The sequence below is a fragment of the Chrysochloris asiatica genome, unplaced genomic scaffold (genome assembly GCF_000296735.1).
Source record: "Chrysochloris asiatica unplaced genomic scaffold, ChrAsi1.0 scaffold00003, whole genome shotgun sequence".
Lineage (NCBI taxonomy): Eukaryota > Metazoa > Chordata > Mammalia > Afrosoricida > Chrysochloridae > Chrysochloris > Chrysochloris asiatica.
In genome coordinates this window covers 13,444,189-13,505,376 of record NW_006408521.1, presented here as the reverse complement: position 1 = coordinate 13,505,376, position 61,188 = coordinate 13,444,189, and the positions used below count along the sequence as shown (strand labels likewise).

The 61,188-nt window shown below is 40.1% G+C and overlaps 1 protein-coding gene across 1 annotated transcript; it reads right to left on the bottom strand.

The window, feature by feature from the left end:
* Positions 1-4,333: 4,333 nt before the first annotated feature.
* Positions 4,334-32,393, bottom strand: FAS (Fas cell surface death receptor). The gene is made up of 8 exons (XM_006831438.1): positions 32,177-32,393; positions 19,561-19,613; positions 19,148-19,289; positions 14,369-14,506; positions 12,421-12,529; positions 10,962-11,023; positions 10,730-10,795; positions 4,334-4,677 (listed from the first exon to the last, which is right to left on the bottom strand). Exons 1-8 carry the CDS (start codon positions 32,391-32,393, stop codon positions 4,334-4,336), a joined length of 1,131 nt encoding a protein of 376 aa, XP_006831501.1.
* Between the last annotated feature and the right edge of the window lie 28,795 nt (positions 32,394-61,188).

Here is a 61,188-nt window from a genome sequence, read left to right as displayed (position 1 = left end):
ACAAGGAGGTAAAGAGCAGACCAGAAAATTTCAAAGGATAGCTGGGGAAGACAAAGCAAAGTATTATCATGAAATACACAAAGACCTGGAATTAGAAAAACAAAAGGAAAGAACAGGTTCAGCATTTCTGAAGATGAAAGTATTGAAGAAAAAAGTCGACATCTATATTACAAGGATCTCTGGTGGAGCAATGGGTCAGGATTTGCTACCACAGGAAAGGTCAGTGGTTCAAACTCAGCAGCTGCTCTACAAAAGAAAGATGAGGAAGTCTCCACCCATAAGTGTTTACATCCTGGGAAACCTTGTGGAACAGTTCTTCCCTGTCCTCTGGGCTTGCTGTGAGTCAGAATGAACAGGATAGCAGTGGTAGCCCTAGTGGTGCAGTGGTTAAAGCACTTGGCTGCTAAGTAAAAGATGTTGTTACTAAGTGCCATCAAGTCAGTTCTGACACATAGTGACCCTGTATAGGGCTACCGAAGATGACCAGCTGGTGGGTTTGAACTGCAGACCTCGTGGTTCAAAGTCCAATGCTTGTCCTATAGCACCACACCAGAAGTCCAACTTAAACAACAACAAAAAAAGATAGGAAGTTCAAACCTACCAGCTGCTCCACAGAAGAAAGATGTGTGTGGTCTACTTCCATAAAGATTTACAGCCTTGGAAACCCTATGGGGCAGTTCTACTTTATGTTGTATGATCACTATGGGCTGGGATTGACTCTACCAATGAGTTTTGTTTTATCCTTGTCCCAGTGGTATTTCAATTGTTTAAAAAGTAAACATTTATTGTTTGGGATGGATATTTTGGTAGTTACAAGTTTGTGGAGAGAATTTAACAGCTAAAATGGCTTTATGTTTTGCAGACCATTGTATGAAATAGTGGCATAGTCCTCCATGAGGAAGGATACAATGTCTCCTCTTTCTGTGATTTGGCAGCCATTGATGAGAAGTATTGTTTTTAAAATCAAACATTACCCGAGGGCTGCCCTAGCCAGTATGAAAGCCACTAGCTCCATGTGGCTATCTAGAAACATGGACAGTCTGAATTGAAATGTGCTACTGCTAGGGTGCTGAGGGTTAATGTACTGCACTGCAAGGTCAGTTTAAACCACAAGACTGGCGGTTCGAGCTCAGCAGATGCTCCTCAGAAACCCTACACAAGGTCGCTACGAGTCGGAACTGATTCAACAGCACTTAACAGTAACAAGAACAATACTGTAAGAAAGGGGGACCAACCATCCCTCCAATTGCACTCTCTACTAAGTTGAATGATTCGGGGCAATGGTCACACAGAACCCAGACATCACACTCACAGTTATGGGATTTATTAGGGAAATTAACAGGTTACAATTCAGGGTCAGAAATATTCAAGCTACAGTTCTTTCAGCTGGGTCAGGCTCTCCTCGGCTGTGTCCAAAGCAGCCCTCTCTCTGTCCTGGCAATAGTACAAAACGTTGAGAGCACACCACACCACCATCAGCCTGAGCATGAGGGTGCTAGGCTCTATCTCTGTGAGTCAGTAAACCCAGCTCGCAACCAAGTGCCCAGAGGCAAGTCTCCTGCCCTGTCTCTCAGCTTTGTTTGCTCTGCTGAGTTGTTCCTCTGGCATTCCTCCAGTGCCACAGCTTTCTGTCCCTGGGTTGAGGAGGTTCAAAGCTTAGAGCTCCCAGGGTCCAAAGGATGCGTTTCACTCCTGGCTCCTCTTCTTTGATGGTAGTGTGAGAGTCCCCCTTCCTGCTTCTTGGAATAACTAATGCATTTTAAACCCACATTAGAGTTCCAAGTTTTTAGTTATCATTAACAATCATTCACAACATAATCATCGTAGCAGCATCTTTTCTCACCTCAGCTTCTGCAGACCCACTTCATGGGAATTCCAAGGACTCTGGCTAGAAGAGCCATCTGAAGCAACCCACTGGACTACAGTTATAAATGTAAACATATATAAGTACTTAGTACAAAACTTAAGAATGGAAAATATTTCATTAGTAATGTATTTATATTAATTATATGTTTTAAACAGTAATTTTTTTGAATATACAGAATTAAATAAAGCATTATTTAAAAATTTTAAAGAGAACACCTCCTCAGAGAACAAAAAGAGATTTGACTAATGTACATTTAATAATAGTTAAAATAAAGGGAAACAATAATAAATGCAATTACAAGACTTCACACGCACAATATATATATAAACAACCAGAAATACTAAGAACATTAGTTTAATATATTTTCACCTGTGTTTCACATTTTCAACCATAACGGAAAATATTTCATTCAAGGAATCTCATTAAATAGTTCTAAGTGTCTGCTTCAGTTTATGACTTTCTTCAGTTAATGTTGTTGTTAAGTGCCATCGAGTCAGTTCAGACCCATAGCGACCCTGTACAGGGTTTCCGAGGGTGTAAATCTTTACAGGAGTAGAAAGCCTCATCTTTCTCCCGCGGAGCGGCTGGTAGTTTCAAACCGCTGACCTTAAGGTTCGCAGCCCGATTCGTAACCACTATGCTACCAGAGCTCTTCAGTTAATAGTTATGTAATTATACGTGTTGTTGTTGCTGTTGAGTGCCATGGAGGCGGTTCCAACCCATAGCAATACCATATAGGGTTTCTGAGGAGTAGCTGGTGAGCTTGAACTGCTGACTTTATGGTTCAAATTGGCTTTGCAGTCTCATGCATTAACCCACAGCACCACACCAGGACTCCAAATATAAGTGATATTTGTTAAACTTCACATTGTTATTAACTTTCAGAGATGTTGACATACAGAGATAAGGAAGTATGTCTAGTAAGGAAAATGTCTTGTTTGCCTAAAAAGCTGCTGGAAATAATAGATAACCATTGTTATCTATAAACAGTCATGTGGGAAAAAAGAGAACGCATGAAGAGTGCCTGAACATTTTGGTCAGGGGAGGATATTTTGCCTCATCAGCTTTGGTGGTAAATATGGATCATGTCATGCCACAAGCTGCCTTCTTTAAGAGGAGGTGGTCTCTTCAAATCAAGTCAGAAAGTTATCAAAACAGCCTGGCTTTAGTAGAATATGCTGTGTTTCTGTGGTGGTACTATTCCATCAGCCTGGGTTTCTGAGTCACATATGGTGGTGACCTTATGTGGTGGTACTTCTAGGTCTGGAGGTCCGTCCAGATATGAAGATGCATGTCAAGGAGACAATGGAGAAGTGGCAAGGCTTTGTTAGCACTCTGATGCTTCAACTCTTACTGAAATTTGAGGAAGGAGCAGATTATTTTGATCCAGTAAGATGGCATAACAAATATAAAATATTTAAATACTATCATTTAACCTGCATAACCTGCATATAAATGTCAAATGAAAATATTTCACAAAAAGTGCTGACATTTGTACAAAGATCGTTGAGGTAGAACTTCATTAAATTATACATTCAGATGCTCCTCTCAAAGTTGTAGATAGAGTTTACAGAGATAAAAGTTCTAGAACCATCCTTGATGACTCCAGCTGCTGGAGATAATTTACAGGCAAAGTGAACTTTCCTGTGACTGAGATATAGCAAAAAAGGTCACAAGGTCTGTTAGTACACAGAATGAGACTGGCCTGTAGACAAAAGTTGTGTTACATGTGTAGTGATTCCATTCAGACCTAAAACTCAGCTTAGATAGCAGAGTACACTCCCGGTAATTGTTTTTTCAATGCGGCTTATTTGCATATTTAACATGCCAGTGCATTTACTCATGATTATGCCGTATTATAAGGAGCTCTGGTAGCGTAGTGGTTATGAATCGGGCTGTGAACCTCAAGGTCAGCAGTTTGAAACTACTGAGGAAGAAAGATGAGGCTTTCTGCTCACGTAAAGATTTATAGCCTCAGAAACCCTGTACAGGGTCACTATGAGTCGGAACCAAATCCACAGCACATCACCACCATCACCACCACCATGCCCTATTAATAGGAGGGACCAGTCTCTCAAGGAAAACATTATGTTTAGTAAAGTAGAGGGTCAGCAAAAAAGAGGAAGACCCTCAACGAGATAGAGTGGCACAGTGGCAGCATCAATGGGCCCAAGTGTAACAACAATTGTGAGGATGGGGCAGGATTATCTTCTTGCATAGTGGGTTTTTTTTCTGTTGTTTGTAGGGTTGCTTTGTGTGGGAACCCACCCGATGGCACCTAACAACAGCAAGACTGTAAGACTGTAAGAATACCTGAAGGCAGAATCATGAGAACCTGTAAACATTCTAACTTTATAAATCTAATAAGTGGAAATATTAGCTATTATGAACTTATCCTAACAAATTTTCCCTTTATTTTGATTGTACACACTCAGAACTAAAACAAGCTATTTCTTATTTTTCAGTCTAGACCAAACTTTGCATTTCTTTTTCTTTTGCATTTCTGATGCTTGCATTCTCATTATTACTAATACTGTCCTTCTCAACTATCTCCTGAATTTTTTCTGCAAGAGCACACAGATGGGCTTTTTTTAAGCCTTTCATCAAAGTGCTGAAAGCACCTTTCTTCCCATGCAACTGATACCAAGCACGGAGCAGCTGGACTTTTTGTTCAGCTGTATCTTGGGGATGGTTATTTTTGATCTCATCAATTCTGGCTTCATGGATACCATTCTTTCGAACAAATTCTTTCACTTGATTTATTGTCATTTGATCAGCAATATGACTGATATATTTACTCAAGTCAACATCTGTAAAATAGAAAACAGTCTCAGAAAGTTTGTTTATTTAAAAGTAGTGCCTATTACCACAAACCATATTTATTTCCCCCTTATTGTACTTCATTGTTGTTGTTAAGTGCCATCGAGTCAGTTCTGGCTCATAGCTGGTGAGTTTGAACCATCGACCTTATTATTGTTCAAACCGACCTTCCAATCCAGTACTTTATTCCACAGTGCTTCATCAGGACTCGTGGGTGGAATGCAACAAAAAACAAGAACAACCCTAAATTCTCATCCCAACTTCTGCTAGGTCTCCAGTCATTTGATATATGACCTGGAAATGATACAAATCATTTTTATCTTCTTTTCTCATCTGCCAAATAATAGAGTAAGAAAAGTTCGTTCCTAAGATTCTTTATGAAGCTGATGATCGATGACTCCCATACCCAAAAGTATAAACCAAGGGTTTATGATCTTCTCTATGAGTCACAAGTCAAAGAACAGAGCCAGATATGAGTATGTATGTTGTATAATTTGGCCACAACAATAATAATTAACTCTACAATTCAGATTAATCTCTAAGTCAGTTTAGTCAGGAGTTCTATAATGTACCTAAATGATTGTAAAGAAAAATTATCTCTGGCCTTAGAATACAGTGTTCCATTATTACCTGATTTGTTTTAAGTGATATTTTGTAGAGTTTGGGGTGTGTGTTAACATAGAAAACTAGGTTCCCATTTGACAATTTCTGCACACATTTTTCAGTGTCATTAGTTGCATTTATCACAAAGCATCAATATTCTTATTAATTGCATTCTGGTCGTTCTGTTTCCAGTACTCTAGACTCCCTGCCCCTGGTTTTCGTATCTTTGCTTTATAATAATTAGAAACCTTTGGTCTCATATGGTTTTTTAATGGAGTTCCTTACTCACTGGCAAAATCCTGATTTTGTGTGCCAGTCTGTTATTTCACTAATGGGTGACCTCAGGTGACAGTTTCAGTTCAAGGTTTAAAGGGCAATAGCCTCAGGGAGTCCTCCAGTCTAACTGGTCTACTAAGTCTGGATGATTTAAGAATTGGTGCTCTGTCCACATTCTTCTCTCGCTCTATGTGGGTCCATCTATTGTGGCCCTAAGCAGAATGGTGTGTAGTGTGAGCAAGAACCATTTAGTTCTTCTGGTCTCAGGGTATATGGCTAGTTTCTTCTTTGAAACTTCAGCATTCTTCATTCTCTTCTGCTCCTAGTGAGTAGAGACCAATGGTTGTATCCTAGATGGCCACTCACAGCTTTAAAGACTCTACATGCTACTCAACTGACTAGGATACAGAACATTAACTTTGTGGTGCCAATTGACAGAGGTGTTCCAGGAGACTAAGGATCTAAGTATTTAAACACAGAAATACCATTCAGACAAGCTGTTTAGTTATGTCTGAGAAGTACGTCTGTGTCCTCTATGAATATGGGTACACACATATCTGTATGTATAAGCACTTCTATCTGTGTACACATATGTACTCTCCTACAAAGTCCTGGTATGACACTGTGGGTTAATGTGCTAGACTGCAAAGTCAAGCTGAACTGCAAGGTTGGTGGTTCAAGCTCACCAGCTGCTCCTTGGAAACCCAATACAGGATCATTAACGGTTGGAACATATTTGACGGCACTTAACAACAACCTACCTGTACAGAGTCCTGATGCGGCACTGCCGGTTAATGCGCTGGACCACAAGTTAATGCAATGTTGGTGGTTCACACTCACCAGCCACTCCTCAGAAACTCTATACAGGGTCACTATGAGTTGTAACTGACTTGACGGCACTTAACAACAACGACAACCTACCTGTACCCATATACAGGCAGACTCATTTTATTGGACAAGCCTATCAGTGCCACATTTTCAACCGCTTGTACTCATGTTGTGTCTGTGTCACATTTTGATCATGCTCATAAAACTTCAAACTTTTTCAGTGTTGTTGCACACTTAATAGACTATGTTGTTGTTGCTGTCAAGTGGGTTCCAACCCATAACGACCCTGTCTAGGGTTTCCGAGGAGCAGCTGGTGAGCTTGAACTGTCAATCTTGTAGTTCAAACCAACTTTGCAGCCCAGAGCATTAACACACAGCATCATACCCAGACAGTATAGTATAAACATCACTTTTATATGTACCAGGAAACCAAAACATTTGTGGAATTTGCTTTATTGCAGTATTCACCTTATTACAGTGTTCAGGAACTACACCTATACTATCTCCTAGGGATGCCAGCATGCCTACACAACTACATCTGTGTTCATATACTCATGTTACATTACTGTTGCCAAATTATCTATGTCATATGCAATTACTAGCATCCTTTTATCCTGTGTACTTCTTTGTGGCATTTTACTTTGGTCAAACTGTGTTCACGATACACACATTTTGTGCTACCTTTCCCATCTCAAAAAATAACAAGTATCTACAATCTAGAGAGTGACTAACTGATTCATTTTTAACTATGCAAAAAGGAATGGTGGCTCCATACGATAAGCACTGGACTGAGAACAACAAGGTCCACATTTCGAGCCCACCAGCTGCTCTGTGGGAGAAAAGATGAGGCTTTCAGTGCCTGCAAAGATTTTTAAAGCCTCAAAAATCCTGTACAGGGGCACTGTAAGTCAGAACCGACGCGAAGGCATTTAGTAACAACAATAGTTATAAATTTAAAGAAATTCTCTGATTAACCCTTGATGGTGAACAGGAAAAAACCATAAGCTCAAGAAAGAGCAAGACCCCGCAATATGTCACTAGAATGAATAACATTTTACTGTAAAACTGCCCTCTTACTCCTAAGGAAGCCATCTCTCTGAAAATAAAATATTAAAAGCCTTACCCATGAGCCCTGTGTTGTCTTCCTAGGGAGAAACAATAAAAGTGGTAAGAGAGATGAGAAAAAATATATTGAGAACAGTCTAAAGATAATCTTCTAATTCTTCCTTATTTCACAAGAAGTATAGCTAGTCCCTTGGTATATAAAATTAGAGAATTAGGCTAAGTAATTAAGAGGAAGTCTTTTACCCCACAAATTCTGATTCTGAAAGGCCCAGCCTTGCCACATTGGCTTACATTTTACAAAGGAAAGGAATACAAGAGATTCTTAAGAATAATTCTCAAGATTATTTTTCACATAAATGTATTACAATAAGCATAATAAACATACTCATTCTAAAACGAATCTTGTTGACATTTTCATACCGCATTGATTTGAAGAAACTTAACTCCCACTAAGTTGGTCCCCTTAGTGGGAGTTAAGGTTCCACTGAATCAAAACCCATTATTTGGTTCAGTGGAACTTAATTTCCAGTGTATCTTTTTTGCTTTTTAAAATGCCCTGATCTCACATTGGGAAAAGTTGTGGCAAGACATGGGGTCAGCAGGTGGAGAGAGAAAGTTGAGCTGTGTTTTGATAATGAGGTTTAAGAACTGTGTTGGAGTGGATCTGGACTCCTAAGGCTGCCTAGGCCCTGGAAAAGGCCTTGTACCAACATGAAACAAGGACATTGGCCATGGCCTTTTCAAATTCATACTGAACACATTTTCACTTATGTTGATTCTTAGGCTATTCATGAAAAAACTTATCTACAAATTTGGCACCACATCCTAATTCATTTTGATGCCTTTCAAACTCTTACACACAAACAGGTAAATGATAATGTTTGCTTTAAAAAACAATAGATAAAGAGGAACAACTGTTCTCTTTTTGTCTTTAAGAAAGCAGATACATGCTTACAGTAGGTGGACGCATATCACAAGATGTGTTGCTGTGCCGTTTATATTTTTTCCACCCTGAAAGATCAAAGAAATTTCTGTCTGACTCAGGTATTAGCCTGATAGGAAGCATGGGAGAACACTATCACACTAAGAGAATTGGGAAAAGGAAACTCAGAGTGGTCAACCTCCATAGAAGGCAGCATTCTCCTGATATGGGGATTCCCATCCCAAAGATTTTAGCTAGAAATCCCAAGATTTCTAGCTAAAAATAAACAAACAAAAAATTTGCCATAAAGTAGATTCCAACCCATGATGACCCCACATGTGGCAAGATAGAATTGTCCTCTGTAGGGTTTCATGGTCTGATTCTGAGGTGTGTCTTGGTAGATTTGAACCTCCTACCTTTTGGTTAGCAGTCAAGTAGGTTGACCATTTGCACACCCCCATACACACTCAATGTGTGTATGCCTTGATATCAGTGCAAGACAGACATGAACCTGTAAATCCCAAGTACAGTTAGAGTTTAAACAGAATGGAGTCATACTGTACTGCTCTAAGAAAGTCACTGGACTATTCATTATAAGGTCGGCAGTTCAAATCCACCAGCTGCTTCTCAGAAACCCTATACAGGCTCTCTTTGAGTCTGAACCAACTTGATGACACTCAACAACAACAACAACAATAGATTTTTAGCTAAACAACCTTTAAATGTAAGTCAACATCTTTATCTTCAGCTAATTTGAAGAATCAGGAATTTATTCTAACAGAGAAGGAAACCTGGCTTCTTCAGCATGATGAAGAGTTGGACCTACCCTTTGCTTTATTTTTGTTGTTGTTGTTGTTAAGGGCCATCGAGTCTGTCTTGACTTAGAGAGACCCTCTATAGCATTTCTGAGGAGCAACAGTGAATGTGAACCGCCCACCTTGCGGTGCAGCACATGATCCAGCAGCACCGCACCAGCACTCCCTTTTTGCTTTATTGGTGATTTAAAAGGCGTTCTCTCGAGTTATGATTATACCCAATTTTGGTTTACCCACTGACTTTATTGCTATGTCAGAATCAACACAGTGACAATGGGTTTGAGTGATTTTACTAAGTAAAGGAGTCTTGGTTGTACAGTGGAATAAGTATTGGGCTGATAACTGTAAGGTCAGAAGTTCAAATCTACCAGCTGCTCCAAGGGGCAAAATCAAGCTATCTGTTTTAATGAAGATTTACCATCTTAGCAACCCATGAAACAGGTCTAGAGGGTCCCCATGAGTTGGGATCAACTCAATAGCAGTGACTTTGGTTTGGTTATTAAGTAACCGTTACATATAATGTTGGAGTCCCCTGCAACCTCGGAGGCCCTCACAGGAGCGCTATGTCAGAACCAACTCCACAGCACATAACAACAACAACATCTAATGTATTCCCACAGTGTTTTAAGATAAAGAGGATTAAGTATCAAACAGCACTGAACTTGGTCAAGTAAAAGGAGGCAGAGAGAAGAATGTTGCAAGTGTCCCTTGCAATGCCTCTCCCTGGGATGTTCCTTGCTTCTTATGTTCTTCTCTTGCATGGGGCAATCAATGGTTCTCAGCCAACTCTGCAGCCAATCACAGCCCCCAAACAGTTGCTCAGAAAGAATAGCTTTTTCTTTCTTATCAATTATCAGGGGTAAGCTGAGTGGCAGAATGTAACAGTACAACAGAGCTATCTGCCTGGTAAACCAATCAGTTGTCATTAGGTTGATTTTGAGTCATGGCAACCCCATGTATGTCAAAGTAGAACTGTGCGCAATAGGGTTTGTTTTTTTTTTTTTCCATCTACTTTTAAAAAAATAGTAATTTCTACAAGTACAAGTATAATTCTGTGACAATTATTACATTCCTCATGTCCTACAACCATGCCCACTGTCTTTTTCTAAATTCTTCCACCACTCATTATCATAAACGCAATACCCCCTAAGCAAAAACTCCCTCTCAAACAGTAACAATCTTTGGTTTCTCTGTTGTTGTTGTTAAGTGCTATCCAGTGGGTTCTATAAATTTGCTTATTTCATGTAAGGGAGATCATTCAGTGCTAAGTCTTTTTGTGGCCAACTCATTTTCTACAGGGTTTTCAACGGTTACTGTTTTGAAAGTAAACCAACAGGATTGTCTTCCAAGGTATGTTCGGGTGGATTCCAACTTTCAGTCTCTTAGTGAGCAATCAAGTGCATTTGTACCACACAGGGACACCGTACCTTCCTAGTAGGAGCTTTCTTATGAATAGGAGACAAAGAGATACCCTTTTGAACAACTACCTCCCATATTATTTCAATCTACAATTTAAAAAAAGTAAAAACTTACCCCAAATTATTGCAGGTATAATTAACACGAGCAGGGAACATAACCACAATGCCTCAGGTTTAGATCCTATGGATTAGAACACATGAACATTCCATATGAAAATGAGCAATCTTTTACATTATGCAAAATACTCTCAGAAATAGAACCAAAAGAGATCAGTGTTTTGTTTTGTTTTGTTGTAATTTACCATGGTGCATGGGTAAAAGGAAAATAAAACTATAGACAGAAATACCTTTTTCTTTGCATTTAGCATTTCTGGTCGGTGTGCATTTCTCAATGACTCCATGTTCACACCTAGAAAAAAAAATACAGAGGAGATGCTAGAAGCCTTGGTGGGTTGGCTGATTCCTTAATCATTTTAATAACACAATGTAAATCTGAGGTCCTTTTAGTCATCTTTGCATCTCTGTCAAACCTATTCCCTCAAATATCCCTTGATTAGCATCTAACTCCAGTACAAATTAATAATATAATTTGGATGTGTGAGTGAAAAATGTCTTTAGGAGTCATAAAACACCTAAAGCAATTTCCAAAAAGGTAGCATAAAAAACAATAAAATGAACAGACAATAGACACTGCCCAGGATGCTGCGTAGGGAGACTGCCCCGCTGGCCTTTCAATGTTGCCAATTTTAGCATCAATTAGATACTAAGATGTTAACTCAAGTGGCTCGTGTGGCTTTGCCCTTTACCTAACTATCTGACATTGGGCAAGTCACTTAACCTCTGTGAGTATGCTTGTTCATAAATAAGAAGGTAATGATATAAGTCACTTAATCGAAACTAAAAAGTATTTAGAATTACTACTATTGTTAGTATTTTACTAAGTTATCTCCCCCATCTGCACCCACTCCAATCCATACCTATACTTCTACCATAAGGCTCTCTCATATACTCGGGACTGGAAGGAAGAGGCTAGAGGAACTGCATACAATTGACATGCTTCTAAAAGAAGAGTCATAAACTCTAATATCCCTAGTCTTGCAACCAACTAGATAAACTCTTAAAAGTTTATAAAAATGAATTTCAAGTTTTAAGAGAAGCAAATGAATAGTAATCCCAAACCTTTGCATTCATACAAGAGATCTTACAAAGCAAAATCACTTTCACAGCACATATCCAATCTGATCTTCACAGAAATATGATAGATGGGATGAGTCATATTATTTGCATGTGATAAGTGAGTCAATAACATTCAGAGAGGTTAAATAATCTATCCAAACCCACCCAGTAATCATCAGGAAAGTGAGCTTCCTCTATCTCTGTGCAGTTGCTGTTCCCCTGTGTACATTTAGTAGTTATCTCTTTTGTTTATTTTTTCAGAATTCAAACCAAGTGCCGTAGCTTCACCACCCCCGTCCTCAGGCAGAATTGAAAGGTTTCCCTTTATCACTCATAACGCTTTGGCACAAGTCTTCTGTTGCTTGCCACACAGTGCTGATAGACGACAATAACCATTGCTTTTCTTGACTCTCTTTACCTGTAGACTAAGACTCTTGGTGCTACAAATGTGCTAATAAACAAAGTTAGTTAAACTGATATTTGAATGAACCATTGGTCATCTAGCTGTTTGAACGCAAAACAAGAATGCGATCTGAATTCCTGTCTTCCAATCAGTGTTTCCCCTCCCTAGGAAGACATTCTCTCTGAGGGTCTCGCTAATGTTTTAATCAGAGAAAGACTAAAACTTACACGTTGCAAGGGTAACAGTGCTCACATGAATTATCATCACAGAAAAAGTTTGCTTTACATCTGCACTTGGTATTCTGGATTTTGGTACAGTTTTGTTCCACTTCTAAACCTAGAAAATCAATTTGCAAACTGTTAATTACTGTAGTGAGTTCTAAGTGGGCTATGAAATAATAGGCAGAGCTGAATGGATTTTGAATATCAACAGTCACACCCATCACACTTTTAGTAACACAACTAGTGTTTAAATGCAATATATTACTGTTGTTGTTGTTAAGTGCTGTCGAGTCAGTTCTGACTCATAGCGACCTTGAACAGGGTTTCCGAAGCTGTAAATCTTTACGGGAGCAGAAAGCCTCATCTTTCTCCCGTGGAGCAGCTGGTAGTTTCGAACTGCTGACCTTGCGGTTCGTAGCCCGATTCGTAACCACTACGCTACCAGAGCTCCTTAATTGTTGTTAGGTGTTGTCAAATTGATTTTGACTCATAGGAACCCTGTATAGAGTTTCTGAGGAGAGGATGGTGAGCTTGAATTCTTGACCCTGTGAATCAAACCAACCTTGCAGTCCAGCTCATTAATCTGTAGTGCCAAGACTCCCCCAAATTGAAATGTCCTGCAAACACTTGGCAGAATTTTAAGAGGACAGACAATCCAGCAACCAAGTCATCCCACTGTTGTCTAGATGGCACCCTTGTACCTCTAGTCTACAGATTAGCTATTCAAAGTGTGGTCCATGAACCAGCAATATCAGCATCACCTGGGAGCTTGTTAGAACTGTAAAACAACAGCTTCTGCCCTAGGCCTACTGAATTAGACCAATACCAAAGCCCTCACTTAGAAATTCTGATTTGTTTACAGTCAGGGTTGAAAAACATCGATTTGGATTTGATTAGGGATAAGAGAAACCTTTTTCCCAGAGACTTCTGCAATGTTGTTATATCATCAGGCTTCTGGGACCTTTCTGGTTAAGAACAAGAATCGTCATACTAGCATCAGTTGAGGTAAAATTTAAAAAAAAAAAAATGGCTTCTGCTGTTTGGGGCCTGATGAACCCTATTTACAGAGTCCATCTTCAAATACTCTACCGCTGGGGAAATTGTTCAGATTTGACCCATAAAAGTAGTTCTACATGGAGTATCCTAATTGGTCTCTTTCCATTGCTTTTTTTGATTTCTAAATGTTATTTATTTTGTTCTTTTTGAGCATTTTACTAGTGTTATTTATTTTGTTGAGGGTATACACAGCATACACCAATTGAACAGTTCTACACACAATATTCAGTGACATTGATCACATCCTTTTAGTTGTGTGAACCATTCTCATTCTACCTCATTAGCATAACTCACTGAACCCCCCTCCCCCCACCCCCCAAGGATTCCATCTGTTCTTTGGAGTTGCTGTTGTCAATTTGACCCCACATAGAGAATTCTTGGAATCCTGGTGTGGCGCTATGGGTTAATGCGCTGGACTGCAAAGTCGGTTCGAATGGCAAGGGCAGTGCAAACTCATCAGCTGCTCCTTGGAAACCCTGTACAGGGTCGCTATGGGTTGGAACCAACTCGAAACTCTGCTTTTTAATCAATAAGATATTTTTTACATCACCATTAACCCCTCTTCTCCCCCTCCTTCCTGTCCCTGGTAACCACTAATAAACTTTGTAGTTGTTGTGAAATGCCATCGAGTTGATTCCAGCCCATAGCAACCCTGTATAGGGTTTCCAAGGGCCGCTGGTGAGCTTGCACCACCAACCTTGCAGCTCAAATGACTTTGCAGTCTGATGCATTAGCTCAGTGCCACATTTTAATCTCTATGAATTTGCCTTTCCTTTTCTTTTTAAATAAGTGAGTTTAGACAATAATTGTCCTTTTGAGATTGGTTTATCTTGCTCAGCATCATGTCTTCAGGCTCCACCCATACTGTAGCATGTACTTTGCTTTTTAAAACACTTACCGTGTTCTTTATCACAAATGCCACATTTCCTGCATTTCTCTAAAAAATTAGCCTCTTCTGTGTACTCTTCCCCTTCTTGACAAAAACTACAATTTGGTAGTTTTCCATTGACACTGCAGTCATTAGTTTTCTTTTTGCCTGTCCAAGAAAAAAATGGGCAATTGTTTAAACAGGAGGTGCTCATGCAAGAGCATAGGAGTATGCAGAGATGACCACACACTGTGCAAATAGGCAGCAACACTGTCATTGTGGGGTGCCTTGGGGAAGGTGCCCTGGTGGCGTGGTGTCAAAAGTACTCAGCTGCAAACTGAAACCTCAACAGTTTGAACCCAGCAGCTGCCCATAGGAGAAAGATGTGACAGTTTCCAAACAAATTCCAGTTGGGGAGTAGTCCTACTCTGTTCTTTAGGGTCGAGAGAAATCAGGATTGACTCCAAAGCAGTGGTTTCGGTTGTTGTTTTTAATCTTAAAGCAGCAGGTTGCCAAGCCTTTGGCAGAGAATGAAAAAGAAGATGAAAAAAATAAAGCAATAAGGGAAATCGAAGAGAAAAGCAGTAGAAGTGATTCTAATTATTGGTGACATCACTAATTAAAAACAAAACAAAAACAGACTAAGTCTAATCTGTTCCACTCCCACCTAGGTGGGTTCAAACCACCGCCAACCTTTTAGTTGGTAATAGGACTCCTGGTGTGGTGCTGTGGAGTAATGCACTGGACCGCATGGTCGGTGGTTCAAACTCACCAGCTGCTCGTCGGAAACCCTATACAGGATGGTTATGTGTCGGAACCAACACAAAGACACTTAACAACAAGAGCGTAAGCATGTGCGCCACCAGGAGCCTTTGTTAGCAATGCCATTGTTTGTTGTTCTAGAGTCAAATCCAACTCCTGGCAACCCTGTGACACAATAGAACTGCCCCATAGGACTTCCCATAGGAATCTCTATGGAAGCAGATGTCTAGTCTTTCTCCCATAGAATTGCTGGGTGCGTCTGAACTATTAGCTTTTTGATTAAAAGCCTAATTAACTTTGAGCTACCAGAATTAACAACAGGAACATATTTTAAAAGGAAGGTTAGAATAACCAAGTACCCAGGAAGCAGGATTGGAGGAAGACTCATTAACAACCTGTGATATGCAGATGATACAACCTTGCTTGCTGAAAGTGAAGAGGACTTGAAACATTTACTGATGAAGATCAAAGACCACAGCCTTCAGTATGGATTGCATCTCAATCTCAAGAAAACAAAAATCCTCACCACTGGACCAATAAACAACATTCTTATCAATGGAGAAAAGATTGAAGTTGTCAAGGACTTCATTCTTCTTGGATCAACTATCAACATTTGTGGAAGCAGCAGTCAAGAGATCAGACGATGTATTGCATTAGGCAAATCTGCTGCACAGGAACTTTTTAAAGTGTTGAAGAGCAGAGATGTCAGCTTGAGGACTAAGGTGTGCCTGACCCAAGCCATGGTATTTTCAATAACCTCCTATGGATGCAAAAGCTGGACAGTGAATAAGGAAGATCGTAGAAGAATTGATGCCTCTGAATTGTGGTGTTGGAGGAGAATACTAGAAGTGCCACAGACTGCCAAAAGAACCAATAGATCTGTTTTGGAAGAAGTGCAGCCAGAGTGCTCCTTGGAGGCCAGGATGGCTAAGCTTTGTCTCTCATACTTTGGACATATTGTCAGGAGGGAACAGTCACTGGAGAAGGATGTCATGCTGGGTAAGATAGAGGGTTAGAGAAAAAGAGGAAGACCCCCAACGAGATGGATCGGCCAGGTGGCATCATTGATGGTGTCAAGTGTGGCAGAGGTAGTGAGGTTGGCCCAGGATTGGACATTGTTTCGTTCTGCTGTGCATGGGGTCGCTATGAGTCGGTTCCAACTCGATGGCACCTGACAACAACAACAACAACAACAGGAAGCAATGCTTTGACTAAAAAAGTTTTTTTTTGGTAGGGTGAGTGTTGGAGCGTGGTGTTCATTAGGGACATACTCATGGTAGAGATGGCTGCCGCTGACCACTGAGATGACCTAACTAATTCTCTGTGTTTTGACTTCTCATTTTACTTTCTGGGTAAATGAGTACTTGATAAGAGGTCATGTACTGAGAGGTCAAGAACAATGTGGAGTTCCAACGACCTTGGACAGTTCCTCAGTAGCTTCAGGATCAGTAACAAAGTGTTTAGCCTCTGTATGTCTAACTTTCTTCCTGCACCTGGTGGTGATAACAGGCTTCTCTGACATCACCGTCAGGACTGAGCAGGGCCCGCACCTAGTGTGCACCAACAATTCCCTTCCCTTTCCCCTTGCCATCAAGAAACAGCACAGAGGCAGACATGGGGGAAGATGGCATATGAAGACAGGTGCAGGAGCCCATGGTAGCTGGTAGCTACTAGAAGCTAAAATAGACAAAGAAGGACCTTTCCTGGAACCATACCCTAAATTCTTATTTCTAGCTTCTGGAACTGAGAGAAGATCAATGTCAGAACACCCACTTATAGTATTTTTCATCCTTGTTGCAGCTTCCGAAGATAACTATACAGTGTTCAGCAATTCTGTTAAATACAATAGTTGTTAGAATTGCAAATTCTTTTTCCTTTAAGCCATACCCATAATACATCACCTATAACTTTCATTTATCTTCCTTCCTTCATTAGTTGCTTTATTTTGGGCAAAGGGGCGAATTAAAGACATGGATAATTTGTATGCAAGTTTTTCTAGATTAAAAAAATATCCTTAGTATTTTACAGTTATTTGCCCTCACCTAATTACTTTATCAACAATAAATTAGCAACTCACCTTTACTGAAATTCTCCAAAGCATTCCGCCTAACTTTCAAAATCGCAAAATCTCTTTCTTTCTGCACTTGTATATCACATATTAATATATGATTTAATATTATATAAATCAAACAGTTAAATTATATACTAATATAAAAAAGGCAGTAAGCACAGACAGATCTGGATGAAATTTAAAATACTGATAAGCTTAAAACTCAACAAGATAAAGCAGAAGTAAGAGTAGTGTTCACCATGTCATCAACAGTGCTCAAGATCATTCAGAGTGAACGCAGTGAGTCCTGTCAACTGAATGGAGACGACCACTTTGGTGGTGGTAGTGGTGTGCCGTGGAGTCAGTTCTGAATCATAGTTACCCTGTGTGGTGGTGGTGGTTATGTGCCGTGGAGTCGGTTCTGACTCATAGCGACCCTGTGTGGTGGTGGTTGTTATGTGCCGTGGAATCGGTTCTGACTCATAGAGACCCTGTACAGGATTTCCGAGGCTACAAATCTTTACAGGAGCAGAAAGCCTCATCTTTCTCCCATGGAACAGCTAGTAGTTTCAAACTGCTGACCTTAAGGTTAGCAGCCCGATTCATAACTACTACACTACCACAGCCGCTGGAGACCACTGTAGGGGGGTTATATACAATGGGAACTGTATCAGAAATATATCACAAAACATGGCTTTGATGCATAATATTCAAGTCTCTGGCTATTTACTTAACCAATCCTACATTGTTGGGTACCACAATGAAATGCTATGTGTACAACATTGTACTATATATATATATTTTTTTTTTTTTCCTTAAAAAATTTCTTAAAAAAGTAAGTGGGTTACTGTGTTCGAGTATATGAACATTTTCAAAATTTTAATACATATGTCCAAGTTTCTTATTTTAATTGTAACAATTTATCAAAGAAGATTTGATGTAAACGGGCTTAAGTATAAATGAGTCATCTTGAAACAGAGACTTTCCAAACAAGTTATTAAAACACACACAGAAGAGCAAATGTCCTTTTATAAACAGGGCTCACGTGAGTTTGCAATCCAAGTGCTCAGAACCTGGAAGGTCAACCAAAAGATCTTCCACAGATGTGTCCAGTTCTACCAATTTACAGCATCAATCCAAGTAGTGTCCTCTTTTCTCTTCCTGTCTTTCTTGACCATGCTGTTAAGGGAGATCCTATGAAATAGTAGCCAACTCTACTCCAAGTTGAGTAAACGTTTGTACCATTGGGTTTTGTTTAGTTTCTACTTTGCTAGCATTTGAAAGGTTTCTGGTATGAAATTGGTTTTATCTTTCAAAATACTGATTTTTTTGTTTTTTTTTTTAATTTTGGCTTTTGCTTTTCTAATTCATTAGCTACTCAAATGAACCAACTCGACGGCACTTAACAACAACAACAACAACTCAAATGAAAAATTCAAATGTATTTTATAGGCTTCAATGCCAGGACGACAGCATTCTTAGGGACCTTCTGATAGAAGGGAAGTGCTGAGACAAGTCTCTAAAGCGTGGAGATCCCTTGCTTTCAGAGTACCACAATAATTGTGATATATCCTTATCAGTTCTTTTGTGAAAAACTCAATACTCACAATGAGCCTTCCTTTATTCCTAAAAAATGGAACTAAATAGACATATCCTCTCATTTCCAAGGTAATCTGCCATTTGTGGAGTCCTGGTGTGGCTCCTCAGAAACCCTCTACAGGGTCGCTGTGAGGCAGAACTGGCTTGATGACACTAAACAGTAACAACATGTCATTTAAAAATTTTATGTATTCATACCAGTCAATCAAGTGTGATAAAGAAGAATTAAATTGGTCTTGGGAAAATAATCGTGTAGCTTCCCACCCCATCTCCAATCCCTGCTTGTATGTTATAGTGAAGAGGAACAAAAGTTATGGAAATAATCTATTTTTCTTGCTATAGATTCTATTCCTTACTCTGATTTTCATTCTAAACTTTGGACATTTTGAAGGACATACCAGGAGGGCATAATTGACAACACAGGTTACTGCTGGCTACATGATACTGTCCTTTCTCACAGATGTGGTCACGTTTAGTGATATTCTTCCTCAATATCAACCCCTCAAGGCTGATAGCGGTCACAGCAGTCATGGTAAGTATCTGTAAAAGACAAGTATAAAGGACATTTTATTGACTTCTGAACAAAGCAGCTTGGTAGACAGAGGCAACATATCCAGAATGGCTGCAACAGCCACAGCACAGCCAAAGTCAATGCGGACTCTGTCCTTTTTCTGACTTACATCTAAGAAAGGCACAGATCAACTAGATGGCAGTTCTCCATCTAACTGATCTCTAATTACACTAGAAAGAGCATGGTGGATTACAGGAGCCAGGAATCTGACCTCAAAAGCAAACCCTGGCTCCTACTTACCAACCCTGGTACTGGAGTAAAGTCACAAAAATTCTCCAAGGCTAGTTCCTTATCTAGGAAATGAAACCTCTTAAGTTTGTTGTGAGAATTTAACAGGATAATGTATTTAATGTTCTCAGCTCAGTATCTGATTAAGGGTAAATGCCTAATAAATGACAGTCATTATCATTATTAAAGAGCATAGTGGCTCCATATGATAAGCACTGGACTACAAACCATAAGGTCTGTGGTTCAAGTCCACTACCCACTCTATGGGAGGAAAGATGAGGCTTTCTGCTTCCATGAAGATTTAAAGCCTAGGAAACCCTAGACAGGGTTGCTATGAGTCGGAACTGACTTGACAGCACTTAACAACAACAATCATCATTAACTTCCAGTGAGAGAGAGACAGCAGGATGAAGCAGGCAAAAATATGATATTTAGGGATGACTGAAGTTTGACACCTTGAGGGAATGAGTTGCTGGGCCTCGGGGCTCAGGACCATAGTCTTAGGGGACACCATGGTCAGCTGGCATAACATAATCCACAAAGGCAGTGCTTTACACCCTAATTTTGGGATTTTAAAAGCTTGTGAGTGGCTATCTAAGGTGCAACTATTGGTCTCTCCCTGCATAGATCAGGTAATCTATACCGAGTGATGCACAACTGAATTGATAACTCTAGGAAATCACTACGGGATTGAAAGCATCAGTCACTTATACATTATACAGCAAATAATAATAATGGGATTATTAACACTAAACATTTGAAACTTTATTTGTTTATTCAAATGAAAATTGTTAAAGTTTTAGGACTCCTTCCAAAAGATCAAAAGGTTGATTTGAACCACAAACCGCTCCTTAAAAACCCCATGAAACAGTTCCACATGGATCACCATGTGTTGGAGTCAACTTGCCAGCAACTAGCAATAACAATTCCAGAACAATCTCATTGTTCTCGTGTTGTTGTTGTTGTGTACGATCGAGTATTCCGACTCATAGTGACCCCGTATTAGAGGTTTTACAAGTAGTGGCTGGTGGGTTTGAACCCATTGACCTTGCGATTAGCATTCCAGTACTTATTCTACAGAGCCACGGCAGGGCCATCGTTTTCATGGTGGTGGTGGTGATGGTTGTGTGCCACTGGTCAGTTCGGACTCATAGCAACCCTGTACAACGTTTCGGAGACTGTAAGTCTTTGTTATTGTTGTTGTCAAGTGCTATTGAGTCAGTTCCAACTCATAGCGACCATTATAGGGTTTCCAAGGAACGGTTTGTGGTTCAAACCAACCTTGTGGTCCAGGCTTTTATCCTACAGTGACACAAGCCTCATCTTTCTCCAGGGGAGTGACTGGTAAATTTGAACTACTGACCTTGCAGTTAGCAGCCCAACTTGTAATCAACTACATTACCAGGGCTCCTTCATAGTTCTCATATTGTTGTTGTAAAGTTCATCAAGTTGGTTCCAACTCATGGTAACCCTGTATTTTCTGAAGAGCAGTTGGTGGGTTTGAACCATCAACCTTGTGGTTAGCATTGCCAATGCATGAAAATTCTCAAACCACTATGAAAATTCCTTTAGAGTTATAAGAAATCAGTTTAAGTCTTGTCTGCAACAAATAACTGAATGGAATTGAAATAATCGAACTGAGTAGGAATAATTCCTGTCTTTTGACAGCCACCTTAGTAGTTGTGAAAAGTAGAGTTAATGAAGCCATATGATTTGTTTTCTTTCTTTTTCAATTCTGATTTCTCACCAGAAACTAAAAGAAAACAAACAACAGCAACAAGAAAACCAAACAGATTAAATTCAAGAGGATTAAAAGGATTGGTGGTGGTGGTGTGCCGTAGATTTGGTTCTGACTCATTGCAACCCTGTATAGGGTTTCCGAGGCTGTACATTTTTACAGAAGCAGAAAGTCTCATCTTTCTCCCATGGAGATTTGAACTACTGACCAGGTGGTTAGTGGCCCAGGTCACAATCCACTATGCTGCCAATCCTTAGTGGGATTGGATCCGTCAAACCTATATGCCACAGGCACTTAACTTTGATGTGTGTGTGTGTGTGTGTGTGTGTGTGTGTGTGTGTGTGTGTAGGACCTATTCTCCTCCACATGCTAGTTTCACTCAACATCTGTGTAACAGTGTTATGGATAGGTCCACAGTCCTGATTTAAATGGTCACGTGTTCAGGGGGAAGCATATACCGTCTTTATGGATAGTTACTATTAGTGTGTGGCACTGTGGGTTAATGCACTGGACTGCAAGGTCGGTTTGAACCACAAGGTCAGTGGCTCAAGTTTACCACCTGCTCCTTGGAAACCTTCTGCAGGGTCACTGTGAGTCAGAACCAACTCCACGGCACTTAACAACAACAACAACAATATATTCTATTTGGAGACCTGGTGAGGCACTGCACGATAATGCACCACACCAAGAGATAGATTTGAATCACAAGGTTGTCAGTGGTTTGAACTCACCAGCCGCACCTCAGAAACCCTGTACAGGGTTGTTATGAGTTGGAACTGACTCGACAGCACATAACAGCAATATATTCAACTTATTGGAGCTGCCTAAAAGAACTATATTTCCTAATTCGTTTGTTTTCATTTTGGCTTTTATGCTTACAAATACATTCAGAATTAGAGAAACCTGGAGTCAAGCAGTGAAGACACCATGAAATATTGTTGACCATAAAATATAGACATTAGCCCCAACACCATCACTTATTTAATCACGTCTGCTTTGCAGAGCTGAATTACAGGAACACTTTGCTACTCAGTTAACATCAAAGAATTAAGATCTGTGCAAAATAAGAAGGTGGGCCTGAAGAGTATGGTGTGACTGTTTCATGATGTGATATAAGAACCTCTAAATACAGCTTGCTACAATTTGTATTTTTTCAAAGTTTTGCATAAACTCAGATTTGCAGTATGCAAAAATTTAACTCAAACTTTCCAGGCAGAAATTGCGGCATTTTGACAGTAATATGGCAGGAAACCCACAAAGAATTAAGTGTTCTAAAAGTTCAAAAAAAAAAAGTTTTTTTTGAGAGCAGAGAAGCTGTATAGGCCTGAAAAATGGGTTAAATCAAAGATCTGAAATGTCAATAAATTAAGGCAAATGATAAAGGGGGAAAAATGAACAATAAAAAGCATTTCGAAGTCTATCAGAATAAAAACTAAAAAAATAAAATAAAATAAATCAGAGACCCCTCAGTGTGTATTCTGGTGCCTATCAGGTTAAGGAAGGTCTTCCTAGGCAGTTCACACTCAGAGGAGCATCTGTGTAAAACAGCACCTATTGCAACTCCAGTGCAAATACCTGACATCCACTGGAGAAAGATGAGACTTTCTGCTTCTGTTAAGATTTACAGCCTCACAAACCCTCACAAGGTCATTATGAGTTGGAACTGACTTGACAACACAGCTCAAAAATACAAGTCAAACATCTTTCACTTAACACATTACAGCACTACATGAAAATTACAACTGCACCTCATTTGCTTTCACAGATGAAAATTGGCCTAAGATGTACTCTAAGTCATCTTTTTTTTTTTTTCCTTCCTCCTGGTTCTTCTCTTTCTACACTCAGCAGAGCAAGGTGATCACACAGTCTACCTAAGGCTCATTAAGGCTCTCAAAATTGAAAGTATTTATCTTTTTTTTTTTAAATAGGGGTGCTTAGAGGAATCGGTGTGCAGATGCTGGGCTAGATAGTCAGCCAGCAGGGAGCTGGTTTAGGAATGCTTGGACCTACAACAAGCCTGCCCCCAGAGGAGCATGCAATGGTCTGGAAGTGGGAGATGGCTGGAGGGGTACCCCTGGAAATCAGGCTTACAGCCCACCCCCACCTCCCCACAGCATCCAGCTTCTGGGCCTGTGGCTGTCCTCCCCATTGCTGGTGGTCGGGCTTGGGGTAGGGTGGGGAGACCACTTGGCGTGGTGGTGTGACGTGAATTCAGAGGGCAGAGAGTGGTGTCTGTCAGCAGTGGACAGGTTGGTCCCTGTCCAGTTATTTGTGGGGGCTCAAGGAATCCTGGTGGTGCTGTGGGTTAATGTGCCAGACTGCAAAGCCGTTTGAACTGCAAGGTTGGCGGTTCAAGCTCACCAGCTGCTCCTTGGAAATCCTATACAGGGCCGCTATGGGTCAAAATCGACTTGATGACACTTAATAACAATAACAAAGGTCTTCTGGGGCCAGGCGTGCACAGTCCTTGTGAGCCAAGTCATTGGGTGGGCCATGCCAGCTTTTGGGACCTGGGCAAAGGGGCGCCTCCCTGTTGGTGTGGCAGCCTTGCCACCTGGCCAGCCTGTTTTGCTTTTTCAGTGCTCCTCATTCAGTCAACCCCACTGGCCCCTTGGCCTAGGAGCCCAGGGGTGGAGCTGGGGTCTCCCTGCTGGCCCTGCCCCTTTCCGTGCAAACACCCCTCCCAGGCCAGCAGGCCTCTTAGGGACCAGAAACGCTGACTGTACTGTCTACAGCCATACCACTGTGAATGCGCCAGATTCCGAAAAAATTCATCTTAAAGTTTTAACCCTTTCATGACACGTGATATACATAATGTTCCTTTACATTTACTACGGAGTCCTGGTGTGGCACTGTAGGGTAAGTACTGAACGGCTAACTGCAAGGTTAATGATTCAAATCCAGCAGCTGCCCCTCAGAAACCCTGTGCAGGGTCACTATGAGTTGGAACCAACCTGATGGCACTTAACAACAACAAAATAAGATGACAATCTACTCAGTGGCCGTGGGTTTGTGAGGAAGGTATGCCAATTTAAAGTATCGATGTGACTATATTACATCCCAGAGCTATTTTTAAAAATAAAAAATAATAAGAACTATTATTATAGTTCAAGGATCTCTGGTTGCATAGTGGTTAGGAATCGGGCTGCTAACCTCAAGGTCAGCAGTTCGAAACTACCTGCTGTTCCACGGGAGAAAGATGAGGCATTCTGCTCCCATAAAGATTTACAGCCTCAGAAATCCTGTACAGGGTCATTATGAGTTGGAATTGACTCCATGGCATATAATCACCAGCTGGTGTGGCTCTGTAGAATAATTAGACTGCAAGTCTGGTTTGAACTGCAAGGTCGATGTTCATTGAAACAGGGTTACTATGAGTAGAAACTGGCTCAACAACAACATTTTAACAACAATATTCCAGAAGAGTCCTGGTATGGCATATTGCAAGATAAGCACTAGGCTGTTAACCGTAAGGTCAGCAGTTCAAACTCACCAGCTCTCCTTGGAAACACTACACAGGGATGCTGTGAGTCGTAAACAACTGGACGGCACTTACAACACTATTCCGGAAAGGAGCACTAGTGAGGCAATGAATTCAATCTTGACTGCTAAGTGAAAGGCTGACGATCTGAACTCACCCAGTGGCTCTGTGGGACTACAACCTGGGGATCTGCTCCATGATGTGTTAGTGTGGTTAAATGCCCCCGGGCAGAAAGTCTCATCTTCCTCCCACCCCTTGAAGATTAGTGGTAGTGGTTGTGTGCTGTGAAGTTAGTTCTAACTCACAATGATCCTGTATAGCCATTCCAAGATGGTAAATCCTGCCCGCTGAGCGGCTGGTAGATTCAAACTGCTGACCTTGCAATTTGCAGTCCAACTTTCTTAACCCACTATGCTACAGGGCTCCTTCCCTTAAAGCTCATGGCCTAGGAAACTCTATGTAGCAATTGTACTCTGTTGCATGATGTCACTACGAGTAACATTGACTGAAGCAACATGAAACTTGCCTGGCCTTCAACAAAGTTCACTCCCATAAATCACTCCTTTGGTAGTTACAATACATCTATGCTTGAGAAATTGTTATTATGTTTTATGGTTGAGGAAGTTGGGCACAGAGCTTCCAATTACCCACAATTAGAAGTCACAGTGTGACGCTGTAAGACAAGCACTTGACTGACTACAAGGTTGGTTTGAACCACAAGGTCGGCAGTTCAAACTCACCAGCTACTCCTTGGATACACTATACAGGATCTCTATGAGCCCAAACCAACTCGATGGCACTCAACAACAACAACAACAACAACAAGAGAGGATCAGTGGCTCCATACAATAAGCACTGGACTGTGAACTACAAGGTCTGCAGTTTGAGCCCACCAGTTAGTTGCTCCACAGGAGAAAAATGAGGTGCTCTGTTCCAATGGAGATTTAAAGCCTCTGAACCCCTATACAGTGTCACTATGAATCAGAACTGACTTGACGGCACTTAACAACGCAACAACAAGGGAAGATTCAAGGAGCCCTGATGGTGCAGTGCTTAAAGTACTCAGCTGCTAACCAAAAGGTTGGCCGTTTGAACCCACCAGCTGCTCTAAGAGAAAAATACGTGGTAGATGGCTTCTGTAAAGACTTACAACCCTAGAAACTCCGGTGGCAGTTTTACTGTGTCTTGCAGGATCATCACTGGATTGCTAATCATGAGGTTGACAGTTCAAAGCCATAGGCTGCTCCTTGGAAACTCTCTACAAGGTGACTATGACTCAAACTGACTCGATGACGCTTAACAACAACAAGGGTCATTATGACTCAAAATGGAATCGGATTGACGGCAGTGAGTTTGGGCAAGGGTGTATAGAGATTCAGCACTTGTGCTCGAGAGTGGGTTCCGTCTCAGGGTTGTAAGTTCACTTCCTAAATCCTTTTACTCCATCTGAGAACATAAACAACTCAGTAGAGCTATTTAAGGCCCTTAGGTGCGCTTAGGTAACAGGAGTAAAGCAGTTGGATTTTAAGTTCAGTCCAGTGTGTGCAGACTCACAGCAACCCTGTATAGGGTTTCTGAGATTTTCTAACTCTTTGCAAGAGCAGAAAGCCTCATCTTCCAGGAAGTGGCTGGTAAGCTCAAATCATAGACCTTGTGATTCACAGAGCAGGACTTGTCGTCTGGAACCCCCATGCTCCCCAGTATTTAAGTTGTTGTTGTTGTTGTTATGTGCCGTGGAGTCAGTTCCGACTCATAACGACCCTGTACAGGGTTTCCGAGGCTGTAAATATTTACGGGAGTTGAAAGCCTCATCTTTCTCCCGTGGAGCAGCTGGTAGTTTCGAACTGCTGACCTTGCAGTTCGCAGCCCGATTCGTAACCACTATGCTATCAGAGCTCCTTATGGCAACTAATATTTTATAAATAAAGTTAAATATTGTTTGTTTCAGTATCATGGAGGTCAAACAAAAGACAGTTTGGGGAATCATAGGCCCAGTTTTTGAAACCAGGCCTAAGCCCTTACAAACACTATATGAAAAAATAGCCCAGCAAGACGAAACACCCTTTTTAGGTGACGGCTAAAACACAAACCTCAAGAGGCAAGAGCCTTACCTCACCACCTCTCAGTCATTCTCTTTTTCTTTTTTTCCCAAAATAATTAACATTTTTCACATCTTCTATTGTGATCACACCAAAGACAAGAAAGCTGCATGACTTAACAAAGGAACAAGATTATTAGTAATTAGTCCAATACCAAGTTTAACCCGATTTTGCAAGTTTTTGCATTCCACAACTTAATACAACCAACAGTAAGCTTTGTTGCATTGTTGGGCTAAGAAAATCTGCAGATGGAATTTGTAGTCAGATTTGCTCATTTATAAGCCTAATCTTCAAAATGCACGTTCCTAAAAATCAGACCAATTGTCCAATGAGGACAATTTATTATTTAAAATACATTACAAATACAATTTATATATGTGTGTGTGTGTGTGTGCATTTATATAAATATATTATAAATACAAAAAATAATAAATTTATTATTATAAATACAATGTATTTATTAGAAACCACTGTGGTTTTATTTTTATGTGTTTATTAGAAAACAGTAGTGTCTAATAAATACATTTAAAATCAAGGGTGGGGGGTGATCAATGGCAAAACCAGTTCATTTCCTTCAAAGAAGGGTGAAGGCAGCAATCTTACAATGCTGAAAGTCTTTCTAATTTGAGCTTTATTATTCTCAATCTCTGCTGAATAAAAATATTAAAAGTACCATGGACTACTAGAAGAATACGCAAATCTGTGTTAGAAGAACTATAGCTAGAATGCTCCTTAGAAGCCAGGAGGGAGACTTAGTCTCTCATACTTGGGACATGTTATCAGGAGGGACCTGTTCCTGGAGAAGGACATCATGCTTGGTAAAATGGAGACTCATCAAAAAAGAGGAGCCCCTATGGTCCCCAATATTGACACAGTGGCAGCAGCAATGGGTTCAAATGTAACAATGATTGTAAGGATGGTGCAGGACTGGGCAGTGTGTCCTTCTGGTTTTTTATAGGGTGGTTGTGTGTCAGAACCAACTGATGACACCTAACAAGTACACTCATACTCTCACTTCAAAGAAAATCAAGGTAAGCAAGTAGATTGAATTATTTGTTCTTGTTTAAGTACAAATCAGAGTCCTGGTGTGGCGCTGTGGGTTAAGGTCGGTTTGAACCGCAAGGCCAGTGATTCAAGCTCACCAGCCGCTCCATGGAAACTCTATACAAGGTTTGCTACGAGTCAGAACCAACTCCACGACACTTAACAACAACAACATGTCCAAATTGAAGATAGTTAATAAAATTAATAAAGAAACTTTATTCTTTTTAAAGTAAGGATTTTGCAGAAAATGAGAAAAATTTAAATTATCATATGGTTAAATGTTGTTTCCCCACTTAAGTGAATATATACATGCACAACAAAGAAGAATACAAAATTATATGCTAAGATACTTACAATGGCTCTATAAATAATTTCTCAGTAATAAGAAAAAACTACCTAGATCCCCATACATTTAAGAAATGATCTTAAAATAACAAAGAACTAGTGATTAATGGGTGATGGCTGCATATGGTAAGCACTGGACTATGAACCACAAGGTCTGAGGTTCAAGCCCACCAGCCACTCCATGGGAGAAGGATGAGGCTTTCTGCTCACTCAAAGATTTAAAGCCTTGGATAGAACCAACTCAACAACACTTACCAAGGGATAAACAAACAAAATAGTACATGATACATGATCTGGGTTCATTTAATAATTGCCTTATGATGTACCCAATAAAAATTATACACTGAAAATTGTATAAAAAGGTCTGTGTACAGTGCAAAGTGACAAAAAGCAGGTTATAAAAACACACTGATTAGACATGCAATGATGTCTGTGTGTAGACAAGTTGTGTGAGGTTATTAGTAAAACTGAAAATGCTTGTGTTGGGTTTTATAACATAATGAGTGACTAGTTTTTCATTAATAGCTCCACTTTTTGTTTTTACATCCTGTGTTTAATTTTCCTATAATTTCGCTTTAAAAAAAAGAAATATAGATTCACAGTAATAAGTTTGGTATCACTTTACTTTTTTATCTTATGGATCAGTTTTTTAAAGTATGCCCTTCCATTTTTATTGTACTTATTTTTATCATAAGTAAATATTCTCTAGTATCCGTTGCAAACCTGTGATCTTTAAGGGACTTTTGGACCCAAGATAAATCACCAAAATGCATTTAACTCACTAGGGGCTTTCAAATGGGGGTTTCCTTATTCTGGTTTCTGATCATCTCTGAAAAAATGGTTGTTCTCTACAACTGTCAGTTCTGTGAGTTGATAGTTATTTGACACCTTTACATAATTCTGGAAGCCTTCAGAGAGATTCCTTTGAAGTAACGACACTTCTAATACAAGACTTATTTAGAAATACATTACTTGTCTACTGCCCCAAAGAGACTTACTCAGAGGCAACAGCTACATCTCAGCTCCTTTTTGCATCTATTTCACCTCTCCTGCCAGAATCACGGCAAGAAAAAAAGTTGATCTTCTTCCAGATGAAACTCTAATTTGTCACTAAGGATGGTAATTGTGTTGTAGCATGAAAATAGAAGACATGCCCTTCATCTAATCATAGTTGGTGGGAGCTTTGATGTGCTGCTATGGGTTAATGCACTGGACTGCAAAGTTGGTTTGAACGACAAGGTTGATGGTTGAAGCTCACCAGCCACTTCTTGGGAACCCTCTACAGGGTTGCTATGGGTTAGAACTGACTTGACGGCACTTAACAACAACAATAACTATAGTTTGTAGTGGAAGCCCTGATGGTCTCCATCTACCATTTACTTTTTGTGTCTCAATGTTGTTATCATCTGTGTTTTTCCATCCTGGTTGCTAAAGTTTTCATTCATATTTCATAATTGTATTGAGCTCATAAAATTTCTCAAGTCATTTGTGTTAAGTAAAGTCCATTAAAAAAAAGAAAGAAATGCATTGTGACCCCATTTTGTGCTTCTTCGGTTGATTTAAGGAAAATGATTCAATTATATACTAAACCTTTATCTGTTGTCTTTGAATGGATTCTGATTCTCTGAGACCCTTACATATTATAAAGTAGAGCTGCTCCCTAGGATTTTTTTGGTTGTGAGCTTTATGAAAGCACATCATCAAGCCTTTTATCCACTCTGCTGCTGTGTGAGTTCAAACCACCAACCCTTCAGTTAGTTGTTGTTGTTGTTAGGTGCCATTGAATCGTACCGACACATAGTGACCTTATGCACAGCAGAACAAAACACTGCCCTATCCTGGACCAACCTCACTACTGTTGCCACACTTGAGCCCACTGTTGCTGCCACTTGGCCAATCCATCTCGCTGGGGGTCTTCCTCTTTTTCTCTGACCCTCCACCTTACCAAAGATGATATCCTTCTCCAGCGACTGGTCCCTCTTCAGTTAGTAGGCAACTACAAAACATTTGCACAACTCGGTGACCTATCCATGAGCCAAGACATTGTCTTTATTCTGTGTTCAAAACTGTTCTATACGATTACTTGTAAATGCCTTGGTTTCTTTTCCAAACCCTCTTTCTTCTCCCTCAAACATTGTTTGAAAACGATTGCTTCAAATGCTGTTTGGAGAGATGCTGACTGTCAGTGTCTCTCTGTCCATAGTTCTAGATCAGCCAGGACCCTTACTGGTGACGCCGTGTGCTACTTTAAAAATAAACGAACAAAAAGACTGTCCATAGCTATTTCTCACACAAAATTTTAAAATAAATTCACTTGTCCTTGTTGTTGTTGTTGTTAAGTGCTGTCAAGTCAGATCCAACTCATAGCGACCTTATATAGGGTTTCTGAGAAATGGCTGGGAGATTTGAACAGTCAATCTTGCAGTTCAGCGCAACACCAGGAACCCTCTGTCTCCTTTGTTGTTGTTGTTGTTAAGTGCCGTTGAGTCAGTTCTGACCCATAGCGACCCTGTACAGGGTTTCCGAGGGTGTAAATCTTTACGGGAGTAGAAAGCCTCATCTTTCTCCCACAGAGCGGCTGGTAGTTTCGAACCGCTGACCTTAAGGTTCACAGCCCGATTCGTAACCACTACGCTACCAGAGCTCCTTTCTGTCTCCTTTAGAACTATGTTAATATTTTGGGATTTCAAACTTATTTATTGTTACATGCCATAGAAATAATTCCCAGGAGCCTGGGGAAGAGAAGCAAACTGGTATAGGATGGGGTTGTGGGCTTACATTTTCACTAGAGAAAAAGAGGACAAAGGAAGAGAAAACAGGGCAGGCCTCCATCTAAGGACAGCTCATTGATGTAATTTAAATAAAATTTACTTCTCTGTTCCATGTAACTAGTAACCCCCTCAATTTTATTCATTATTGCTGGAGGAATCCTGTCCCTACTATTGTTTTCCCAAAGTTCATGCAATATGTAGATGCAAAGGCTGGAAGCAGACATTTTCTGATGACATGCACAGCGAAGTGACAGTGGGCAAGGGCTGGATGCAAGGAACAGGGCAAGAACGTCTTCCAAAATAACAAAAGCAAAAAAGAAAAAGGAAAAAACACAAGTCCATAGGCATCAAGTCAGTTCTGACTCACAGATACCCTTTAGAGGGTTTCTGAGACTGTAAATCTTGACTGGAGCCCACAGCTTCATCTTTCTCCCTTTGAGAAGTGATTAATGGGTTTGAGCTGCTAACCTTGAGATAAGCAGCCCAAAGTCTAACCCAAAGAGCCATTATAGAGGGAAAATGAAAGATACATTACAAACATGAGGTGGCAGGGTTATGACTGATTTTTTGTTTGTTTGTTTGTACTCTTCTTAATTTATAAATTTATTTAAGAAACTTTTATTCCCTAGGCTATCCATCATATACAAACATTATATTTAATTTACGATATTATATAATATCATAGCTATTATAATAAATATGTGTTGTAGTCTTTGGTGTATGTAATCTTTGTGTGGGTGAATGCGCTGGACTGAGATTTGCAGCCCAACCAGTAATCCACGACAATCTGGACAGAAAACAAATGAGCAAAAAGAAACTAAAAACGTACGTTGTGCCAGTGATTCTTCTTAAGGAGAGGGATTTATAGGAAAGAAACAAGTTTTTCTCTTTTGTGATAGAAGGTACACAAGGATCCGGGGTCCCCTTTAGCCCCAGATAGGTTTTCTGAAACTTCAGCTTTAATAACAACTGCCTTAGTGCTAGGGATTCCCTAACTTTGAGAACTGTCACACCCACACCTATCTCCTTTGTAAAGTTGGTGTGTAAGGTTGGCCTAGCAAATGCCCTCCTTTCCCCAGCCAGTGTCTCCCACCAGCCACCCCTAAACTTCCCAGGCACTTCCCCAAATGTCAGCCAACCCCTTGCTCACCCCTTCCCACAAAGCGCCTAGAGCTCGAGCCCCCCAGAAAAGGGAGTCCCTCTGCACCTTGAGAATCTCCACCACAGGAAAGTCCTAGCCGTCCCCCACCCCCGCGCGTCCCCAGCCCCCGGAGACGGACCCGCAACCGGGTCCCCTGGCACTCCAACCCCGCGCCCGCCCAGGGAGGAGGACTCACCAGAAGCAGACGATCCCAGAGTTCAAGCATGGCCGCGGGACAATCCTTCCAAGGGAACGAAAAATGAAAAGAGAAAAAGGAAACTAAAACAACCCCACCCTGCACAGTGATTCGGTCTTAAGGAGAAGGATTTCCAGTAAGTAAACAATGTGTCTCATTTTAAAAGATACATCGTTCAGTAAACGTTAGTTTCAGGAAATCCCAGGATGCACCAGTCTTAATTCACACAGTTTTTAAGCACACAGTACAGAAAGAGGAAACAGAAGCGATTGAGGAAGGTATCATATGGAAATTTTGTGTTATGTTTGCAACTCTTAGGTAAACCTCAAGTGATTTTAAAATAAAAAGCTTATTTAATTAAGACATTTCAAAAAAGAAGTGAGCAAGGAGATGAGAATTACTGAAACAATCACCTTCTCTTGAGTGTGAATTATAATCCAAACAACGTTTGCAAATGACCTTTTCTTATGTAATATGTATCATTGTCTCCCAGTGATTCTTAAATTTACTTTACAAATAGAGAATTGAAAAAGGAAAAAAAAAATTCTATTAACTAGCAAAATTGGCTAGTGAATAAATACTAAAGCCAGGAATTAAACCTAGTCATTCTTGCTCTGGGAGACCTGGTGTGGCACTGTGGAATAATGCCCTGGACCCCAGGTCTGTTTGAACTGCAATGTCATTGGTTCAAATTCACCAGCCGCTTCTCAGAAACCCTATACAGGATCGCTATGAGTCAGCACTTTAAAACAACTTTCTTGCTTTGAAGGCCCTGCTTTCTCCCCTCCAGGCCCTACTTATGTGGTGGTGTGGTTCCGTACCCAATGTCTCTCAAGTTCCCTGAAAGAGTTAACAGGTACTTTGTGGAGAAAACTGTGCCCCACGCTCAAATCGTTTCAGAGAATTCTAAGTTGATTTAACTGAAATATTTTTTCTTTAGTCCAAAACATTTCAGAGTCTTTAATATATTAACATATGTTGTAAACATCTAAGAGGGGCAATGATGTACACCCATTCCTCACTTAACAACATGTTTAAGTTCCAAAGACCAGGCTGTTATGTGCAAATTGGCATTATGCACATCAGACCACCACAATGAAGGATGACTACAGTATTACAGAAACATCCAAACCGCCTCCTTCCAAAACACTGACAATCCTGGCCATCACAATCAGCATGACTCAAACCCCGACATTTGGTACTGACAGATTTATGTCATTAATTCCCAAAATAGTCAATTCGACGATTTTACTTTTGTTATAAATGTGAAATGTCAAATAACAAGATAGTCAATAAGTGAGGGTCAGTGGGCACTATTGTCCAAATGTGTTTACTGTGGAAGCCTTTGAAAAGAAAATAAGGTGTTCTGGAGAAAATAAGGTGTTCTGGAGAAAATAATCTCCAAAGTTATTTTTATTTTAGCAGTGCATTCTTGAGGGTCCCCAGTTCTTTAAGGACAAAGGAATATGATTTTAATGATAGAATGTGGTGCCCTAACAGATGTGAGAGATAGTGGGATAACAATCCTGATTCTACTCTAACATACTCCGAGTGTCTCTAAAACTACCCTTGCCTCTGAACATCTCACTCTGAATATCATTCAAACTCATATCTGACTATGCAAATGATGAGGGAAAAGAAGCAACCCTTTCACCCTCAGGTCGACTTTTATTCCATTCTTCCCACAGACAATTTTTTAAAAATTGTTTTTCATAAGTAGTAATAAATTGGGTTTAATAATTCCATCTATAGTGGTCACCCAGGACTTTTTCCTACATCTTTTTCTGCTTTCAGCATTTCCAAGTTGCCTTTGGAAAGCTGCCCGTCTCCCCCTCTTTTTAGTTATTTGATATGGATTGTTATTGTTGTTGTTAAGTGCCATCGAGTCAATTCCGACCCATAGCGACCCTGTATAGGCTTTCCAAGGAGCAGCTGGTGAGCTTGAACCGCTGACCTTGCAGTTCAAACGTCATTGCAGTCTGGTGCACAGTGTGACTCAAATCCTAGATCCAGATTATATGTATAGGGGAGAAGGGGAAGAAGATGGGGGCAGGGAAATCCAGTTACCTCAATTCACTGGGCACATCACATCAAATCAGAGTCAACCTCATAACTTTGCTGGAAACACTGGAATTCAAACTAAACTTTTCTCCATTACACTTAAAATGGGAGGCTGTGGGGCTAGGAAATAACAGGGTTGAGAAGGGAGCTAGTGGGTCTTCCAGAGCTGAAGATGGTCATCCCACAGGAAACAATATGAGAGGCAGTGCCTGCTAGTATCTCCAGAGGCCTGGATCGTTTCAATCCTGAAATCTAACCCTGGACTGCGTACAGTTAGCCAATTCTCAGTTTTTGATTAAACCCGTTCTTGTAACTAAAGAATCCTAATTAATATATCCTCAGAGTTTATATATATATATATATATCAGAAAGATGTTTACCTATGCTTTATTGACTACGCAAAGGCTTTCAATTGCGTGGATCATGACAAGCTATGGACAGCGTTGTGAAGTATGAGTATTCCGGAACATTTAATTGTGCTCATGAGGAATCTGTACCTGGACCAAGAGGCAGTTATTTGAACAGAACATGGGAACACTGAATGTTTTAAAATTGGGAAAGGTGTATGACAAGGTTGTATTCTTTCACCATACTTATTCAACCTGCATGCTGCGCAAATAATACGAGAAGCTGGGTTCTATGAAAAAAAATGTGACATCAGGATTGGAGGAAGACTCACTAACAACCTGCTATATGCAGATGTCACAACCTTGCTTGCTGAAAGTGAAGAGGACTTGAAACATTTACTGATGAAGATCAAAGAACACAGCCTTCAGTATGGATTGCATATCCATGTCAAGAAAACAAAAATCCTCACCACTGGACCAATAAACAACATTCTTATCAATGGAGAAAAGATTGACGTTGTCAAAGACTTCATTCTTCTTGCATCAACTATCAACATTCACAGAAGCAGCAGTCAAGAGATCAGACGATGTATTGTGAAAGCTGGACAGTGAATAAGGAAGATCATGGAAGAATTGATGCCTTTGAATTGGGGTGTTGGAGGAGAATACTAAAAGTGCCAGGGGCTGCCAAAAGAACCAATAGATCTGTTTTGGAAGAAGTGCAGCCAGAGTGCTCCTTGGAGGCCAAGATGGCTAAACTTCATCTATCATACTTTGGACATATTGTCAGGAGGGAACAGTCACTGGAGAAGGATATGCTTGGTAAGATGGAAGGTCGGAGAAAACGAGGAAGACCCCCAATGAGATGGATCAGCCAGGTGGCATCATTGATGGACTCAAGTGTGGCAGAGGTAGTGAGGTTGGCCCAGGATCGGACATTGTTTCGTTCTGCTGTACATGGGGTCGTTATGAGTCGGTTCCGACTCGATGGCACCTGACAACAACAACAACAACAAAGTTTATTTATGATCAGCATGATAAATTCCTTATTACTAATATTAATTGTTGCTAATTCTTGTTGTTGGGTGCCCTTGAGTCTATTGTGACTCATAGTGACTCTGTGTGACAGTATATTAACTTCCTTGTTGACGATAATCTTTATATAAGCAGGAGATTACCAGACCCTTCTCTTACAGACTGACTGGGTGTCTTAAGCTTTCTAGAGAAGCAAAAGGAGTGATATATATTTAAAACACACACACACACACACACACACACATATATATATATATAAAGAGAAGTCTATTATCAAGAGAATGGATTAAAATGGCAGAGTCCCAGGTGGAAGAGAGACTTTCCAGTGTGTCCATTATATTGGCAGCAGGCCACACCCCTAAGGAAGTTTCCCTTCAACTGATTGGCTGCTCATAGCCACTCACCATAGAGTTAATTATGCCTGTATTGGGTTTCATCATCATGGGAACAAGCACATCTCAACCACTGTTGCTGTTAAATGCCATCTAGGTGGTTCCAATTCATAGAGACCCTATATAGGGTTTCTGAGGAGCGGCTGCTGAGTTTGAACTGCTGACCTTGTAATTCACAACAACCTTACAATCCAGTGCATTATCCTGCAGTGCCACAACAGGATCTCAACTGCTAGCCCTCTGAAAATCCTGGCCTAGTAGAGATGGCACAGAACCTTAATTATTGCACTGGGCATAGTCCAACCATCAACATTTCCATTAGCAGCCAAGCGCTGAACCCTTGAACCACCAGGGCCTCTCTATTACAAATGTGCAATTATGATTTCAGGCTGAAGTAAGGGCAATTACCTAAACAATCCTGTGGAGATGGCTGAACGTCCAGGGACCTTACACTTACTTGTACCAAAGTCTGTTTTTAGTTCACTAGAGGTAGTCAGAGCCTACATCAGTCAAATGACTAAACAGATTGAATCTAGGAAGAGGAAGGAGGGCTATGATTTAGATAGACAATCTGTGGTAGCATAGTGGTTATGAGTCAGGCTGCCAACCTCAAGGTCAGCAGTTTGAAACTACTAGCTATTCTGTGGGAGAAAGATGAGGCATTCTGCTCCTGTAAAGATTTACAGCCTCAGAAACCCTGTGCAGGGTCGCTGTGAGTTGGAACCGATTCCACAGTACTTAACAACAATATAAGAATTAATATACAATATTATCCTTCGGGAGTCCTGGTGTGGCGCTGTGCGTTAATGCGCCAGACAGCAAAGCCGTTTGAATGGCAAGGTCAGCTGTTCAAGCTCACCAGTTGCTCCTTGGAAACTCTATACAGGGTCGCTATGGGTCAGAACTGACTCGACAGCACTTAACAATAACAAGAAATTCTCCTTAGAGAATTCTCTGAGGAGAATTGTATAGGGTTTCCGAGGAGCAGCTGGTGAGATTGAACCACCGACCTTGCAGTTCAAACAGCTTTGCTGTCTGGCGCATTAATCCATAGCACCAAACCAGGACTCCCTAATGAGAATACTGTATATTAATTCTTATATAGTCAAAGAAATGATATGTGCAAAGTATTTAGCACTCTTCAATGATTACTAGTTACTAGAGGCAGTTGTTTGAACAGAACATGGGACCACTGAACGGATTAAAATTAAGAAAGGTGTGCAACACGGTTGTGTTCTTTCACCATACTTATTCAACCTGTATGCTGAGCAAAATAATCCAAGAATCTGAGTTATATGATGAAAAATGTGGCATCAGGATTGGAGGAAGACTCATTAACAACCTGCGATATGCAGATGATACAACCTTGCTTGCTGAAAGTGAAGAGGACTTAAAGTATTTACTGATGAAGATCAAAGAGCACAGCCTTTGGTATGGATTGCATCTCAATGTCAAAAAAACAAAAATCCTCACCACTGGACCAATAAACAACATTCTTATTAACAGAGAAAAGATTGAAGTTGTCGAAGATTTATAGATTCATTCTTCTTGGATCAACTATCAACACTCAGGGTGACAGCAATCAAGAAATTAAACAACGTATTGCATTAGGCAAATCTGCTGCACAAGACTTTTTAAAGTGTTGAAGAGCAAAGATGTCAGCTTGAGGACTAAGGTGCCTGACCCAAGCCATGGTATTTTCAACAATCTCATGTGCATGCAGAAGTTGGACAGTGAATAAGAAGAATTGATGCTTTTGAGTTATGGTGCTGGAGGAGAATATTGAAAGTGCCATGGGCTGCCAAGAGAACCAACAAATCTGTGTTGTAAGAAATACAGCCAGAGTCCTCCTTGGAGCCTAGCATGGCCAAACTTTGTCTCTCATACTTCGGACATATTGTCAGGATGGACCAGTCACTGGAGAAGGATGTCATGTTTAGTAAAGTGGAGAGTCTGAGAAAAAGAGGAAGCCCCTCAGCAAGATGGATTGGCAAAGTACAGCATCAATGAGCTCAAGCGTGGCAACAATTGTGAAGTCGGCCCAGGACCAGGCAGTGTTTCACTCTGTTGTACATATGGATGCTATGAGTTGGTACTGAGTTGTTGGCACCTAACAACAACAACAACACCTGGTGTGGCACTGTAGGATAAGCACAGGACTGTAAGGTTGGTTTGAACCACAAGGTCGGCAGTTCAAACTCACCAGTAGCTCCTTGGAAACCCTATACTGGGTCTCTATGATTCGGAACTGACTCAGCGACACTTAACAACAACAAATAATGTGGCATGTAGGGTAAGCACTGGACTGCTAATCACAAGATCAATTCAATCACATCAGCTATTCCCTGGAAACCCTACAGAGGGTCTTTATAAGTTGGAACCAATTTAATGGCAAACAACTTTTATATTGCTCTTCCTACACAAGTTACTAATATTGAGGAACCATAGTTCAAGTGAAAAGAAAGGTGAGTAGCTTACAACCTCCTTTCCTGTACTACTCCCTGTATTTCCTTGGCTTTCCCCAAAGGTCAGAGTAGCTTGTTGTTGTTGTTGCTAAGTGCCGTTGAATCGGTTCCAAGGCTGTAAATCTTTACAGGAACAGAAAGCCTCATCTTTCTCCCACAGAACAGCTGGTAGTTTTGAACTGCTGACCGTGAGATTAGCAGCCCAATTCAAAAACACTACGCTATCAGAGTTACAACTACTGAAACAAAAAGAGTCCTGGTGTGGTGTTGTAGGCTGAGCACAGGACTGGTAACCAACCACAAGTTTGGCAGCTTAAATTAACCAACCGTTCTTTGGAAACCCTACAGAGGGTTGCTAGGGGTCAGAACATACTCAGTAGCACTTAACAACAACACTGAAGCAAAGTAATTGCCTGCATACCATTTAAAAATACCATTTAAAACTGTCACACAAACAACCAGAGTTCTGAGTACTTTACTTTGGAAAGTCTCACATAAGGCATGGTGGTCTGTCTCATTTCTCTCCGTCAGAAGTAGCCCTGCTCTCTCTCTCTCAGTGACTTCCAGAGAAACTAACAAACCTGGGCCTTGGGTCCTCCCTAGAAAACTGGGAAACAGAAGATGAAATTAGCAAAAGATGGCAGAGCAGCATGTGGCGAAGGGCAGTTATTGTAGTCTTCTAATTCCTCTGAGTCGTGGTATGGCACTGTGGGATAATGCGCTGGACCATAAGGTTGGTTTGAACCACACGGTTGGCAGTTCTAACACACCAGCCACTCCTTGGAAACTCTATACAGGGTCGCTATGGGTTGGAACCAACTCAATGGCACTTAACAACAGCCAGTCAAATCTGGAGTTCTGGTGTAGAATAAGCACCAGACTGCTAACAGAAAGGTTGATGGTTCATACCCATCTGCTGCTTCTTGTAAACTCTTAGCAAGGCATCTATGACTCGGAACAAGCTCCATGGCACTTAACAACAACAACAACAACCCAATAAATTGCTGGAAGATTGTTTCTCAAAGTACCAATCCAAGGCCTGCCCACCAACAGACTTGAGAAGGATGCCAAATGTAGGCCTCACCAGAGAAATGGAATCCAAATCAGACAGCGGTGAGCCAGCTGACTCCACAGGCTTTGTGGTATAAGTGCTACTAATTGGAACACACCAAATTCCCTAAGTGTGGGGAGATATCAGGAAACAAAGCCCTCTTTCGTTTTCCAGTTCTCTTTAGATTCACATCCTACTAACACTCCCTTAGTTAGTATTCATTTACTGAGTCTTTATAATGCGCCAAGGAGCCTTGGTGGAGCTGTAGGATGAGCACTGGACTGCTAATTGAAGTTGGTAGTTCAATCCCATGCACAGCTCTTTGGAAGGAAGGTGAAGCTGTCTGTTCCAGTAAAGATTTACAATTTTGGAAACCCAATATAGGGTAGGCATGAGTCAGATCCTACTCAATGACACTGGGTTTGGGTTTTGGTGAGTATTATGCACCAGGCACAATGCTAAGTATTTGACAGGAATTTTCTCTTTTAACCCTTAAGACAACCACACAAAGTTAGCATTGTTACCTTTGTTTTACATATGAGAAATCCAAGATGCAGAGAAGTTAGGTGGCCTTCCCCATTCACATGACTGATGAGGGATCGAACTGGAGATTGCTCACAGGTCTGCCCTAATCAGAAACTTATCCTCAAAGTAATAAATGAAAGTTTTCAACTTTGTTGTTTTAATTAAGTGACTGCTTCAGTTAATTAACCACTTTTATAAACCATATTATGGCACTGGAGTCCCTTGGTGGTACAAACAGTTAATGTGCTCCATTGCTTACTAAAGGTTGTCAGTTTGAGTCCAGCCAGAGGTACCTTGGAAGAAACTTCTAGCTATCTACTTCTGAAAAAAAATCATCCACTGAAAGCTGTATGGACCCCAAATCTACTGTGACACACAGGGGTTGCCGTGAGTCAGAATTGCCAGGTTTGAGTTTTATCACCTCATTGATCTAGACTCAAGATCCAAGATAAGCTTTGAAGCAAATTACAAATAGTAAAGGTCTGGTAAACATGCGCACTTACAGTAATAATGATTTTCTTAGGGGTTTGTCTTAAAGTTTTGGTGAAGTGCTGTAGGATAATGCGCTGGACTGCAAGGTCGGTTTGAACCGCAAGGTCAGAGGTTCAAGCTCACCAGACTCTCCTAGAAAGCCCTATACAGGGTTGCTATGAGTCAGCGCCAACTTGATGGGCTTGTCATACATTTTAGAGTTTTACTTTCTTTTGTCTTTACCATTTCATGACAACGTTAATTGTCATGGTGTGGCACAACAGGATGATGCACTAGACTGAAAGGTCTCTTTGAACCATGAGGTCAGCAGTTCAAACCCACCAGCAGCTTCTTGGATACCCTTTACAGGGTCGCTATGCGTTGGCACGGACTCAATAGCACTTAATAATAATAACAACAAGGTGTTACCAATATCAGTGTCTCTTTTGTTTACTTGTACTACTTTCCTCCTCAGTAGGTGGAGTGCATTTGTTGTTGTTGTTGTTGTTAGGTGTGCTTGAGCTTATACCGACTCATTGAGAGCCTACGTCCAACAGAACGGAACTCCACCTGGTCCTGCACCAATCTCACGATCTTTGCTTCTATTGAGCACATTGCTGCTGCCACTAGGCCAATCCATCTCGTTTGGGCACCTTCCATTTTTTCTCCAACCCTCCACTTTACCAAACATGATGTCCTTCTCCAGGGACTGGTCTTGCCTGTTAATATGTCTGAAGTATGAGAGATGAAATCTGGCCATCCTGGCTTCAAAGGAGCATTCTGTTTGTGCTTTATCTAAAACAGATTTGTTTGTTCTTTTGGAAGTCCATGGTACTTTTAATAGTCTCCTCTAACACCGTAACTCAAATGCATCAATTCTTCTATGGCCTTCCTTATTCACTGCCCAACTGTCACATGCATATGAGGTTATTGAAAATATCATGGCTTGAGTCAGGTGCACCTTAGTTCCTCAACTGACATCTTTGCTCTTCAACACTTTTAAAGAGGTCTTGTGCAGCAGATTTGCCGAATTCAATAAGTCATTTGATTTCCTGACAGCTGCTTCCTTGAGTGTTGATGGTTGATTCGAGAAAATTGAAGCCTTTGACAACTTCAATCTTTTCTCCATTTAAATGGATGTTGTTTATTGGTCCAGTGGTGAGGATTTTTGTTTTCTTTACATTGAGGTGTAATCCATCCCGAAGGCTGTGGTCTTTGATCTTCATCAGTAAGTATTTTAAGTCCTTTTCACTTTCAGCAAGCAAGTTGTATCATCTGCATATTGCAGGGTGTTAATTAGTCTTCCTCCAATTCTGATGCCATGTATTTCTTTATATAATTCACCTTCTAGAATTAGTTGCTCAGCATACAGTTTGAATAAGTATGGTGAAAGAATACAACCCTGGCACAAACCTTTCCTAATTTTAAACCATTCAGTGTTCCCTTGAACCCCTGGTGTGGCACTCTAGGTTAATGCACTGGACTGCAAGGTCGGTTTCAAACTTCAAGGTCGGTGGTTCAAGCTCACCAGCCACTCCTTGGAAATCCTATAAAGGATCCTTATGAGTCAGAACTTACTCGACGGCACTTAACAACAGTGTTCCTTTGTTCTTTTTGAACAGCTGCCTCTTGGTCTTTGTACAGTTTCTTCATGAGCACAACTAAGTGTTTCGGAATACTCATTCTATGCAATGTTGTCCATAGTTTGTCATGATCCACACAACCAAAAGCTTTTGTGTAGTCAATAAAGCACAAATAAACATCTTTCTGGTATTCTCTGTTTTGAGGCAAAATCCATTTGGTGTCAGCAATGATATCCCTCATTCCACATCCTCTTCTGAATCCGGCTGTTTCAGCCATTTTTGCATTATCTTTAGCAAAACTTTTGCTTGTATATTAATGATATTGTGGGGTGACTTCCGCATTGCATTGGGTCACCTCTCTTTGGAATGGGCATAAATATGAATCTCTTCCAATCAGTTAGCCAGGCAGTTGTCTTTTTCAAATTTCTTGGCCAAGATAAGTGAGTGCCTCCAGTGCTGCATCAGTTTGTTAAAAGATTTCAATCTGGATTCCTTCAATTTCCAGTGCCTGGTTCTTTGCCAATGCCTTCAATGCACTTTGAACTTCTTCCTTCAGTATCATCAGCTCTTGATCATGTGCTAACTCTTGAAATGTTTGAACATAGAGAATTTCTTTTTGGTATAATGACGGTGTATTCCTTCTATCTTCTTTTGTTGCTTTCTGCGTCATTCAATATTTGCCCACGTTGTTGTTGTTGTTAAGTGCCCTAGAGTTAGTTCCAACTTATAGTGACCCTGTACAGTGTTTCTAAGGTGTGTCTGGTGAGTTTGAACCACCAACCTTGTGGTTCATAACAACCTTGTGGTTTATACTGACCTTACAGTCCAGTGATTTAGCCCAGAGCGCCACACCAGGACTCCTTCAAATGTTGAGGCTTGAATTTTTTTCTTCAGTGGAGAGCAAAGCATTGCCTGTAGCCCATCATCTTGATTTCTTCAGGATGCAAATAGTGTTTTAAAATTTTTCCAAAATATACAACTAAAAATCATTGGATCAGGTTCTTCACCCCTGACCTGATGGTGCTTCATTGTCACGTCTAATCATAGGTGGGTCTGAAAGAGGTCTCTCTTTGTGTTTTACTAGGCCTTTTAGACAGGTAGATACCAGATGAATTCATCACTACCTAAATACAAACTGTAGGCCATGGTTGTGCTTTGTCTGTGGTTCATTTGCAAGTTTTATGCCACTAAAGAAGAATAATCTTAATGGCCTACTTTATGATTTACCTAAGTGATTATAAAGTAGCTTAAAACCATAATGGAAAAGGTTAAAAAGATAGAAAAGAAAAGGCCATGAATTGATTTAAGATGAGTTAAAATTTCTAACAGCCCTCTTCCCATACACATGCTCTCTTTCAAGTACGATGATTACTTGGAAGACTCTCTTGACTGGGCCGTGGGCCTGAGTCTACCATCCAGTTCATTCATAGCGACCACATAGGGCAGTTCTGACAGCTCCATAGGGTTTCTGAGGCAACTGTTAATCTTTACGGAAGCAGACTGCTGCATCTTTTTCTTGTGCAGTGGCTGATGGGTTTGAAACACCAACTTTTCAGTTAGCTTATCCCTCTCTCCCCACCATCACTTCACCACTGCAACGTTCTTTTAGAGAATTTGGGACTGAGCAAAGTTGTCCTGCATGAGAAAGGGGTGTGAGGTTTAGAGTTGGGGTGAAGGTCTTCGGTGTGGTATGAGTAGAGTGAGGTAGAATCTAGGGAAGTGAGGTTAACATGGGGTCAAAAGGAATAGTTGGGTAAGAAACCTGTCTGATGGGATTTTATGTCCCTCAAGGAGTTGCTCTTTGTCCTGTTTGATGAGTCCTCTCACTGCGGACCATCATATAGTGCTAATTGGATTTCTTATGGAAAGCATTATATAGAAAAGTATGGAGCAAAGGGATAGAGGATTACAGATATTCAGGTACACTTGGAACAAGGGATGTCAAAGGTCAAGAGAGGCCTGTCTTCGGAAGTTCTCTTAGTATATTGAAGAAAAATAAAAATCAACGCAAATATTGAAACAGTTGACAAAAATAGTACAGAGGATTAATTGTTTCTTTTTTAACACGGTGATGTTTTTAACTCCCAATACTTCAGTGTCAAACCTCATTGGGACCTGAGCTATTTCCACCCACTCCTACAGTAGCCGCCAATCTATAGTCACAGAGAGACCTTGGGGGCCATCAGACTCACATTGCCCATTTTCAACTAGACCCTACTCCAAACATCCCTAAGAGATAAGCTCCAACTTCAGTTTGAAACCTTTCAGCTCCTACTACCTTATAAGGAGATGCTTTCCACTTTATAACATGTTACAATGGTCAGACAGTCTCACTGATAGTATGACTTCCTGTAGTTTGAAAAGTGTTTGTTCAACATTTAGTATACAAGCAGCACTAACTATAAATAGAAGAGTCATTGGAAAAGGGTGACAGTAACCCTCTTCTCGCCCAAAACAGGAAGAATTGTTTCCCATCTGAAACTTCCCCACAATCTCTTCACAAACCTGCTATCTTATCATTTACCCCAGCAAAAAAAAAAAAAAAAGATAACTCATTCTTGAATGATAGTAAACTGCAGGAGAAATAGAGATTCATGCAAAGACCTCCATACTGAGGAATGATACTGAGCTGGCATTCCTTACCAGACTTTGAAATTTCCCTTGTGAACAACAAATTAACCAAGGGATTAATCAGCATTAAATTTTTTTTCTTTAATTTTATTTTTATTTACACCATACGACTACTTAGGAGGAATAGTTTTAAGGAGGGAGAAAATGTGAAATCAAACTAACATAAGGTATCATTAATATCCAATGTTTATGCATATGTGCAAAGTCGGCGGTTCAAGCTCACCAGCTGCTCCTTGGAAACCCTATACAGGGTCGCCATGGGTCAAAACCGACTCAACAGCACTTTACAACAACAACAGCAACATAAGGAGCCCTGGTGTTGCAATGGTTAAACACTCGCTTACTAACCTAAAGGTTGGTGGCTGTAACCCACCCAGCTGCTCCAGAGGAAATAACCTGGTGATTTGCTCCTGTAAAGATGACAGCCAAGAAGACCCTATAAGGAAGCTTTACTCTGTCACGTAGCTTGCTATGAATCAGAAAGACTCTGTTGTTGTTAAGTGCCATCAAAAGAGTTCCAGCTCATAATATATTGAGCTAAAGAGATTTTATTGTACTAAGTAATCCCATCAAGAAAGAAATTTTACTATTTCTCCTTCTAATAATCATAGCTCTCACCCATGCAAATTGGAATGGATTGAAATAAAGATAGCATAATTAAGATTACAGTCTTTTACCTCCAAACATTAGCTCAGTGTTTTTCCTACCATTGTTGCTGATAATTGCCATTGAGTCAGTTCTGACTCAGAGCAGCCCTGTATAGGGTTTGAACTGTCTACCTTGTGGTTGTCCTACATTGTCACACCAGGATTCCAACCATAAATCCAGTGCTTATCCTATAGCACCACACCAGGATTCCAACCAGACATGTATGCGAATCACCTGGGGATGTAATTAAAGTCTAGATTCTGATTCAGTAGATTTGAGAAGGTGCTTGAGATTCTGTATTTCTAATAAACTCGTGGGTGATGCCACCATTGAAAAGCACACTTGATATGTATGACAGCACTCCTCAGCTCAGAGAACAACCCATGCGGTCAACTGCTTGATGTACAGATGAAAACAAGCTGGTTCTGATTTTAATATGTAGTCAGCTATATTAGTGTTAGTTACCCATCTCATTAGTGATATTAAATCAGAAATATAGGAAAATCAATGAGCCAACTAATCTTACATATATTGGCTCAAGTTTCCATTTAACTTAATATTATACCACTTAGATCAAATTTTCACTTAGCAGAAAATAAATCTGTTCTAATTACATAAATAGATTCTTCCTATCAAGGAAAAGACCCGCTCTGCCCCCCCATCCCCAAATAAGCAAACCCTGATTCATTTCAAACACTGAACATCTATTTCTGTGAACAGGAAGAAAACTGGCTGAGGCCTGCTGATTCCCTCAGCCAATCAGAATAATGTGACCATAAATGTCCATAAATTGCCCCCTTTGAAGTTTTGTCTTTTTTTTTTTTTTAATTTCTGTTCTGGGAACATGTATGGTACAGATCCATGCCACTTACCCCTCCTTTTAGTATTTGTGATAACACTCAAGGCCTGGGTCTAGAAGGCTCATAAGGATGTGATTGGGCAGTTAGTCCCTGCCTCCAGCTCAAAGGAGGCAGCTCAGATTTACCTACAATTAATTTGCATATCTAATGAAGAGGAACTGGATGAGGCCTCTGTCATGTATTGAGTCTAACTTAAATTCTTGAATTTAAACTGCATAAAAGTATGTAGTATACTGACGCAAATGGATTAAATGTGGCTAATGATTCAACTCAAACTCTCAGCATGAACAGAAAGAGCTATAATTTCTTCTTTCCTTTGAGGTCCGGTTAAATTATCACAGAACTCTATTTCTCTCTTAGGTCTTGCTGTGATGAAATACTGTTGTTGTTATTAAGTGCCATGGAGTCGATTCCGACCCATAGCAACCCTATACAGGGTTTCCAAGGAGCAGCTGGTGAGCTTGAACCACCAACCTTTCAGTTCAAATGACTTTGCAGTCTGATGCATTAGCCCACAGTGCCACACCAGGACTCTAGCATTAGCTAAATCTAAGACACATCCAGGTAAGTAAACCTCAAAACTGCGTTACCATTCTTACCTACGTTCTTGAAGGTCCTGCTCCTATCACCGTAACAAGAAGGAGTCTTCCAGTTTGTGGCTTTGCTTTTATTTAAGAATATTTATTAAGACATTGCTGTGTGTCCTGGTGTGGCGTTGCGGGTTAATGTGCTGGACTGCAAGATCAGTTTGAACCACAGGGTTGGCAGTTCAAGCTCCTTGGAAACCCTATACAGGGTTGCTGTAAGTCGGAACCAACTCTACAGCACTTAAACACAATAATGTGTCAAGTGTACTCCTGTTGTGTTGTAGGGTAAGCGCTGGACTGCTGATAACCATAAGGTTGATGATCCAAACTCACTAGCCACTCCTGGGAAATGCTGTACGTAATTGTTTTGCATTAGAACCAATTCAACAGCACTTAACAATATGTGCCAAATAGGAGAGCTGTGGTTTGTGGGGTAAGCACTGGACTGTTAACCACAAGGTTGGCAGTTCGAGCCCACCGTCAGGAGAAAATGAAGTTTTTGCTCCTGTAAAAACTTACAGTCTTGGAAACTCTATACAGGGTTGCTGTAAGTCAGAATAGACTTAACAGCACTTAATAACAACAATAAATGTATCAAGTGCTAGAAATATGACAGTGAGCAAAATAGGAAAAACAAATGCTGCCTCATGAAGTTCACAATCCAAGGGGAAACTCAGCAATGGTCCCTTTGACCAAACTCGTAGGTTTGTTTCCTTAGGATGCTCTCTTCTCTCTGCCCTTCTGCCCTTCTTATACTCTGCCTCCCTCTGAACTCCTGAAGGAAACACTTCCTTGACCTAAATGAGCACTGGGAACCAGGAATGATAGGAAACCCTTCATTGGCTAATCTTCAAAGCAAACACTCTTGAAGTACTTACAGTTTCCTACAAAATGCAATCATTGTTTGCACTTGTTCAGATTTCTTAAACAGTGTTTTCACTTTGATGATAGTTTATCATAGCAATATGATATTAACACAACTTATAATAATAGTTGCATGCATTGGGCATTAATTATATATTAAGTGTTGTACTAAACAAATTTATATCATCATAATCTCATTTAAAAATAATCCTACTATTACTCCCACTTTAAAAATACAATTTTCAATGACAAAGAATATTGCCCAGGGCCACAAAGTCAGCATATAGCATACCTGGGATTTGAACCCAGCTCAGCTAAACCCAGACACTGACTTTTAGGCCATTATGCATTCTACCGTGTTATACATAAGGTGGTCATGAGTTAGACTCAAAGGCTCATGACTTCCCCTGTTCCAACTTCTTTCAATAAATGAGAATGCAATGAAATATTATTTAAAAGCAGGGGCCATGTTCCACCTAATATGCTTAACACCATGACATTAGAACATTAGTCAAGTTCCTAAAAAATGCTTCCTAATTAGAAAGAAAGAGATTTATTTTACCAGTCTTAAGTGAGCTATGCCCAGGTCAGCAAACAGAAGGAATTTCATTTTTGTTACTTAATATCCATTAACAGATCTGTCTGGCTACCAGAAGATTTCATTTTGAAAAAGAGCACTGGTATTTAATAAATTGCAGGCTTATGATAGTTGCTTTTTCCACATCTTCCAATAGCTGGATGATCCTTCGGCTTCAATCTCACTTTTGACGCATAAAGCACCTGCATGAAAAGTTAAACTCTTTAGACATCTATTTTGGGAAAAAATTGCCAAGAACCATATTTTTTTGTTGTTCCTGATTTCCTAAATAGAGGTCTCAAGAGTCTGGCTTCTTTATCAGAGATTCACACCAATTTAAAATATCACTTTAGACAGGTTATGTTTATGAGCTTTCTCAGTGTCTAGTTTAATCGCAGTTTTACAAATTAACTAAAAATATGGTTCTGAATAAGCATTTTGGAAAATATGCAAAATAGACAGGTAAATTTGCATGCATATGTATATAAGAGTGAGTCCAAAAGTATTTCTAGTAGGGTTCCAATTCATACCTGCATGGGTTTATTCCAAACAAAATGTGCTTAAACCTGTCTCTGTGATCACTAGGTGGCTGCAGATAAATTATCTCAGTAATATGCTTGCCTTAATCTCCTTAGGGAGTTTTCAAAATAAATTCAATCAAAACAGTAGCTTCTGAGGGGATGGGCTGATTCAGTTAAATTCAAGGCACAGAAGTCAGTTCAGAAGGTTATGGCGTTTTTTGGTTTGTGTTGGGGGGGGTTGGGATTCCCAAGATGAAATTGTGATAGAGTCTCTCAAAGGATACAGGATGATTATGAGAAGTGATTAGTAACAAGTTTTAAGAAAATTCAAAACTGGTTTGGTGAGAAAAGCCCAGGTAAGTTGCACCAAATAATTTTTCCTATCACGACGATGCTCTGGTAGCGTAGTGGTTACGAATCGGGCTGCGAACCTTAAGGTCAGCGGTTCGAAACTACCAGCTGCTCCGCGGGAGAAAGATGAGGCTTTCTACTCCCGTAAAGATTTACACCCTCGGAAACCCTATACAGGGTCGCTATGGGTTGGAACCGACTCGATGGCACATAACAACAACAACAACATCACGACGATGCACTTGCTCACTCTTTGAGAGGAGCAAGGGCTGCCTAAGAGGATTTTGTTGGGAAACCTTCCCCCATCCACCTTGTAGCCCTGCTCTTGCCCCTCTAGACTTTTTTTTATCTCCTAAACTTCAAAAACATTTAAAAAGAAATGAACACAGTTTGAGTCCCTGAAGAATGTTGAGAAACAATAGATTTACATTTTGATATTGTGGTTTGATAAAGGTTTGTATCATTTTATAGAAATAATTTTTGCTTACTCTTTATACCCATTTATGTTTGGCATGGCAAAAACTAATTTTCCAGGTGGGTTTTTCGAACAGATTCAGTTGCAGAATTAAATTATTCAAATGCCTCTAAATGAATGAAAACGATTTGAGTTTTGTTCAGTTTAAGCACTATGTACCTGTTAAAAGAGATTTTGGGGGCACCCAGGGTAAGTGTACCATTGCCTCGGTGACAGGGCACATTGTCTCACATCTGTCAGTATGTGATAGATTGGTTAATCAGAATGACAACGTATTGTTCTATAAAAAGGGGAAGGAAGACAGTTTCTAATAAAGACTTTTGTCCCTTGGTAACCTCTGGTGTGTCAAACCATTCCCCTATTAGGACATTCCTTTTCCTGTATTTCTTAAAGCTACTCAGATGGTGATGATGACTGAGAGGTGATGGAGTATAAGAATCCGTTCTGTGCCCAGTAGGCCTTTCTAGGATACATCTTCATAAGCTCCATCTCCAAAGTGCCAGGAACTGCCCATGAAGAAATTTCTGACTTTCATGGTCACATAGGATTGGGGCAGATCCAAGCAACATGAAAATAATGAAGTGAAGGCTACAAGTCAGGAGAAACTAAGACCACACAAGAGTACCTCATAAAATAAAATGCCCACAAACTCCATAGGGCTTTAATCTTGCTTCAGTATTTTGTTAGGGTTCTTTTCAATAACTCAGCCATCACACAGCAAGCATGTTCACACAGACCTTTGTATTTCCCATCTAAAATGCCCAGAATGCTACAAAATTGTCTTTAGGAGTTTCAGTTCACACAACTATTAAAGAAATGTGTGAGGAATGGATATAAAGGTATATGGGGCGCTTATTTTGGCAATACATATATTAAAATGGGAATGTGCAGAGAATATTAAATAAAAGTTGTACCATTGTATCAGAGTCACAATGTGCATCGTGACAGAGTGGGAGGGAAATGGATTTTTGTACTTGCAAGGTTTCTACATTTTCCGTTAAGTGGTATAATATTAACTCTAAGTGGACTAGAGATATTTAAGGAGCTATATTATAATCTCTACATTAACCACTATAAAAATGCAAATGATACAACAACAAAAAAAGCCAATAGGTTAACTAAAATGAAATTTAGAAAATATTGAATAGTACAAAAGAAAGGAGGAGAGAAGAAACACAGAAAATAAATCATAAAATGGTAGACTTAAATCTGATAGCATTAAAAATTATACTGTTAGTAGATTTACTAATAAATGGGGACCAATTGTTTCCCTGAACTTTCTGCTCCCCAAACTCCTTTTATGCATCCATCACTATTATAAATAACATTAGACAAAATCCTTTATTTTTATGTTGCCCAAAGATCAGCTAATACCTTAATTTAAACTCCTCTGCCTTTAGTTGCTAGCAATTGAAAAAGATGTTTCATTTGTTTGAACTGGTTGATTAATAAGCGATCTCATTATTCAGCAGCTTTCTAATTCTCTAGAAACTATGTCCTTAGTTGTCTCTAACTCATGACCACCTTGAGTATAACAGAGTGAAATGTTCCCCGGTACTGCACCAGCTCTGTGGTCTTTGAGCCCATTGTTGACACTGTTGTTTCCGTTCATCTCAGTGAGTATTTTTCTCAGTTGCGCTCACCCTCTATTTTATTAAACATGATATTCTTCTCTGGCAATTAATCTGTCCTGGTGTGGCGCTGTGGGTTAATGTGCCAGACTGCAAAGCCATTTGAACTGCAAAGTCGGCAGTTCAAGCTTACCAGCTGCTCCTCGGAAACCCTATACAGGGTCGCTATGGGTCAGAACTGACTCGACGGCACTTCACAACAACAACAACAATGTGGTTCCAAAGTAAGCAAGGTGAAATCTCTATTATTGCTTCTAGGGAGCATTCTGGTTATATTTCTTCTAAGACTGATCTGTTCATTCTCCTGGTAGTCTGTGGTATATTCAGTATTCTCCACTAACACTACAATTCAAATGCATCAATTTTTCTGACTTCTTTTTCAGCGTCCAGCCTTCCCATGCATGTGAAGTAAGTGGAAAGAGACTGCTTTAGGTCAGGAGCATCACGGTTATCACAGTAACATCTTTACGTTTTAGAGTCTTTGTTTAGTTTTTTAGTGAGAGTTAGGTTTTCTTTACTCGAATTTGCAAAATTAGGTGCCCAGCCCTATAGACAATGGCAGATCCATTTTAGAGTTTTTGCTGTTCATTGTCATCAAATCAGATTTGATACAGAGTGAACCTGCATAGTATTTCTGAGGAGTGGCTAGTGGATTTGAACTGACGATCTTGCAGTTCAAACCAACCTTTAGGTTCAGGGCTTATCCTAAAGTACCACACAAGGACTCATATAATTTGCCATCATTCGTGTGACAAATCCACCACTCATCTGCCAGTTTGTTGGACAGTGGTGGCTTGTATGTTGCTGTGATGTGGGAAATTATGTCACTGGTATTTTAAAAACCAGCAGGGTCACCCACTAGGGATAAGTTTCAGCTGATCTTCCAGACAAAGACAGACTAGAAAGAAAGAGACACAGACTACTTCCAAAAATGTCGTCACTGAAAACCTTTGGAATACCAGTGTACCACTGTCAACACTAGAATATTGTCAGGTGTAGTGCCAGAGGATGAGCCCTCAGGTTAGAAGGCACTCAAAATGCGACTGGAAAAGACCGGTCTCCTCAAAGTAGAGTTGACCGTGACGATGCAAATGGAGTAAAGCCTTTGGGACTTTCATTTGCTGATGGGGCACAACTAAAAATGAAGAGAAACATCCTCTAAACATCCATTAGTAAAAGGAACGTGGAATGTGAGAAATATTAATGTAGAAAAATTTGAAACTGTAAGAATGAAATGGAACACATAAACATTGGTATCCTAGACATTAGTGAACTGAAATGGAATGGCGTTGGCCATTTTGAATCTAACAATCACATGGTTGATTATGCTGAGGATGACAATTTGAGGAAGAATGGGATCACATTCATCATCAAAAAGAACAAGATCCATCTTGAAGTACAAACATGTCTGTGATAGGATAATATCCATACACTTATAAGGCAGATCAATTAATATGACTATTATTCAAATTTATACACCAACCACTAAAGCCAGTGATAATGAAATTGAAGAATTCTATCAACTTCTTCAGTCTGAAATCGATCAATCATGCAATAAAGATATATTGATAACTACTGGTGGTTGGAATGCAAAGACTGGAAACAAAGAAGAATGATCAGTATTTGGAAAACATGGCCGTGGTGACAGAAATAATGCTGGAGATCACATGATAGAATTTTGCAAGACCAATTACTTCCTCATTGCAAATACCTTTTTAAACAACATAAAAGACAACTATACACATGGACCATATGGAATACACAGAAATCAAATTGACTACATCTGTGCAAAGAGACAGTAGAAAAGCTCCATATCATCAGCCAAAACAAGGCCAGGGGCAGACTGTGGAACAGACCATCAATTGCTCATATATAAGTTGAGGCTGCAGCTGAAGAAAATTAAAACTAATCAATGGGAGCTAAATTCACACCAGAATTTAGAGATCATCTGAAGAACAGATTTAATGCATTCGTAACTAAAAACTGAAGACCATCAAGAACAACATACAGGAAGAAAGGAAAAAGGTCATTAAGAAGACAAGAAAGAAGGAAAAGACCAAAATGGATGTCAGAAGAGACTCTGAAACTTGCTCTCCAGGGTTAAGCAAATGGAAAATATGAGGAGGTAAAAAGAGCTGAACAGAATATTTCAAAAGGCAGCTCAAGAAGACAAAATCAAATATTATGAAAAAATGTGCAAAGACCTGGAGTTAGAAAACCAAAGGGAAGAACACACTCAGCACTCCTCAAGCTGAGGGAACTGAAGAAAAACTTCAAGCCTCGACTTGAAATATTAAGGAATTCTATGGGCAAAATATTGAATGATGCAGAAATCATCTAAAGAAGCTTTAAGGAATACACAGTCATTATACCATAAAGAAAAGGTCTATCTATGTTCAACCATTTCAAGGGCTAGCAAATGATCACAAGCCAATGACACTGAAGGAAGAAGTCCAAGGTGCACTGAAGGCATTTGCAAAAAATAAATCTCTAGGAATTGATGTAATACAAAGTGAAATCTTTCAACAAACTGATGCCACACTGGAGGCACTCATTCATCTCTGCCATGAAATTTGGAAGACAACTACCTGGGCAACTGACTGGAAGAGATCCATATTTGTGCTCATTACAAAGAGAGGTGACCCAACAGAATGCAGAAATCATGGGATAATATCATTAATGCCCCATGCAAACAAAATTGTCTAAAGATAATTCAAAAATGGCTGCAACCATATATTAACAGAAAACTGTCAGAGATTCAAGTCAGATTCAGAAGAAAACATGGAATGAGGAATACTGTTGTTAACGTCAGATAGGTCTTGGCTGAAAGAGAAAAATACCAGTAAGATGTTTACTTGTGCTTTATTGACTACGCAAAGGCTTTCAATTGGGTGTATCATGCCGAATTATGGACAGCATTGCCGATAATGAGTATTCCAAAACACTTAATTGTGCTCATGTGGAACCTGTACATAGACCAGGAAGGAGTTGTTTGAACATAACAATGGATCACTGAATGGGTTAAAATTGGGAACTGTATGTGCCAGGGTTATATTCTTTCATCATACTTATTCAATCTGCATGCTGAACACATAATCTGAGAAGCTGGATTATATGAAGAAAAACATGGCATCAGGATTGTAAGAAGACTAATTAACAACCTGCAATATGCAGATGATACAGCCTTGCTTGCTGAAAATGAAGAGAACTTAAAATATTACTAATGAAGACCAAAGACCACAGCCTTCTGTTTGAGTTTCATCTCAGTATAAAGAAAACAAAAGTCCTCACCACATGCCAATAAATAACATCATGATAAATGGGGAAATGAATGAAGTTGCAGACTTCGTTTTGCTCAGATCAATCATCATCATTCATGGAAGCAGCAGACAATAAATCAAACGATGTATTGCATTTGGTAAATCTACCGCAAAAGTCCTCTTTAAGTGTTGAAGAGCAAAAATGTCAGATGTCAGTTTGATGACTAAGGTGTGCCTGACCCAAGCCATGGTATTTTCAGTAGCCTCATATGCATGCAAAAGCTGGACAGTGAATAAGGAAGACTGTAGACAGATTGATGCATTTGAGCTGCAGTGTTGGAGGAGAATATTAAAAGTAGCATGGACCGCCAAAAGAACAACCAATCTGTATTGGAAGAAGTATACCCAGAATGCTCCCTGGAAGCCAGGGAGGCCAGACTTCATCTCTCATACTTTAGGCATATTGTCAGAAAGGACCAGTTCCTGGAGAACGACATCATGTTTGGTAAAATGGAGGGTCAGAGAAAAAGAGGAAGACCCCAACGAGATGGACTGGCACAGTGGCAGCAATGGTGGGCTCAAATGTAGCAACGGTTGTGAGGTTGTCACAAGAATGGGCAGTGTTTTGTTCTGTTGTGCATAGGGTCACTATGCATCGGTACTGATTCTATGCATCGGTACCTAATGCATCGGTACCTAACAACAACAGTGTAATAAATATTTACTGAGAACCTATGATGTCTTGGGCACTATAGCAGACACTGGGAATATAAAGAAAAAATAATCAGAGACCCTGCTCCAACCTTGTGAGGAAGCAGAGATAAATGAAATAATCATACATCATAGGTTAGTGTAAAGTATTACAAACACCATGAGAGAAAGGTGGACTGATATTAAAACATATAACGGAGTCTTGTTTCAGTGGGTGACAGGGAGTCGAGGGAAGTCTTCCTTTAGAAACTGGTCATCTGAAAGGTCTGAAAAATCTAAAAGTAAACCAAGCCCACAATGAGCATGACTGATGAAGCCTGAATCTCTGAAAACCTTCTTTGTATAACAGAGAAGGTGTCAGTCTGGACATGTCTTTCCTTGGAATTTTAGACTCTTTCAAATAGAAATGTTAAAGGTCCATTGAGGCAAAATGACAGCTGTTGCCCAAGACAAACCAGATTGTGTCAATACTCATTTCTTCCAAAGCATCATTTTTATTTCACTAAAGACCTTTTTTGGGAGCTGAGGGAGCTGACAAGGTGAGCAGGACTTTTGAAACATCTATTTTAATCCTATGGAAACAGCAACATGTTCCAGTTTCCCTCACCCCAACCAGTTGGATTATACTTCTTGGCTCAACCACTGAGATTCTATTTATAAAAGTTAATGTTTGGTCTTGAATACTATTCAGTGTGGGAGAAAAAAATGACAAAGTTATAACATTGTTATTAGCTACCATCTCGTCAGTCCCTCACTCATGGTGAGTCCACGTACATCAGAACAGAATGCTGTTGTATCCTGTGCTATCCCTATGATTGGACTCTTGGGATCCATATGATTATTTTCAGAAGTAGGTCACCAGACTTTTCTTCCCAGTCTTTCTCTGGACGCTCCACCGAAACCTGTTCAGCTTCTAACCACAGGCAAGCCTCCACTGAGGCATGTCATCTGACTGAATATGAGGTGCATTGGTCTGGAATCAAACCCAGGTCTCTCACATTCAAGACAAGAATTCCACCTCTAATGCCTCATAAAGTTGTAATGCAACACAGATAATTGCTTTTCAAATCCTTCACATTTGGTATTTTCTGGCGTGCTTCTCTTTATTCAGAAGGATCTCTCACCATACTGAGAACTCATATATATATATATATATTTTGTATGTAGTCTGAAAATATTCCTTGTGATGCAAAGAGTTGACACTCAATCGCTAACCTAAAGGTTCGTGTTTCAAACCCACCCAAAGGTGCTGTGGAAGAACATTCTGGTGAATTGCTTTCTTAAAGATTACATCCAAAAAACCCTCTATGGATTCTTTTTACTCTGTAACACATATGTCCCCATGGATAAGAATGAACAACAATGGATTTTTTAATTACTATTAATGTTAGGAGGAAAGAATAAATAAAACATCACACATTATAATCTTTTACCAAAAAATGTCAAACTTATACAAAGAAACATTTCATTCTCAAAGTCTGAGAATTCTTCCCTCCACATCTATTATCTCCAAAGAAGCTGTAACATGCACACATTCTGCTACTAGAATAGAGGTCAGAAATCCATAACTCAACAACTGTCTGAAACATTTTTAGTGAAGCCTCATTCCAGACCAGTCAGTGAGAACTAAGCAGGAAAAGACTGTGACTCCGAATCTGCCTTTCCTTATAAAGTCAAGGTTCTCCAGAGTGGTATTTTGACTGCTTTGGGAGGAGGAGGGGCTGCCTCATGAAGAAGCCAGAATTTTCTGTTCCTCTCTACCAAAAAAGTACTCCACCAACAAATGCATATGCAAAGTACACACCATGCCTACATTCTTTCAGGTCAGTGGGGGCCAAAGGCGTTTACAGCTGGTTTTTGGATAAAGTTCTTGTTGTCATGGATTCAGGAAAACAAAAATGCTTTCAATTGTTCCGTGATGAGTTTTAAATCCAATCTGACCAAAGACTTCTTGTAGATTTGCCATAGACTTTTCTCTAGAAGGGATCACCACTATTACACAACCTTGTTGCAAATACTAACATTCATTAAATGTATAGTTCTGACTACAAGGAGAACACTGAGATACCCTTGTTGTTGTTGTTGTTAGGTGCCATCAAGTCACTTCCAACTTGTAGCAATCCTATGTACAACACAATGAAACACTGTGGTGGCCTCCTCATCCTCCCCCACCCCCAGTCCTGTGCCGTCCTCACAATTACTGCTATGCTTGAGCCTATTGCTGCTGCCACCGTGCCAAGTCATCTCTTTGGGGGTCTCCTTCTTTTTTGCTGACCCTCCACTTTGTCTAGTATGATGGCCTTAGGGAACTGGTCCCTCCTGATAATATGTCTGAAGTAGGAGAGATGAAGTCTAGCCATCTTGGCTTCTAAGGAGCATTCTGATTATACTTCTTCCAACAGAGATTTGTTTGTTCTTCTGGCAGTCCATGGCACCTTTAGTATTCTTCTTCAACATCATGACTCAAATGCATCATACTTCTATGGTCTTGTTTATTCATGGTCCAACTTTCACATGCACATGAAGCTATTGAAAATACCATGACTTGGGTCAGGCCCACCTTAGTCCTCAAACTGATATCTTTTCTCTTGAACACTTCATGAGATACTCTGCTTTTAATGGATTAATGAGGATAGTATATCTAACATAAGGAGTTCTGGTAGCGTAGTGGTTACGAATTGGGCTGCTAACCTCAAGGTCGGCAGTTCGAAACTAACATCCATTCCACTGGAGAAAGATGAGGCTTTTTGTTCCCGTAAAGATTTACAGCCTCAGAAATTCTGTACAAAGTCATTATGGGTCTGAACTGACTCCAAGGTACTTAACAACAACATATCTAACATACTTGAGTTGTCAATTTTCAAAGACCTATTTAAATGTAAATAAAAGATACGATATGCAAATGAAATACAAATAATTACATATACAAAAATTCCTGAATGGAGTGCTTTATTTCTGAAGAAATGTCAAAGCCATGACACATCTTAATAAGGTCACTACTGAAAAACCCTATCTACTGTTATATGTTATAAGGAGGGCCAGCGGGAGCCATTGCTACCTGGGGACTACAATTGTTTGAATTCTGCAAAAAACATAATTTTTAGCATGATGGTCATACTGAGAAATTTCAGTGATAGTTATTTATTTAAAATAGATTCACATTTTTATTTATTTCAAGGATCGGCCCAGGGGCAGGGGGCGCAGGAAGGGTACGGAGGAAAACTTTGTTTTGAATTAGATGATGAAGAAAATGGGTCCGGGTGTGAACCATCCTTGCCTGTGAAGTGACTGAGGTCATACACAGAAACTCAACTATTTTCCTTTTGTTGGCCTTTGCAAGATACAGTTTATAATAAGAGAATCATGAAACAAAATGCTCTGTAGTATCTGTCCATCTTCCATCTTTAAAAGCTTAAGACTAGGATGCCAGTATGCCAATTTTGGGTCATGTCTGAAGGTTCCTGGTCTATACGGCAGTTAGCAGCTTCAACAATGTGGAATACATTGATAAAGGGAACAATGCTGAGGAATGTAGTAGTGAAAGTCACCACTATTAAGTACAAAGCCACTGTGGTCCCTCATCAGTCCTCACAATGCCTTATGAAGCAGGTGTAATCATTCTGGTTTCACAGATGACAAAACTGAAGACCAAAGATCCTGGATGATTTCCCCAAAGACTCAAAATAGCTTGGTAAAAACTGGGATTCGAACCCAATCTAATTCTAATGCTCCTACTTTATGTTGTGTTTAATCTTTGATAGTAAGTGTCTGGCCTATTCCAGCTATCTCAAATTCCAATCAGGCTTTAAAGAAGTAGGAGGGAGGTCCTAAGAATGAAATTACCCTATAGGGTCTCAATTTTGTTAGAAAAGGAAGTGCATGCTTTGAATTCCAAGTTGCAGCTTTTAGAATTCTTTACACATCCAAAGATATCTTTCAGGGTCCCTCCTGTTTGCTTTCTTTTTAGGAACTAAAGTATGTCTGATGCTAAAATAAGTGTTGTGTAAACTCCTGGCTGGCCTCTTCATGGTTTACAATCTGCCCTCCTTCAGCCCTGCTCAGGCCACTTTGCTCTTTCTGGGTCTTCTCACTCAAGCCACAGGGTCATTCTACTGGAACTCTACCTCCACAGCGCTTCCCACATCACCCTGGACACCAAGTTTCAGCACCTCCAGACACCTGATGTTGACCTGAATTAATCCTAAGCTACCTGTGACAATTGCTTTTATGCTCCATTGATTAGTACTTAATGGTTTTCAAACACTCAAGCAATTTATGTCTTTGACCATCTTGGCAATGGTCCTGACCCCAGATTCTGGGTGTTGACCGTAGTCTCTGAGTTCTGGATGGAGGGCCATCAGCCCTGGACTTCATCAACTAATGGCAATGTGATCTGGACAAGTCATCTGCAACTTGTAGTGGTTACAAGTCAGGCTGCTAACCTCAAGGTCAGCAGTTCAGAACTACAAGTTATTCTTCAGGAGAAAGATGAGGCTTTCTGCTCCCATCAAGATTTACAGCCTTGGAAATCCTACACAGGGTCACTATAAGTTGGAACTGACTCTATGGCACACCACCACCAAAGTGATGATGATAGCCACTCGATTGCTTCATGGTGTCCTTGAGCAGAGTTTTAGCCACTATATCGTACATTCCATGTTCTGATTATTAATGAATGTTTACAGTTGTTTCTCTTCATTTTGAGTTATGCCTCATTAGCAAATGAAGATCCCAAAGCCTTTACTCCACTTGAGCCATAATGGTCAACTCTACTTTGAGGAGGCAGCTCTTCCCCAATCATATTTTGAGTGCCTTCCAACCAGAGGGCTTATTGTCTGACACTATATCTGACAATATTCTAATGCTCTTCATCATGTTTCAATAGTCAATATTCTGGTGCTATCTGGCAGTGCTCCATTGCTACTCATAAGGTTTTCAGTGACTAAATATTTGGAAGTAGTCCATCTAGCCTTCTTCCTTCTCTGTCTTAGTCTGAAAGCTCAGCTGAAATCTATACACCATGAGTGACCCTGCTGGTAGTTAAAATACCAGTGGCATAGCTTCTGGCATCACAGCAACACACAAGCCACCACAGTACGACAAACTGACAGACGACTGATGGCACAATATAAATTAAAGAGAAACAGCTGTTTGGTCATTGTTAAGTGTCATAGAGTCCATTCTGACTCATAGCAACCCTATATAGGGTTTCCGAGGAGCCACTGGTGAGTTTGAACCACCAACCCTGCAGTTCAAACTGACCTTATGGTCAAGTGCTTATCCTACATTGCCACACCTGGTCTCCAGAAACAGCTATAAATATCCATTAATAATCAGAACATGGAATGTATGAAATATGAATCTAGGAACATTGTATATTGTCAGAACTGAAATGGAATGCATAAATATCAATATGCTCAGCATTAGTGAGCTGAAATGGACTGGTCTTGGGCATTTTGATTCTGACAATCACATTGTTTACTATGCTGGCAATGACAAATTGAAGAGGAATGACATAACATTCGTCATCAAAAAGAACATTTCAAGGTCTGTCTTGAAGTACAATCTTGTCTGTAATAGGATAATAACCATATACTTACAAAAAGACCAGTTAATACAACTGTTATTCTAATTTACACACCAACTAAAGCCAGCGATGATGAAATTGAAGAATTTGACCAGTAAACAACATTCTTATTAACAGAGAAAAGATTGAAGTTGTCAAGGACTTCATTCTTCTTGGATCAACTATCAACACTCACGGAAGCAGCAGTCAAGA

Coding starts and splice junctions, on each gene's coding strand:
- FAS (XM_006831438.1), bottom strand. CDS start 32,393: ATGCTTGAACTCTGGGATCGTCTGCTTCTGGTGAGTCCTCCTCCCTGG. Junction 19,290..19,560: donor TTACTCCAGTACCAGGGTTG/GTAAGTAGGAGC, acceptor TGTCTTTTACAG/ATACTTACCATGACTGCTGT. Junction 11,024..12,420: donor CACTGTTACCCTTGCAACGT/GTAAGTTTTAGT, acceptor TTTTTTTTCTAG/GTGTGAACATGGAGTCATTG.